Source organism: Argiope bruennichi, chromosome 8 (assembly GCF_947563725.1).
Source record: "Argiope bruennichi chromosome 8, qqArgBrue1.1, whole genome shotgun sequence".
NCBI classification, from domain to species: Eukaryota; Metazoa; Arthropoda; class Arachnida; order Araneae; family Araneidae; genus Argiope; species Argiope bruennichi.
The window spans coordinates 120,116,314-120,188,402 of record NC_079158.1 but is presented as its reverse complement, the minus strand read 5'-3'; the positions used below and the strand labels follow the sequence as shown (position 1 = coordinate 120,188,402).

Below are 72,089 nucleotides of genomic sequence, written 5' to 3'. Positions count from 1 at the left end.
AACTAAGTAAAACTTTGGCAAAATAAGGCACTTCCATGCTAACTTTAAAGAATATGATTTCAGCAAAACAAATAGTTTTTAACGCCAATAGAAAATTCAAAAAATTAACTTTACAATGAAATATTCTCCTTTATATTTAATAAAGTAGCCTAAATAACTTTTAGGTATATTTTATATTATACTTTTTCATTATCATAATGAAAAAAATAGTAAAAATTGTGTTTTCATAGTAAACACAAATTATTTATTCTGGATATTTTTGCCATTAATGACAAAAAGATATGAAAACTGAATAGGAGGCTCTTTTAAAGCATATATTTTTTACAAAAATAACTTTCCCTTCTTCCAGTTCCATAAGGCTTAACTTTAAGTTCAGTTAAATAAAAGCATGTAAAAAAAGTCACCTGTAACTTTCACGAGAGTCGGCCATGCTGATGTTGGAATTAAAGGCTCTTTCAATGAGCGGAGAAAACTCTTAATTGTTCCACAAAGAGCGTGAATGTGCACTTTCTTCTGTTATAACAAAAATAATAAACATATAAATTAATTTTTGCAAAAAATAAACAAAGAACTAAAAATATATGCAGTTTTAATACTTTATATTTTAAGTGATATGATTTTTACCAACAAAGAATAGTTGAAAATTCACATGTTATATGGTTCAAAATAAAAAATGTGTTGTAATCTATTAAATATGTTCAAGGATGGATAATGAGTATTTCTTTAATTTTTTCTTTAACATGACACAGAAATTAATATGCATTTAGCCATTGTTAGTGACAGATATTAGGGGTTCTCCAACTTTTTAATTTTCTGCAACACATAAATATGAATAAAAAATATATACACTATTAAATAAACATTTCACATTTAAATGTCAATGCATCCCTTAAGTATCTTACAATCACAAAATAAAACATTTTAAATTTATATTATTCAATTTCATTCATTAATATACCTTTTACAAAATAATAAATTATGAATATAATAGATATTACAGTAAATAGTGAGTTATAATACATTACGGTAAATATTAACCTTTATTAATAATGAGAATTAATCAGAAGAAAACTACATTGCAACCAATTTTGATATCTTTTAATTTTATTTCATTTTTGGTCTTTAGGTCTATACATATTATCTTCATAACTTTCAATTAAAAACCGGATTCGAATGGCTGCTGTGTTCCATATTCCATCTTTAAGTATGGCTGAAATCCATTTTTTCAAAGATATGATGTCTTGCAAAGAATTAAAAATTTTATATAGTTCATTTTATTTTTAAACTAAAAATTGCAATCTTTTAAAAGTAATCTTTTTAAAATTTATTCACGATATTTTTATGACATGAAATATATAATAACGTTAAAAGTAGAATGTTGGAAATCACTCTATATCATTTAAAATATTTTGTAAGAAAATTGCATCATAAAAATTAATGTAATATATGTATATATACCACAGTTAGAGAAATTCTACAGTATAAATAAAGGTTACAAATAAAAAGCTCCATCACAAACAAATGATGGAGCATATGCTCTTAGATATCAAAGGGAGAAAGAACTATAAGGAATTGAAGTTTTTGTTCTAAACATAGAGTTTCACCACACAATATATCTGTTTCTAATGGTTAAAAAATAAACTTTATCTAAATGAATCAATTGTGCAAAAGCCATATTAAGATAACTTACTTCATTATAATATGTTAATAAACTTTTCCTGCATTAATTAAAATTTTCATTGATAATAACAATGCTGATTTAATTATATAATTTTGAATAACTCACTATCAAAGTATTACAGATAAATTGCTTTTCTTTGCTTAGTAAAAATAAACTTTTCAATCTTTGAAGATCCAATACACAATTTTCTTCATTTACAAAGATTTTTTTTTTTTTTTAGTTATGTACTTTTTAAGTCAAATGGTCTTTTAAAAATACTTCCTCAATACATAACTATTCAAGTACCACCCTTATTACTAATAATGGTAAGCATCTAAATATAATAATGCATCAGAGAGAAATTTGTTTTTATGGCAATTCAAATGCCGATCAAAGAATATTCTAAAATTAAAATACACAATTCATAATTCACAAAATAAATTGAGATTTAAAATAAATGTACAAATGAAACATTAGTATAAAGTAAATTTAAAAACCTTACTTAATATAAAAAGTAAATTATATCCTTTTCCATTTTTTAAATGCAAGAAATAGGGGTAAAAAAAGATAATTCTAATAATTTACTCTAGTTTTAAATATGAAATATTCTATGAATTCACATTTTGATTTATTTTTAATATTCTATATTAATATCATCTCTACTGAAAAAAATTTTCTATACATCAAAGCTATCTGAAGTATGAAGATATTTTATTTCAGTGAATTCTAAATTAAAGGACAATTTTTTTTATCTAACTAATAAAAAATTAAATGCATATTACCAGATTTATCAAATTCTTTCCTTTCAAAAGTTTTTCTTTTATATCTTTCACTTCTTTTTCCATCCCTGATATGCGATAAAGACCAATATCTTTAAGACCACGAGATTCAATTTCATTGACACAATGGATTATGAGAGAAGGAATCATAGATGATGTAGATGATGTGTAATCAGAAATTAAGCTCTGAAAAATAACAAAAGGATATATTTCAGATATTTCAATTATATTCTATAAAAGTTTTATATTAAAAATAAGATGTTATAAAATATTAATAATCGAGTAATCCAAATAATATCCTGAAGGATTAATTTTTAAGTATTTGAAGATTTCTTCAATATTTTTTACAACATTTACAAGTCTACTTTTATCAATGCAATCTGCATGGCCTTCTCTCTAATTGTTCCAGACAACAACAGAATATTCATAAAAAACCGAGAGAGGCAAAATTTTATTTGCAAATAGGGAAGCCAGAACATATTCATTAGTTAGGAAAAGCATTAAACATAAAACAAGCTTGGATTTTTGTAGTCAGCTAGGAACTAATTTCTACTTAGTGCAATTATACTATAATAAGTTATAATTATAATTATAGTATATAAGTTGTCTATCTAAATTTACATATAAGCAAATATATAGCTATGAGCCAGAATTGGCTTGTCTCAAGAATTGTGAAGTTATTGCATATGGAAAAATAATAAAATCTAAATTCACAAGAAACTCGAAGCAAACAAATTCAGATGGCTAAACACTTGCAGTTCATTCATTATAAAAAAAGATTTCTTTTTTAAAAATAATGTAAAATAAAAATGTGGAAGAATCCAAGATCTTTTCAATACATGATCCTATTTTCACCTATTCTCAAAATGAATTAATTTCCAAATTAATATTATAAGGCAAAAAACTTAAATGTTTTTTTAAAAATGCATAAACAACAACAAAAAAAAACAATAGAGTAATTAGATTAAAAAGACTTTTACTTTTTTTTTCATATAGCACATATAAATTGCAAAAAGATGCAAATAATTTACCAAAAATATTCAGTTTTAAATGATAAAACAAGTGCATAGTTAGGAGTTTTAAGATTTCATAATGTAATGGTAAAATACTACTTTCTAATTTTTGATGCCTTATTAATTATTGAATTTTCTATTACTTGTTTTAAAATTGGTATATTTTATTATATATATTATGAGGATCATTAAAAAAATTTCAAAATGTATTTAATGTATTATATTTTTTCATTAACATTACAAATGGAAGATATTGTATTTTTGATACTGATTTCTTTTAATTTAAATTTATGATAGGTGCATATGTGGATGTAGACATATTTTAGCAGATGCATTTCTAAGAAGAAACTTTTGAAATTTTTAAACATTTACAATGGGAGGCATAATTTATACAGATAAAAAACGATAAGTGATAAATCAAACGACACTGTGACACAAGAGCAAAAACTATGAGATTTTGATAGTTATTTCTTTGACACATGTAGGCTAAAGAAAGGAAAATTTGGGTATTTTTAAAAGAATGTAGCAAGTATTAGGGATTTTTATCCCTTAGCTTAAGACATGAGAAAATGCTGAAATGCGCAATTTTATAGAGCATATGCAGAATTAATTAAATTTTTTTTAAAGTAGAACTGGATCAGAGAATAAGAGAACATTTTAGAATAAAGTAAATTTAGGCTAAATTAAGATAAAAATGAAGAAATTAACTAGAATTTAAATAAGATTAAGAGATATCATTACAGATATATGAAACAGTATTTTTCTCACATATATGCTACTTTATAAAGATATTATGAATCATACTGAAACTAGCTTGAAATAAATCTTCTAATCACAACTACAAGGCAATAAAATGCCATTCCACAAGTCTACTAAACCTCTATAACTATTTTATACTTCTTCATATTAGGTATAGGGATTTCTACGATTCCATGCTTGATTTTTTTTAAACTAAAGTTTTTATTTTTAATTTGTATAATTGAATGCCAACAATAAATAAGTTTTGATCTATACTATTTATATTATAATAATTTAGTAAAAATAATAAGAATAATAAATAAGGGAAATAAAACAACTTTAATTATGATATTATGGAAATTAATAATTCAAATAGATAGTTAAAATACTCAAAAAATTAATAACAAGTGATTTTGGTCAAAAATTTTGATATACTGATCAATATTAATTTTGATAGGCATCAAATATTAACAAATAAAATTAGAAATATAAAAAGTATGGAATATTTAAAAAAAAAGTATTACTTGTATTTATCATTTTCATAAGCAATTCAATTCTAATCAGTTTTTTATTTTAATTATTATTATGTTATAAATAAGCATCTTAAGTATAATCATTTCATTTTTTTTCCTTTGCAGGATTGGCCTATCCTTCTGATATGAAAGAAAAAACAAAAAAAAAGGTTTTTTTTTTTTTTTTTTTTTTTTTTATTAATGACTATAACAAATTTAAAGTGACAGAAAATCTCAGACCAATATTCTGGTTTAAGAACCTTGTTAATGTTTTACTGGCAATAAATTTGTCAAGTTAAAAAGAAAAGTTCAATGACTTTTTGGTTAATTTTTATGGCCAATAAAAACATTTTAGCTATATATTTTGGTGGAGTTCTGCATTAAAAAAATAATTACAATTAACCATCCTTTGGTTGCTGTGAGATTATTGTGGATTCACACATTTTGTTCACTGAATTGATTTTTTTCCTATAACATAACATTTAATATTATTTACATTTTTTTTTTTTTTTTTTGCATTTGGGTGTACCAGAATTATCTGCTACTGTTGACAGTATCAAGTACACTGAATTTATACAAATATTCCTCATTTCTAGAACAATACTATCAATATAAATTTTATATTAAAGGTTAATTTAAAACAGATTAAAAAATAAAATCTGATTTCAGGACAGAGATCTGTTAGATTGCAATTGCAATTTCAAGTGCTTGAGGTTAAGTGACTGAGGCAGAATGTCCATTACTATCTATTTCTTAAAGACTCAAGATCAAAATAATAAGCAATTATAATTTCAAGAATGAAAAAATATATCTAAGTTGCTTAAGAAAATGGTAGTATCTTACAGAGGGTAAAACTTTTTCTTAATTTGTAAAATATTTAACTTTTATTCATTTATTTTGCTGAGTATTAATATTAAAGATAATTATGAATCTCTGGAATAGATAGTGAAATCTTTATGTTATTTTTCCATAACTGTATAGAAAACATGCAAGAATACATACAAATTATTCAAAAAGAAAAAAAGCATGAATTCATATGAATTAGCCAGAATTATACAGAAAGCATGCAAGAGTACTTAAAAAAGTAAAAATAGAGCAAATAGGAAACTGCATGCAATGATATTATAAGCAGAAAACTTTTATTTTTTTACGTTTGTTAAATTTACTGGAAAATAAAATATGTTTTACAAGATATTACTACAAAAAAATAATAATTTAACAATCATTTTGTAAACTATAATTAAAAAAGTAGCAAGAAAAATATCTTATTAAAATTAAGTTTTACTAGGGTAGATAAAAAGTTTAGTGGGAGTATGGAAATGATAAAACAATTTAAGCATACATAGTACTGGAATAAAGTGGTAATGTACATTTTTAAAGTAACTAAAACACTTCTGAAGATAGTTACTAAAGTGACAGAATAGCATCTCATTCTCAAGACTTATAATTTTAAATTTTCATAAAATTGATCAAAAGAATTATGATATCTTTCCTTAAAACCTATGATACTTGTTACTGCACTAAGAAATCAAGATCAACATCTGCTTATTAATTAGACAGTAAAAATTTAAAAAAGAATCAATTTTTTTTAGAACAATTTTATTTGAAAAATATTATAATTGTAAGTTTAAAGTAGATTTACCTCTGAGCCCTTTGTGGAGCAAGGGGTAAGAGGAATGCATATTGCTGGGCACTGATTTTTGCATTCTGGATGACATGTCATTTTACAATTATTGCATTTTAGAGTTTGTTTACAAAATCCAATAAGTTTGTCACAAGAATAACATCTCTCAGATCGAACAGCTGATTTTGAAACAAAGCAATGGTCTTGGGTAGGTAATCTTATAATGTCAGATCGATTTCGTAGTAAACTGCAATAAATAAAATAAAATTTTTATAATTTTGATTATTTAAAAAAAAATATTATAAAAATAATAAAAATTCAGAATTACTTTAAAGTGGTGCTTCTGTTTGTGCGATTGCGAAGATTGTAACTGCAACTTTTCATCAATTCACAATCTGCAATGAGAGTACATATTTTTAAGCTAAATTTGATATATTTCAATAGTATATTTTGGAAATGACAACAATATATATCTATGAAAAAAATCATCTAATTGAAAGTAGTTGTTTTTAGAAATATATTTCTCAAATATTATGAAATTCTATTAATATATATTCCACAGATATAAAAATAGTTTATGATATATATCATAAATTAGATTTTAAAAATATCAAAATTATATATTTTAGTATTGCATATATGCTAACTGATTTCTTTATGTGTTAATTTAGAAATTTAATAGTAGAAATTTGCAATTAAGAACAAATCAAAATTAGAATGAACAAATAAAAAGAAAGAAAAAGTATCGCATTCTAATATTTAAGGAACAATACTCCAACGTTTGAAAAATGTCCACAAATTTCCACAAAAATTAATAACTTATAACAGATATATAAAAAGCAAATAAAAATAAATGCTCTACAGAATTCTAATTTCTTCAAAACCCATTCAAGTACAAATACTTAAAAGATGATGAAAACTCAAGAAATTCAATAGTGTTTTTTAAGTAAAAAAAAAATAGGTAACATTCCAAGCAGTATTGCAAAACAGCATTATAAAGAAGAAATTGATTGCATGCAAATGATTATAAAAGAAAGAACAATTATATATATATATATATATATATATATATATATATATAAATATATAATACATTTAAAAAATATTGTCTGCAAAGCTATACATAATACCTGATTGGTGTGCAGAAACTGGTGCTTCTGTGGATGAAATTGAGCTCAGTTCACTACTGCTCAGTACATCTAGACATTTTTCAACTTCTGGAACCTTATCAATTTTGATTAAATCTGGCTGTTGATCTGTAGCAAACTGGGATGTAACAGTTTTCTAAGAGAAAAATTTCTTCAATTTATTTCAATTGCAGCATAAGATTTTAAATGGGAATATATATAATATTATTATTATTACTTCTAGTTTTCTTCATCCTATTATAGAAAAACTTTCTATTTTTAAATTATTCTTAAAAAATTTATCATTCCTATTTATCATTCCTATAAAGGCTTTTAAATGCAAATCGTTTTCATCACATTAAGATCCTCTCAAGGATTAAAAAAAAAAAAAAAAAAAAAAGTTGAATGTAAGCAATTATTTTTGAATCTCTAAATCTTTGGATTGAGGGCTATAAAACATAGATTTACTTTTCTAATAATGCTTTAACTTGCTGTATAATTTTATTTAAAAAAAAACGAAGGAAAGAATTTCACTTCTTTTCCAGATTATTTTTTCCCCACAGAAATATGCAAATTTATAGATATCAAATCAGCATTTTTTTATTATTTGAGAAAATGACAAGAATTGTGTAATTTCAAAATTCTATTTGATTGTTCTTTGACATACATTTATAACTCATTGATGTTTGCATAAATATTGTTAATTCACCATTTATAGTTAAAGTCGTAGATAAAAAAAAATTATAAAGTGGATTCATATATGTTTGAATTGCAATTATCAATTGAGACAGTACAGAACAAAAATATTCAATATACAGGATCCTTTCTTCCTTAACATAAAGAAATTTAAATATCTTACAAAAGATGACTCGCAATTTGCTCAGTTAAAACATTGTAGATGGGGAATTGTGATCACAGTCCAAAAAAAAACAAAACATTGAAAACAGAAAATTAATCTCATTTGAGTGGTAGACAGAAGTAAATTCAGATTCGATTCTGTGACTTTGAAGGAAATCGTGTTTTATTTTATTTACTTACTAATTTGTTTTTATTTATTGATTTTATTTCTGTTTTATTTATTCACATATTATCAAATTCATTAGTACGTGAAAAAAACTGGATTTGCCTGTTCAAAATTCAAAATTACACATTCAAAAATGAGGGAAATTGTGCCTGTATATGAAGTATTAAGTTAGAATATATACAAATGTCAACATAAAATTACATATTCTCTCATTAGTTAATTGATGAAGAAAATATAATGTCTTCTTTTATTTACATATACTTGATGTTCATTTTATTAAAATAACCATGAAGAATAAAAATATAGCACTGTTGATGAGAAATTAATCAAAGAGAATAAAACTTTTAATTTATCTAAAACCTAAATCTTTTTATTAAAGATAATGCAGAAGTAAAAAATATTTTAATTTATGCTTTTACAACCTGAAAAGAAAACATAACATTTATTACAGTTTAATTTTACAAAATAACTAGCTAATTCTTGTTAAATACTTCTCAAACTTTAATATTCTCTTTAAAACAGAAAAAATTGACAAATTTAGTTATAGTTTTTCAAGTAAATCTATTTTCAACTTAACTCAAATATTAGGTAGGAAATTTCTTAAACTTTATTCAAACTTGTGGTTGAACTCTTCAAGCTTCACAAAACCCGAGGTTACTTTCATATCTAGAGATATTTCATACTTTGTAAAAAATTATAAATGTGTTGTTTGATTTAACCAGCTAATTTTGCCACATTAACTGGATAAATTAAGAATGAATAGTTGTTTTTCCTTCCACCATTAAATGTTGTATAAACAATAACACTATTTTTTGAAGAAAATCTGATCAAATGTAGAAACACCCTACTTTTACATATTTCAAGGAGCCACAGGAAAAGTGGTGTAGCATTCTTGAAATTTGCTATATTAATAAACAAATTAATCTAAGGAGACCAACAAAACATGAAATAAACTAAAAAATGCTAAAATTGAGAACATAAAGGCAGATAATATTGTAAAAGATTCGATCGTCACAAAAATTAAATATAATTTAAAAATCCATAGAAATATCTACTACCTTAATTCATGCAATTCATACTTAATTCTTCTAATAGTCATATTAATCATATTAAGAATTTTAGAATCAGAAAAGTTTAATAAATAAAATGATGCTATAACAAATCAATGAATATCCAAACCTCAAGCTTTTTTCTTTTCTCATAACTCTGGTTGCCATAATTTCTTGTAAAGGGCCTTTTTTGTGGACAAGAAATATTTAGACTTGATTGTTCAAAAGTATCGTCACAGTCAGAAGAACTCAAAAGTGATCCAATAGAATCTTCAATAGTAGTTAATCTGGCAAAAGAAAAAAAATGTAAAAAATTAAATTAAAAATGTGACTTTAGTCTAGAAAAAAAAATATGTAATGTTTTTTTTTTTTTTACATTATGATCTTACCCAGGAAGGTACTGCCTGTGTCCACATTCTTCGTCACTAAGAAGAATTTTTACCTTCTCTTTTGTTTCAGCATTAATAGGGTTTCCTTGGGCCAAAATAACATCACTGATAATCGCTAATTTTTTTGCCTATTAAAAGAATCACACTTTCAAATACCAATAAATTTTAAAAAAAGAAAATTTATATATATATATATATATATATATATATATATATATATATATATATATATATTATTTTTCTGCAAAAAGTATTTAGATGTCAAAACTGCAATAAAAATAATTAAATCAAATGCCACAATATATTAATGGTGAAAAATCAATATCATTATTAGAATAACATTAGATAAAATTTGCAGTAAACCATATTATTGAAAAATTTTTTTGGAAACCAGCTATTTACCTAGAATACTCTCTTTCTTGGCTTAAAAACTATTAATATAAAATGCAAAACTATTAAAAATTTTCTTGTTTTTATATCATAATATGGAAAATTATTTTAATTTAAACTAAAATATTGAAAATTTTTGCAAAATTGTATTATTTTTCACTATACTGCATTTGAAATAAAGCATTTTAATATTAAGTGCTTTGAGCTAAATATTTATGTATGCTAAAATTGAACATCTAAATTTAACAGGTAAGAAAAATGGCAAAATATGTAATCATATATACATATTCAGGCAAGATGCAAAATATTTTGTACAGTGGCATTTACAAGAAACTTTGTTTTATGCTAAATTTATAATTCAGATCATATACTGAATTTTCAATAAAATTATCTTAGTAATTAAAAAATACCTAAAATTGCTGTACTTTTGGTACTGTATTGTAAATAAACGAGTACAATACTTTTAGAAAAATTTCAATTGCTTTTAAAACGTATTTTGCTATTATTTTCACTGAAAGAAATAAAAAATGGGGAAATGAAAGAAAAGGGCAAATTCAGGCAATTCAAATAAAAATACTTTGCCAAACTAAAGTGAATTAATGATAAATTTGGTGTTCTGAAACTCTGAAAATGCAGCATTTTACATATAATATAAAAATAGTTAATAAATAAAAAATAGTTAAAATTAATCATAAAGCAGTTTTAAATCAAGATCTAAAGTTAATGAAATCTTTGAAGCAAAACAACATATTCACTTTTCTTGAAGCATAGTTTAAGAGTAAAAAACGTATATTACAAAAAATATTATAAAATAAGCATTCTTTCAAATCTAAAATTAGTAATTTCGAAAAAATAAATCAAAGAGCACACATCTCCCAGATACCCTAAGATGATTGTGTTGCTCTCATAATAATTTAGCAAAAATATCTATGGAACCAGAAATACAAAATACATATAGCCTCATACATGAAACAGATTTAAATGAAATTCCAAAGTTAATGAAAACTTTGAAGCAAAACAGAGCATCCAGTACAATTTCAGGTTAAAACTGCTGATTTCATACTGTATTTCTTAAAAAAATAAACTAACAAATTTACAGTTACATTATTAAAGAATTAACAAACACAATGAACTTATAAATATAACCATTTTTAACAATCTGGATATAAATTAAATCTGAATGAAATATAGTTAAAGGTTGTGATTTTAATATTAATAAATAAAAACTGGTAAATACTGCTAATTACACTGAAATATAAAAATTATATATTTGTAATGCAAAACAATTTAACTTTGGTATTCTTAAAGAAAAAAGCATCAACTAATTTTTTAAATTTAGTTTTTGAAATAAAAGCAAAGTTATCAAATAAAAAATGCACTGAATAATTTAAATTTTGCAATCTGAAAGAAAATGATTAATTATAATTTCACAATTTGAATTCTTTAAATTAATTTTTCAAAAACCAATTAAAAATAAACTAAAAAATTAAACTATACTATGATCTTGTTTTCAGATTCAAGTTTTCTCCTTTTGCTAATTTCCTCTCCAAATAGACTTCTAAAAATAATTATATAAAAAATAAATTAAAAATATCAATCTTAATACAACAAAAAGCAATATAAATAAATTAATCAAAATAAATAAACAAAATGGTGCATAATAAAACAGCACTAAAAATAGCATCATAAATATAAGGCGACTTTAGCTAAAAATTACGCAGCATAAAGCTAATTATAAAATAAAAACAGATAATATTTAAATAGACGATTGTAAAAAGCGAAAATGGAAATATCAACTTATTAGACTAGTAAAAAAGAGAGATCATTAAATTTCAGTTCAAACAATATTTAAAAATTAGAAAATATTCTTACTCAAGTTGTTTAATTTGACCTTCACATCCTTTCTTTTCCATTTCAAGAGCATTGATTCTCATTTTTAATTTATGAATTTCTGCTTGAGCAGCTCTCAGCTCTTGTTGCAGTTTTGGCAGATTTTGGACAAATTGTTTGAATTCTGGAATATATGTTTCATTAATAATAGTTAAATACTTGCATAGATTACAAAGAAAAAAAATCTTCAATCAATAATTCAAGAAAAATATTAGTTTATATTTTTTTAGCACATCCCAAAAGCGCAAGCACTAATAAGAAAGTGTGTTCAAATCAGATAATCTAAAAGTAATGCAATTTAGGAATTTATAATAAATAAAATTTATTCTTCACAATATTTTAAAAAAAATAATACAAGAAAAGACTCATTAACTTTTTTTTTTAATTTTCCTTATTCAATTGAATGAAAACATCAATGATTATGAGATAATTTGAGTTAACAATAAAATACATAAATTATTTAAAAACTCACCATTTTCACATCCCTGTTTCAATACATCAACATGTCTGCAAAGATCATCATATTGTGAAAGTAATGACAGCCCAGAAATATTTTCAAAAGCCATAGTCTGAAACAAGAATATGTATTACTATATACAAAGATCACTGAAAACGTCTTATTACTAAAAGTAAAAAATATTCCAAATATTTTTATAATTTTAATGAATTTTATATTATTCTATATAGTCTATAATTGCTGTCACCTCAATCATTATTGTGAAAACTATACAGGTTTCAAATAAGTTCTTTATTTGAAAGGCAAAAAAAAATTTTTTGAAAGAAAGTGAAACATTTTTGCAAAGATTGAAACATATCATTAGTAAAATATTTTTTGAAATTGTAGTCAATCTCATATTCTCTCAAATGATGTTACCATTTTGTTGTGTGAAGGTTTTTAAAAACTTTATTATCATATTCATCACTGAATTATTATTGTCATTACTTTTCCATGTCAGCTAGCAAAAAACATGAGATATTTTCAATATAGAGAAAATTATACAACTCTGTTCCTTCTATAACGAAGCAAGGGTGCATAACATTATGCAATCCATTTGGTACATTTTGCTGAAACTGACAAATGGGAAACCACAAAATGCTTGCAAAAAATAAAGTCAGAAAAATTTTATTAAATATAAATTACCTCTCATAATGGGAAGCATATATAACATTCAAAATCATGGTTTAGTGGAAAATTTTGTAAAACAAAGACTTCATTAAATGAACATTTGCTGAATAGAGATTCAACTATATTTCATATCAGTTTTAAGTAAAAATTAGCCAGAAGCCAAATACAATATATTCCATTAGCTTGGATTTTTTCTGACAATTGCAAACTTTTATTTTTTTTAAAATTCTGTTCTTCCTCACTTATATACTCTGGTGATAGACAAGAGAATAAAGCACACCAATGCCTATATTTGCCAAATTGAAATTTTTCAAGCAATAATGAGTGTAATTAACAAAACAGGCCATCAAAATTGTTGGGAAAGGAAAGAAAAACAGTGTCAAATGTGACAAAAGGCCAGTACTTCATTAATGACAGTACTTAATTAGCATCTTACTTTTCCATTAATTAAAGTAACTGTTATTCTATGATAATTCTACTAATAAAAATGAATGTGTGTTGATGCTCAACAAGCGAGACTATTTGATCTACAACTACCAAATTTGGCACATATATTCATTGGAGAGTGGGAATGTGCACAGTGAATTATTTTTTTATAATTCTAATTAATTAAAAATTAAGCAGAATTTTGATATTTTTTATGATAACTTTTGAAATACTACAGCACAAAAATAAATTATTAAAATCAAAATTAAAAAAATTATTTAATGATATCAATTTAATAGTCATGGAAATTGTAGCTGATTTTTAATATATATATATATATATATATATATATATATATATATATATATATATATATATGCTGCTTAATTTGAAATAATAGATAAAATAGTTGCCCTGAAGTTCAAACTATTTCATTTGTATCATCATCTACATGACTTTCTTTATATGTTGAAAGTTAAAGAAGAAGAATTTTGTTAAATATCTGTATAATTTATGAGACATATAAAAAGGTTTATATCAAAATTATAGATTATGAAAAAGTAATAAAGACATGTAGATAAACCACACATTTAGATTTTTAATAGCACTGTGTTATCATAGAACAGGCTTCCACAAGTTTTATGTACATAATGAAAGAAGTATATGTAAGAGAATTTTAAAATATAGATCTTAAGTGGCTTACAATTTCACAGTATCATGAATATGAAGTTATATCTAAGTGATTTAACTGGAATTAAAAATAACTAATAACCCTGCTGAATCGGCTGGTTATCTGAGACAATTAATATAGTTATGAAAAAGAAAACACATCTTTGCTATTTTTCCATAAAACATTTTAATTAGGACATTAGTTATAAGCTTTTTATAATTATCTCAAACATGTTTAAGCCATAAATAGCTATCACTACTTATTAAATGAAAGATATAGTTGATAAAATATACAACTATGTCTTTATACAATATTTGAGTTATTGTGTAGTAACATTTTTTACTCAAGAGAAACTATAAAGAAATATAAGAGCAATTCCTTTCAATACATTAAATTTCAAAATGCAGAGAAATCAAAGAGACATAAAATGATGATTTTGACATGAATTACATTACAAAGCTTTATACAATGTTAAAAATTGTATCCATTTGAGTAAAAACTATTCAATTTGGAGGCTTTACTTTAGGTAACTCTTAGTTTTATATATAAATGAACACAGACTGTGTAATTATGTATAAATGAATACAAGAAAGGGGAAATAATTTAGTTATTAGGAAAACCTACTTTTAAAACATATGATTATTTTATGTAATTAAAGGCAAATATTAATATAATAGCTATAAGCCATTTATTTCGAAAAATACTTACAAATTGAAAAGGAAGAAAAAAAAGCTGGACCCAAAACATTATTAAAAATTATCACATTGAAACATTTACAAATTTTATTTAAAAATATTATACATTCACTTTTTTGCATTTATATTAATAAGAAAATAAAGAGCCAAGTGGAATTTAATTAAAATATTAAAAAAAAAGCTATTTTAGGCCAGACACGTGGGGAAAAATATTAATAAAAGAAACGTAAATGAATTCTGTTTACTTCTGGAAAACGGAAGTTGACGTTCCAGGATGTTGACAGTTTTCGCCGGAAACACGTGTGAAAACAATATCAATTAACAAAAACAAAGAAAATTGCAATCCAAAACCAGCCAATCCAAAAGAACGAATCTTTAACCCTTATCTACACTCCACGTGAGAAAGCACTGTTTACGCACGTTTATTGCACAGCCAATTAACAGAGAGAATCAGCTTAGCACATATCGTGAGCCTTCCCTTCCAAAGGATCCAGTCCATTCAACGAAGCGAGGGTCAAAGCGTAGGGTCCAGTGCATCCGGATACGATGGGTAAGGCACCGGCACATTTGTTGTAATTCATTTTCCCATTTTAATAGACACTCTTCGGTGTGGACGACACACCACGACCTAAGGATGGCAAGTATTTTACGAGTGGTTATTCCGTAACCAATATCAGTCCCAAATACCAGTGATCAATACTTTTCAAAGAGGGGTGTGATTCAAATTAGAGGTGGTCGTTCGGGAAAGTATGGATCGAACGAACAGGTCATCTAAGTGGAACAACTGATTTAGGTCACCATTTTCTGTAAAAGTCGTTCATTCGCGAACGACAGTGTGGACCCTACTACTCCCATTCTCGAGCTACTGTGTGGACACAGCTATTCTCGTTCACGACCTACTGTGCGGACACGACTATTTTCGTTCGCGAATGCCTTTGTGGACCCTACTATTCCCATTCACGTTCGCGAACAACTGTATGGACCCTAGTATTCCCATTCGCGTTCGCGAACGAGCGTGTGGATCCTACTATTCCGGGAGGTCACGACTATTTCCATTCTGAAGCTACTGTGTGGACCTTGCTATTCTCTATTGCGGTTTGTACACAGGAAGGGTGAGAAGAAGAGGATTTTGGAGGGGTAGCAATGTCGCTAGGCAAAAGAAGGGCAGTTACCTTGATAGATAAAAAGGGCACGATATGAAGGACTTATCAGTGATTTATGTTTCTTCCGGACATTTAATTGATGAGTTGGAAGGTTGCATGGAGGGGGGAGACCATTGAAGTTAAAGCATTTTTGCTTTGATGCTATCGTTTCTAAGTAAGGGACTTAACAACTTAAGAGTGTTTTGATAGTAAGGCAAATTATTGAAACGGGGATAGGAAATATGTGCGCTTTTATGGATTGATGAAAATTTATTTTCAGAATATATGTGTGCAGAAATATTGCATTTGCATAATAAAAATAATGTTTGCAGAAAATGCGAGATTAAAAGGAAAAAAGTAATTTAAAAGAACTCAAAAATTGCTTGTAAATTTATTATTTGCTTTAGGATTATTTCATATAAAAGTATTATATGAAATGAGTATAACAATATTAAAATATATTAAATCAAAATTTTCTTTCTTTAGTTTTACATATTTTTTGATTTTTAAGATAAGATTTTGAAGAAAATAGGTCGATTCATTTTTCATAAGTTACAGGGATTGTTAGCAGAGTATAGTATTTATTTGGCAAATAAAAATACGTTATATCACTTTTTCTGCAACAGAAAGTGAAATTGATTGATTCGTTCCCTTTAATAAAATATCTGGAAGTTTACTTTACAACGAAATGATAATATTCATGCATTGCCCTTTTACTCTCAAATAATTAACATATATGTTTTTCCTAATCTCTTAATTTCAATAAAGCAGCTTCAGAATGAAAACAATTAGAATGTGTTTTACCTGAAATTTGAAAAATTTATTTTAACAATTGGTATTAATTAAAATGATGTTGGAGTTTATTCTTAAATGCAATGTATATATTATAATGGAAGAATTTTTCAAAAAATACTTTCTCTTACAATCGATTATTTTTACAATATACTATTCGTGGGGGGGAGGGGGAGATTCCAAAAGTATACTTATTTAAACAAGTTTTATTTAATAAGAAATTGTTTCGTACTTTCTTCTGATCTATAATTTCATAAGAATCATTTACATAAAGAGGAAAATGTTATCTTTCTATAAAGGGCTATTTATTTAAGTGAACATATATAATGAAATAGTTCAGAATTTATTTCGAGTAATTTTCTTTTTGATACGATATATATTTTTTATGCAAATATTGTATCAAATTATAGACTTAGAAGCAGATCGATTTTTTTTTATTATTTCACATTAAAATGGGAAAACGCAGACGGTCAAATGTTGATTTAATTTCATTTTTATAGAGGACATATTATGTTCTAATATCTGCCTCTGTATATCTATTAGCGGTTATTATGTGTATAAATGTTCCCAATTTGTTTGTAGATACTTACTGTAGGGAAACGACAATATTTAGTTAATGTTGAATATGCTGAGAAGTACAGAGAAAAAATCAGAGGAGTTTATTTTTCAAATTCGTTTTTTTCGAAAGGAACATGAATAAGAAAGAAGGAAATGATATAGTATTTATTTTCTCGCATACGTAATTTTTGAAAAAAAATCATTCGCCAAAAAATGTAACACATTTTTTGTTTAAAACTGCTTAAAAACTTTTAAAGAGTTTAAGGAATCTCTTCATCCTCTCCCGTTCTCCTGTAAAATAAATAAATAAATAAATAATCACTTTTGAAATTATTTCTGTCTCTCCTTCTGCATACATTATAACTACGAAAAAAGAGAAGGAGTATGAAATTTTGTATGCAATTTTATCGCTAAAATAACAAAAATTTTACTTATAAATTATGGTATTTTTGGTATGCTATTTGATAAATTATGTCTCGATATTGTTAAGAAATTTCCGGGTTCGTTTGGATAGTGGAAGTTATATGGTGTGGAGAACGCTCAATCAGCAGTAGAAAAAAACAACGACGTTTATTTACACGAAGACACACAGGACAGCACAAAGACGACAACTATGTACAGCATAGAGAAGACAATTATCTTCAGCCTAGACGTGCACACAACAAGACTCTATTGCAGACAGTAGCGCACAACTTAGTTCAGCACTAGCTTGACTCCGTCGCTGCTCTGCTAATCTTTGGAAGACTCGTTCTTCACCGTCGATTCTGAGTACTCTCGGCAGCTTCAGACTGCCTCCTTTTATAGTTCTCAGGAGGCGGGGCTAGAAGCCTCTCAACCAATTAGGAACTTTCGAGGCGTATCTCAGTTCCTACTGGACGACATTCATCATATTTAGTTCATAGCCGGCCACCCAGAAGTTATCGGCAGAATGCGGTATCTTATTCACTTGTCGGATATATTTCCAAATCTAATGCAAATTATAAGCTAAATGAACGACATTTCAATCAAAAGTCTTAAAATCTGCAGATTTAACATCTCCGGCACTCACCGCATTGAGTTTAGTCGACCGACCAAAAACTGCTAGCAAAATGAGAATACCACCTGGTCATTATCTTATTCACGTGTTACCTTGTCGGTTATATTGCCAAAAGTAGTACAAATTATAGCTTAAGGAAAGACATTTGAATCAAATGCCTGAAAATCTGCGAATTAACGTCTTCGACATCCATTGCATGAAGTTCTTAGTTTGGTCTATCAAAAATTGTCCTCAAAATACGGCATATTATTGACCTACCACCCTATAGATAACTGACCTACCTCCAATCGATTTTACCAAATATAGCCAAAGCACTTGAACCATTACTTGGATATTTCGATTGTTTACAATATATTAACTTTAAGATGGATTTTAAATAATCATATTCGATAATGCTCAACTCTCTACAACCATTATGAAATGGTGAACACTTTTGCCGACGAAACTCTGCATTTCTCGCCGACGGGGGGGGGCAAGAGCTGCCGATAGGGGGTCAATTTCCCCCCCTGCTACCGCTGCCTCTGGAACTTATGAAAAATCAATCGACCTATTTTCTTCAAAATCTTATCTTAAAAATCAAAGAATATGTAAAACTAAAGAAAGAAAATTTTGATTTAATATATTTTAATATTGTTATGTTCATTTTATATAACACTTTTATATGAAATAATCCTAAAGCAAATAATAGATTTATAAGCAAAGATAGATTTACAAGCAATATTTGAGTTCTTTTAAATTACTTTTTCCCTTTTATCTCGCATTTTCTGCAAATATTATTTTAACTATGCAAATGCTATATGTCTGCAAGCATATATTCTGAAAATGAATTTTTATCAATCTAAAAAAAAGCGCACATATTTCCCCTCCCCGGTTCAATAAATCGTCTTACAATCAAAACACTCTTACTTAGAAAGGGACTTAAGAGTGTTTTGATTGTATATCCTTTTTAAGTAAGGATAGCATCAAAGCAAAAATGCTTTAATCACAATGGCATCACCCCCCTCTCTTCATGCAACCTTCCAATTCATCGATTAAATGACCGGAAGAAACATAAGAAATACTTCATACCATGCCCTTTTTCAACTGCCCTTTTTTTGCCTAGCGACATTCCTACCTCCTCTTCTTCTCACCCTTCCTGTGTACAAACCGCAATGAGAGTAGCAAGGTCCACACAGTCGTTCGCGAACGAAAGATATAGAGAAATCAACGACCACAATCAATTCGTTCACTTAGATGACCCGTTCTTACGTGAACGACCCACCTCTAATTTGAATCACACGCCTCTTTGAAAAGTATTGATCACTGGTATTGGCTTTTTGATATTGGTTACGTAATAACCGCTCATAAAATATTCGTCATCCCTAGACTGGACACACCTTTATATATTTAAATAAATATGAGTGACCAGAAAGAAGCAAATACAGCTGCAACTATTGAAAACGATGTGACAGACGCTACTGTTAAAGAAAATACGACTGAAGATGAAACCAACACCGATGTAGAGCAAATTACTGGAACGGTAGCTGCTGCTGGAATTGAAACGAAAATTGAACACTACCAGAGTAAACGTTCTGAAAGGCGACATTATAAAGAAGCAGATGAAATTGAAGATGTTTCCGTTGAAGAAAATGCAAGCGATAATGGCGAAGCCGAGATTGATGTAGAAAAAACTACCAAAGAAGAAGTTGAACCCAAGACGGATGACGACAAGAGCAAACGAAATCGACGACATTTTCCTGGTTCAACGACTAGTAATATTTTTCGTTAAAAATGTCTGCATAAAGAGGCATCTTCAAACGAATTTTTTATTTTCAGTTTTATGTTTAGCCTGAATACTATGTTGACGTTTAATTTATTAATAAGTTTGAATTGCTTTTTAATTTTTTTTTAATGAATTACTATTCAGGTTTTTAAAGATCTCGTATATAATATGATCTGAAACTAACTGAATGTATTTTTCCTGAAATATTATTTTGATAGCACATTTTTAACATTATGTAAATTATAATCAAGATGCGAATTTTCATAACTTTAAAGTGAATTTTATTAACAGCATCGTACACTGTAATGATTTTAATTGGTGTTCATTTTTTCCCTTTTTCAATTTTTGAAAATCAATAAAAATTTAACATGTTGAGCAATAAAAGTTATACCACATGAATTAAGATACCAATGAGAATCATGATGAGAACAAAGAATTATAATTTAAATATATTTATAAAAATAAAAGCTATTTTTAAGTTATATTATTTCTAATGAGTTTTCAATAATTTTAAATCTAATCATTTATTAAACAGTAAGTACCATTTTTATAATTATATTCATTTGGCATTTTTTATTTTAATCATTTCTATTTCAATAAGCATTCTTATAAGATTGTTTTGAACAAAATATTTTTCACTATCTTTTCTGTTTTTCTGTCACATTGAAAAGTAAATAATTTTACTTTTTTGCATATTATTTTTATATAGCCAAATATTATATTCCTTCTTCTCAATTGCAAAAGGCATTTATTTAAAACACATTTTAAGCATGTTGGGAATCAAGACTAATATTTCTGTATTATACATTAGCAATTTTTTACTCTATAAAATATAACTTAAAATAATATCAAAATAGGAAACATAAGGTTTTTAAAAATATTTCATCTTTAACAAATTTTATTCTTGTCTTATTATTACCATAAAAATTTTTGGTTGGCAAATTTTTTTAAAGCTACTAGGTATTGAAATATTATTCTTTATTATGAAGAACAAAAAAACTAGGAATTGTAATAAAAAAATAAATATGAAAACTATACAAGCAAAAGTAATAAGATGCAATATTCAAATTATAATATATGATTAGAGTTAATATTCTTGTTCATTTTTTTGATGGAAATTAGATAAATAAAATTAAAAAAGATATAAAGTAATAAAAAATGTTTGATATTATTTTTCTTAATATTTTAAGTAGCAGTCTTTCTAATTGAAACTTGCATGCACAAAACCACATAACATCTGTAACAATAATAAAGAATGATTCATTAAAGTGGATATAAAACAAGTGTGCACATTAAAAGTTTTGGAACATTTTTTCAACTAATAGCACGTTGATTACTATTAAACAGATAAATGGTGGAAAATGGACTTCTGTTTTTTTAATTTTATAGGAAGTTGAATATATTCAAGTAAAAAAATCTCTCTTGATTTGTTAAGAATTATTTTTGGTTTCAAAAGAAATCTAAATTAAATAGCCTACTCTAAACTTTTGTGCTAATTCTATTATTTATTCAAACATAAAATTAAAGAGGTTTTTAAAGAGAAGCTATGCCTTTATGACTGATATTTTACGTTGCACTTTTTAACCCTTTGAATGTTAATCCATTTTCATTTCCGGTTTCTTTATACATTTGTTATGACAAAAAATTATCTGGACTATAAAGATCTGTTTATATTAAGAGTAAAATTTGTCGTTTTCTGAAACTTATAGTTGAATAAGAACATTATTTTAGTAAAATAATTAAGCATTTAAAAGATTTAAAAAATAAAATTTCTGAATGTATACGAGAAGTTTTTTAATAAGCGCAAAGTAGTAATATAATGTTTTTGCTCAATTCACTTTCCTGTATTCTTAACTTTTTCATTAAAATAATCAGATGCCTGATCTATTAAAATTTGTAGAGTTATTGCTTTTTTTTTTAATTTTAAAAATTTAACTGGTGCAAAAATTGGACTCATTCAGAAAATATTTATTTTGTGCTATTGAAACATGACTTCTAACTTATCACCACAGCCTTAACTTACTAATTTTTTCTTATGTTATTTTTCTGTTAGTTCATAAGAGTATAAATAGACATTTAAAAATGTAATTAATAAATAAGGAATCCAAATAGTATGCATGAAAAAAAATAATTAAATGTTGTAAAATGATTAAATAAAGACGACAACTGAGCACTCATCTTTTATATTTTAATGGATCAGAGGAATAATATTGTTAATCGGGAGAAAATGTAAATGACAGGAAAATCTTACATTATTTGAATAGAAAGGGTTGGAGATAGTGGAGAAAAATATAAATGCAGAATAAAGCTGTACTTACAGTTTTAGAGATGTATGAATGCTTAATTTGTAAATATCTGCCTTTTTGAAACAGGAGAGGAACAAATGATTATAAAAAAATGTCTATTATTAGTAAAGATGAATTTGTGTGCCGCACCCTGCAGGATAGCTTGTTTGAAGTACAACGACCAAATTCGGCATAAATATAATTTAGAAGGTGAGAATGTACACCTTGGAGCAATTTTTTTTAAACTAAAAATTAAGCTGATTTGTGAAATTTTTCACCATAACTTTCATAAAATATTAAAGCAAATAAACAATTTTTGCTCCATATAAAATTTTTAAAAAATATGTTTTTAACAATAACAGTTTAATAACCTTGCACTTTTTTTCTGATTTTGGCAATTAAAAAAAATTTTTTGACTAATTTTCAACAATAGATTAATATTTTTGTCCCAAAATTCACACTTGTTTTCATTGTGTCAACAAATTTTTAATCGAAGTAATTTTCTTTCCATTGTTAAAAGTGAAGAAAGAAGGATTCCATTTTTAATGTCCATGTAATTTATTTTCATAACAATAAAACAGTAAAGTAATAGTATCATGAAAGTTAGAAGATTATACTTTTACCTTTTAATTAACACTATAATGTAATAAGATTGATTTCCATTAGAAAAGTGCATTTATAGAATGAATAGAGCACATCTTTTATTACTAAAATTATATGACTTTAATATCTACAACAATTTGATGTTTAAAATTAAGTTTACTGATAAAAATCAAGGACATGAAATTATAGAAATTTAACTGAACAGAAACAAAATTCCTAGTGAATCAACTGGTCTCCAAAAAAAGCTATAATGAAATAAATGCCAGCCGGAATATTAAAAAAAAATCTGAATGTCCTAGAGTCGTCGATAACTTAATATGTAGCTGAAAAATGTTCCTTTTTTGCCATATTCGTATAATTTAATGATTATTTTGAATTTAATATACTAACTTTCAGTTTTAAATTACACATCTTAATGCATAAAGTTGCAATTATGTTTTGAATGCTTTGCTGAGATTTTTCTTTGAATTGATGGGCAAATATATTTTTATTTAAAATAAATCTATTACTTCGCCTAACTAATTTCAGACTGTATTTGACAATATTCATGAGAGCATTGGCGTATTACAGGCATTACACAAATAAAGGTAAGTTATGTCAACATGACCCATTCAATATGCAGCAGAGATGGATGCGTTAAAAATTATTACAAGATAGTCAATGACCTGTCAGATTCTTAAAGAAAAAGAATTTGAGAGTGAAGAAATAACAAAGGTCAGTGTAGTGCAAATTAATAAATAATAATATATTCTACTTCCAGTATATCAGCTATCATACAAAAGAGAAACATTATCACTACAATTATTTATTAAGGAAAGCACAATGAACCAATCAAATATTTTAGGTTGTCAGTGATATACAGTACACTCCCGAGTGTCTGGTCTAAAGTGGCGTAAGGGCAGGCCGGATAACAAAAAAGCTGGATAAGCCGGAGATCTATAAACTCATTTATTTGTTAGTGATACCAGAAGACAAAATTTTTTTACCACAACTCACTGTTATAACACGTATTTTCACATTTCTTAGTGAGTGCTAAGCCCTCCATTTATCTCAAGCCAAACGGAATGTGAACACAGCCCGTTGAATCGTAGAAGCAGTAGACTGTAACGTGTCGAGTTAAAATAGAAGGTACTGGTAGTTTATATTTGTTAATATACTGCACTGCATGTTGCAAAAATTTATTAAAGAAAAAGTAAATTAAAAGATATAAACTGTTCACATTTTAACATAAATTCTGTAATGCCTAACTTAAATGCAGAAAACATAACAAAACATGAACGTAAATCGTAGTTCTGATTCTTAAGAAAATTGATTTTATTTTTCACTGATAAATGATTACACAGATATGAAAAGATAACTCTAAGATAAGAATCAAAACTTAGTTTTCACTTCTTCATCCTAATTGACTCCAATTCTCAGACATTCGAGGGATGTAAGCAATCCCATCTTATCATCACCATACTTCAAATCAATCTGTGGTTGTTAATCAGGGAAAAAATCACAAGAACTGAGAACTTATGGAGCTGTGCATTCTAGAGAATTAATTCATTACCAATAATTTGAATGAGGATACACATTCTGTATATATACTAAGTTAAATAAGATTTCCAAAAATAATTTTGCTCATCAATTTTGACCTCCAATAAATAAATAATTATATAAATTTTGTCTAAATGCAAATGTAAAAATTTGTAAAAAGAAAAAATATAATTTTTTTTTTTTTTTTTTGAAATTGCTAGATAAGTAACAATTGAATATAATTTGGTTCTGTCAACACCTGAAGTTAAGGCGCCACCTACGATTTTCAAACAATGTTATTCTATGTAGAAATATTGCGGTATTTTTTATTTGCTATCGCTTTTTTTTTTTATGAAGTCATCTGCAATCGGTAGAAGGAATAAAAACACAGGTTTCTACCAAAGGAATTTTTTCTTGGACTTCTCAAAGTATTTTTAAATATTTATTAAAAGTTCACAAAATTTCAACTCACCATTTAAACAATTTTAGAAAAAATTCTCTCATAAATAAAATAAAAGTAGCAACTGCAAAACATCTGTTTTGGTATCTTCTTTCCGATGCATATTTAATTTTTAAAAGAAAAATGTGTAAAAGCAGTTTTTTAGACCTAAAATTGGAAAAATAATTTGTACCCTCCTCTCCAATGCTCCTTTAACTCTTCCCATTCGCGGAGGAATACACTATAACCCTCCCTTTACCCTCTGATTGATTATGACTTTTATTATCTAGTCTTCACTACGTCTAAAAATCTCCCCCTTAGCATTATTTTCTTTCTTTTTTTTTCTTTTATTTTGTTTACCATCAAAGCTGTGGTCATCTGCGCCTTCACAATCCACACTTGTTTCTGCGAATGCTACCGCACCCTTGGAAACAAATTTAGTAGACTTTTTTCAAATATATGATTATATCTATCTGTAAATTAGCATATTGTTTACTTTTCTTGCTCACATGTTTGAGATATTGAGGGGAAATTAACTGAATATGGATTATCGAAGAGGTTCAAAGAAAAGATTGTACCTGTCGGCAAAAAGGAAAAAGTGAACGGGACAAAACTTAGCTCAATGGGGAGAAAAGTATAATTCTTTAATAAGTTTTAATTTAAAACAGAACCTTAGTTATTATTTAGTTAGTCAAAAAAAATAATTTTAAACTCTTTTTTGCCATTAAATTTTTTTTTTATTTGTTCTAAAAAGAATAATTTTATTTTGCCGTAAATCAAAACTGATAAAAAATAACAACTGTATTTATCAGCATTTTGACAGAAAAAAGTTTAACAAGCAGATGGATCAGGACAGTAGTGACCTAAAAATGACCCAATTCAGAAAAGGTTTACTTTACTTTTTTTAAAAAATTATCTACAGAGTATCATATCAGGTTTTAGCAGGGAAGCACAATTATCAACATTATTTTTTACAGTTTTAATTTTTCATCGAAAATTTTAATTATCGTAAGTAAAAATAATCAATTTTAAATTTTTGCAGTTTGTATTAATGCATGAATCTTGACTGACTTATATACAAATGCAAGTTATTGTAAAAATTTACAAGTATTGCAGTTTTTTAATGATAATATAAGTCAATATTTCGCATTTGTTATCAATAATTTCCACAAGAAATGGTTTGATAACATTGAAAATAAATGAATACTTTAAGCTGTTACATAAATTAAGGAAATCCAAAATATTGCGGTTTTTAAGTATATATAATTCTTTTAAGTAGTATGGCGTCGCGAAATGCTATTGAAGAACAACTGATATCACTAATTTTATGCTATTTCATATTTGTAGAATTAAAATGATGTGTATAGCCAATAGAATTTAAAACTGCATTTAAAAAAAATTGTGAATTATGTACAATATAAAGCTGCCATGAAATTTTTCAGACGGAAAGCCAAGCAAATATGTTTCGAAAAAACATCCCCAGATGAACCTGGTGAAACTCTGTGTGTTTCCAATCAAAATCATCAAACATCAAAGGATATAACTCTCATTGGAAGAAGAAGAATTGATGTAGGGTATTTTTTCAGCAGACTTCGACAAATAGACAATCAAGGTCTCTTTAATTGCTCTTTAGAAAATATGATAGTCGTATATGAAATAAGAAAAGGATTACGAACTGGTATTGAACTAAAGTGTAGCATGTGTTTTTTCACAGAAATTATTTGGTCTGAAAACTCAAATTCGCGCAAAATGCCTGTAAATACTGCCGCTGTTTCGGATATCATGGCTACGGGCGGAGGATATTCAAATCTAGAAGATATTCTCTCGGCCCAGGATATTCCGTCCATGACTTCATGCACTTTCCAAATGGAGCACGATCGCATTTCGGCAGCCTGGGAAGAAATGGCTACAAAGGAAATGCACGATGCAGCAATGGAGGACGTCTGGCGATAGAGGCAAATGAAATACATTCAGATGGTATTACCTCTTTTGACCGTAGTTGGCGACGGTTGCTGGGCAAAAAGATCATACAGGACAAATTATTCATCTCTATCCGGAGCGGTATGTAATGCAATTATCACTTACTCATTTTGCAAAAAAATGAAGAGTAGATATTTTATTAAAATCTATTATAATGCTTTAATATTATAGAAATTTTGATTTCTGATAAAATTAGGTTCTAATCTGGAAAGTACAATTGGATTATTATTATTATTTTACCCTTTTATCTTCATTATTATAATCTTTTTCTTCATTTGACAACATTAACTAATCCTATTATTAACTATTAGTTTGAAATGAAGATTATTACTAATTATAGATTACTTTTAAAATAGGATGTGAAGAACACTAAAGCCTTTAATTTCACTGATGCGTGTTATTAAAATATTTACTAAGAGCAATTATTATTTTGATCCTGAAATTATGGAAAATATATTTACGCGGTATAAACATCTGAGATAATTGCTTAATACGAAATGTATTTTTTTCCAATAATGATTAATATTTCAGAAAGGATTACTGCAAGAATGTAATAAAATATCTAAATAATAAAAATGATTATATGGTTATTAAATATAAATATTTTAATAGTTGTATATTTCTCAGACGCAATGTGCCGAAAAGCTTATTTTAAAGGCATAAGTACAATATGAGCATTAGAAAGTAAACGAAACCGAAATTATGTTTATTTAAATTGAAATAGAGAATACTACTAATATTTATGCCTAAATTATTTTATATTAGTGGAAATATTTCATTACAATGTTGTAAAACTATTTCCAATGCGTTTATTTATTCATTATGTCTTACCAGTTTTTAAATATTACTCCTTCCAGTTAAAATTATAACAAGAATTATATATACTTTCAGGCGACAATCGTAGGATTTCGAACGAAGTCCTACACTTGGGTGTTCGAAACAAGTATTGCTCCATCTCTTTCAGAGCAAATAAATTGAAAATACCACCGAACAATCATACATGTTATAAAAACTGGAATGGAAACTCTTCGGGAATGGAGACTGACATTATTAAAGAAGGATTCCAGAAAAGTATTTCGATGTATGGTGTGAAATATGTAAAGCTCGTTGCAGACAGAGATAGTAATGTTTACAAAATGATTTTGGATTCCAGACCTTACGATGAGTTCTAAGGAAAAAATAGAGTGCCACAACCATCTCTACAGGAAATTTGTAATAAATTGAAAGACATTGCCAAGAATACAAAATCTGGACCCATTGCCCATAGAAAGATCCTAGGAAAAAATATTTTAAAAATGGGAAAGGCCATATCTAACGTTATTGCCTTTTATTCAAAATTTCCACCAAAAGACGAAATGCAGAAGTGCATGATAAATATAATTTATCACGTTTTTGGTAAGCACGAACAATGCACAGAAGCATTTTGTAAGGAAGAAAAAAGAACTGAAAGAGATATGCTGGAGGATCTACGAAACAGTGGACAGCTTTTTACAGTAATGACCGCCATGCAAAATTTGGCCACCCATAGCAAAAGCTTACTGTTTGCTGCCAACAACAATTGTGTGGAGCAATTTAATGCAGTTATTGCAAAATTTATTGGCGGAAAAAGAATTAATTTCTGCCTTCGCAACAGTTACCAGGCTCGTTGTAATGGCGCAGTGATTTCGCATAATTCCAGGAGTTTGATGTCTTCTTTTCTTAAAAACATGTACAATACAAGTCCTGGGATTTGTGTGAAATCTTTGGAAAGAAAAAGACAAAAAGAGAGGCAGCAAAGAAAAGGAAAATTTCGTCAATGTAGAAAAACTTTATTTAAGAGACAAAGCGCGGAATAAAAATTACGGGCCCAGTACGGAAAAGACTGATTTGTCGGAACAGGAGTTTCGCCAAAAACGAGAGCAAATTATTAAATCCTTTCAGTTATCTGACACTGAAGTTGCTGCCTTAGAAAGGGCAACGATTGAACAGAAAGACAGTTCGTTGTGGAGAGAGGAGCGTCGGAAGCGACTAACGGCTTCTGATTTTGGAGTCGTTTGCTGCAGAAAAGAATCGATCAGTTGTGAAAATATAATTAAAAATAAATTATACTCGCATTTTCTTTTTGCTGCTATGAAATGCGGCCAAGAAAACGAGCTCAATGCTATTAGGGCCCTAGAAGAAAATTTTAATTTGAAAATCCAATGTTGCAGTTTATTCGTAAACACAGATTTTGCATATATAGCTACATCTCCTGATGGGCTAATTGGTGATGATGGGATTGTTGAAGTAAAATGTCCAGCATCCTGCAAAAATATTTCTCCAGATGAGGCAATAAAATTTCCATTTTGGAAATTAAACAAAGATGGAAAAACAACTGTAAATAAAAACCATAAATATTATTTTCAAGTTCTGGGCCAGCTGCATATTACATAAAGATGCTTTTGTTTATTTTCAATGTGGACGAAGAAGGGGCAAAAAACAGAAAAAGTAATTCATGATCCAATATTTTGGCAACAAAAAATTGAGCTTCATTTATTTTGACTGTTTATTGCCAGAACATGTTGATCCCAGGTATCCAAGATCGATGAAAATTCGGGATCCTTCTACTATTATAGAGCCCCCCCCCCAAAAAAAAAAGTGAAAACTCAATAACAATGTTTCCGAAGCTTTTTGCTCTTTGGACACTTTTATTACTGTACTTTTTTTTATATATATAATTCTTTGCTATTTTGTCTACGTTTTTTTTATCAGTGTTTTATATATTTAATCTTGTACATAACATTTATCTTATTTATATATTTTGCAATAAATGATAATAAATTTTATTCTTAATGGTAAGGTAATATTGCTTTTATCAGAAAAACAATTACTGGAGTGAAATTTATTTAAAGGGAAGTAAGATATAAGCATATCTATATTCTCTTTTATTTACTAATATTTGAATATTCTCATATTTCTGAATACGTTTTCTTCAAAATCGCTATTATCTATACTCATAAAAGGAAATGTATGTGTGTGTATGTATATTACATTAATTCACTAAGGAATATCTTTATCAAAAACCATGTAAAATCATTATTTTTTTGCTTGTTAACGATTAATACAATTTAATAGCTTTATTTTATGTTTCTGATTTGATTTTGCTAATATTTATCAAGTTACAGGCAACTCTGTGCAAGTACTGCTAATTATATTAGTGCTTTGGGAGCTATTTTAGAAATCTTAAATAACGCTTTCAGAGAAATTTTCATGCATTGTTATTATTGGATTAAAATTTCAACAGCAACATGACAACAATTTTTTTTTTTTTTTAAAAATCTATATTAGCATTTCTGTACCAATATATTTTACTATTGATCTTTCCTCCTATTCATGTATCTACATTGCTTATACAGTAGACTCCCGATTATCCGCGCCTGCCACACAAAGTTTTTTTTTTTTTTTTTTGACTGATTTTTATAAAAAGGTGCAGTTTTACAATTATACTTTTGTAATTACATAATACATTACAGTATTAAAACAGTACATATGTATTAATTTTTCTGTGTATCCTTGACGCATCTCGTAAATACAAAGCACTTTTCTTAAAATTCATTTTAGGTTAGTTTTGAGTGATATACTAAAATATTAAGCGTTAGTTAAACATTTCCTGCTGTTTATTTTACGTTTTATTGTACATAAAACGATTGTTCAAAGTTGGAATGATTGTTTTCTTTTTTGCTATACCCGTTTTTAATCCGCGATTTTTGTTATCCGCGGCGGCCGCGCCACCCAATTCCGCGGATAATCGGGAGTGTACTGTATTTGGATAATGAGAAAATAATTGTTTAATGGAACAAGGAAATGTTCTTAATGTAATAAATTATTGGATGTGTAAGTGAAATTAATTATATTAGATGAGAATATAATCTGTAATGCACATAAACAATGCTGAATGAGAAAGTTTTTGTATTAGTTGAACTTTAAATACTTTCTTTTTTCAAGTTCCCATTTTAGTTGAGATTATTGAAAACTGGAAAGATGCCTTGCACAAAATGTGGAACAGTATAAGTTTTTTAAACTTGTAGTAAATGTTGCATGTCTATCGAATTTGAAGTTAAATATACTCTTGTGAGTAAGCGATCAAAAGCAAGCTAAATTAATTTTAGCAACCATAAATCTGGATTATAAAAATTAACTAAAACTAAGTTGATCACTGCTTTCTTAAAAACTTTCTTATATGACAAAGAAATGTTTTTTAATGTGTATTGGCATTTGTGCTACAATATATTTTACAACTATTTTTCTTCCAATTCATAGTTATATACAAGTAATCATAATTTCTATTTTGAACAAAGCAACATTCCTACCAAGTTATTTAATTGAATCTCGCTAAACATATGTTAAGATAATAATTCTATAGAAATTAGATTTGATTTTAAAAAAAAAATTGTAACTTTTTTTTATATTTATAAGTAAAAATTATTACAAAGCCAAGATGAATATTCAGTTTGAAACATTCCAGAACTCTGATACGAAACCCTGGCTAAGTGGATGAATGGCGATATTGGCAAAATCCAATAAATAAATAAAACAAAATAAAAGTAATAATAATTCAATTAATGGTTTAAAAATTTCGAAAACCAGGAGATAATCTAATATAGGCATTTTACAATTTAATTATTATTTTTTCTTCCAATTTATGCACATTATCATATTAGGTTGGTTATATTCCATGTTTAGAAAAGCAAGGAATAGAATTTATCCAAAAATTATTTTCAAAATAACTATATTTATCATTTCTTTTTAACATGGTACAAATGAGGATGTTCTCTTTTTTTCGAAAATCAGACTGAAATTAGGAACATCCCAGCTACACAGAAACATCAGGTTATATCAAATACGTAGCACGAGTTGAAAAATTCACTTTAATTTTATTCGTTTCCTTTCTCATTTAAGCTTATTTAATATTTCTTAAATAAGTAATTTACTTATAAATTAAAAAAAAATTAAGGACATTTTATTAAAATTCGTTGTTAGCACTAAAACTATTGAGAGAAAGGATTGAACCCATTCTTTGGGGATGAGTTCGAGGTCTTACAATTTCATAGGCACATAGATCTTGCCCGATCCTCCTGGACTGAAAAATTAATAAACGCAATTATTGTTAAAAATGAAATGTCAAAGGAAAGACTAGAAATATTAAATTATTCCTTCTAAATTACAGGATTCTCTAATATTAATTAACAGAATTATGAAGAGCAATTAAATATCCCAAAATCGAATTACTTCAATAATTAATCAGTGATGAGTTCTATGTTCTAAGAGTCATTCTAACATTCATGCGGCTCTCAGTACGATTTTCTGTGCAACCATAGAAAATCTAAAATATCTAACTCAAAGAGTATCTTTTCTAAACAAGTTTGGGTGGTTCATTAACCCCACCAAACCCCTCTTGTGGTGTACAAAGGCCGTGTCGGTTTTCGAAAGACCTCTTAAAAGAGTAAGGGAAAGTTTTATTGGGGGCAGTTCAGTGGATTGGTTGCCCTTTTGAACGTCACATTCCCACACAGCAATATCTCCTGGGAACTAGGAATTCTTTTCCTGTTGGGTGTTATTAGGCTTGTCAATCAAACCTTTAAAGCCTTTTCCTTTGTTAGTTTGGTCACCGCCTAAACCCCCTCCCATCGATAGACAGTGCTTTCGTCAATATTGGGTTTCTTTCTCTGTATATGATACTCTTAACTCTATTCATGATAATAAAGCTATAAAATTATAACATGAAAGATGATACCAGGTTTGATTAAAAATACTTTTATTGAATAATTTAAAACTAAATAACAAGTATTTTTTCCCCTACCTCTACATGTTTAAAATGCACTTAACAAAAGAAAATAAAGCATCAATTTGAGGCAAATATATACACTGCATTTAATATATAAAATAAACTACAAATAAAAATTGATTCTGCCATGTATATATATAAATGGCAATTATGGTTGAGTTTTCAAAATATAATTATTTACAAGTTTCTCTTCTGTTGTAATATTTCGAGTAAGGTACAGAGCAAAATCTTTTAAAAATGAGTTAGTACAAGCAATCACATATTACAGAAATCACATTCAGAGAGATTTTACAAATATGTCTAAAAATTGTCAGTCCTATTTTGCAACGTGGTAAGAAAAAACAATTGTTGCAATATGTGTGAAAAATTGGCTACTGAGAGGAAAAATCCGTTGGATGATATTTGAATGTTAATATGTATACAATTTTTTAAATTTTTTTTACTAATACTAATTTTTAAATCTCCAAAATTTAAAAATATTGATAAATAAAACATAGTAAAACAAATATTCCAGAGTATTTACAAAATAAAATTTCTTATACTCTGAAAACAACCGAAAATTTACAATAAAAAAGTTAACAATGGCAAAAAGTTAAATTACAGGTAAAAGGTTAAATGAAATGACTAAATTTTTCAAACCGTAGTTTGATATATCACTCTTGAACAATTTCTATTTTAAAGGTGAGAAAAAGCGCCTTCCAGTTTTAGAGTTTTTTGCATTCCTGAAAAAAAAAAAAAAAAAAAAAAAAAAGATCCATTAAATTTTCAGTAAATAATTTCAAACTTCACAATTCTAAAACAAGAGATGAAGCAAATCATGCATTTCTTTTGTTATACTATTGACAAAAACACTATTAAAAAATCGATGTAAATTTTTTTTTGATTTGTCAGAACAAATATTGTACCATGACATTTATGCCATGGTTCGTATGGAACAATACTGATTTAAATTCAAACTAACTTTTTAAAGTAAATTTTTTCCTTCATCATAAAAACTAACTCTTCTAATAAAAAACTAAATAATAATGAATTTAAAAAAAAACATACAAGATATATGAGCTTAGTTATTGTTACAAATCTGAAAGTAATAAAATAACCTTTAAAAATTCCACTAAGAAACAATCATTTATGCATGACTTGTGCTTTAAAAATCTCTTAGCAAAATATAACTATTACTATTAGGATTGCTCATATAAGCTGAAGAAATTAATAATTTCTTCTTATTATTAGTTAGAAGTTATTTATTAGCTTTTTAATATGAATTATTTTCTATTTTTTATGATTTAATTTCTAACTCAATTTTTATTCCCTCATCACTCAATGAAACTATTTGTGTAGAGTTACAATATAATTATATTAATTAATAATTTTCTGAAAATATTAAAATAGTATATTGCTATTGAGGTCATAAGGGTACAAAATTTCAAGACTCTAGTACTGAGAAACAATCAAGGAAGTAAGGGAAAATCTGATTGCAATATTCCATTTTTACAAACATAAAAAAAAGTCAAGTTAAATAAAAGTGCATGCAAGAGAAATAGACAAACAGTTATAGCTACCTGGGTGTCAGTGGAATTCTGCCAACCTGAGCACTTCTTGGTTTTTGGCCAGATGAATAAATGGGTCCTAGTCTTGATACTACAGGTGCTGTAACAGTATATATAATTTATAATGTTTTTATAATAGCTAGTAAAAACACTTCTAATGTATACAATCAAACCTCAATCAAAGCAAAACAAAATATAAGAAACAACTTGCTTAACGAACAATGTTCAGCAAAATGAAAAACAAGAAAACACTGTATGTCATATGCCAGATTGGCTTGTTTTAATTTATGTTGAGTACTTGTTTGAAAAGCATTCTTGTATCTACATGGAAGAAGTTTTGGTCAAACAGTATTACTACTGATTGGTTTCAGTAACTATCTGTAGATTTTGTAGTAGAGATTTTGTCTCAGACTAAGATTATGGGACTAGAAGTAGTTAGTAATGACATTGATGAGCTGGTGGAAAACGAGGGAACCTAGCCAGAACTACTGAAAACCTTGTAACATTATGTATCACAGCAAAAAGCTGTAGAGAAGATTTGGTCAGGAGAGGAAGGAAAATAGATGCAACAACTTTGTAATGAAATAAGGTAGACGTTGAAAACACGGGGAATCATTGCATCCTAAGTTAAAAAGCACCACTTTAAAAAGGCAGTAGCTATGTGTGTTACAAATTCATTTAACAATAATGCTCCATCTCATTTTCGCCAAATTTTGAAGCATACCCAAAGATAAATATCTTCAGGCAATTTTCTTATAAAAACAAGTAGCAATAAATAATAAATTACATTATTATACATTTGTTTGGAATAAACAAATTGTCCTATTTTACACAGATTCCCATGGGAGAAAATTGTTTTACTTAATGAGTGTTTTGAATTACAAGTACAATTTGGGAATGTTTATTAAGCAAGTTTCCACTGCATTCATTAAAATGACTCATACAGAATTATTTCAGCATCACAAATTAAAAGAAAACATTGCTGAATTTGTAATATTAAGCAGAAATGGCATTTATCTGTCTCAAAAATCCATCTTAAACAGTGATTACAAGCAATATAAAATTTGTACAGGCCATTTTGGGGCCTGTTAGCAGGCAAATTGTGCTATTTTCAAGGCATTTAATAAAAACAAAAATTAAAGTAATATTACTTTTAGCACTTTGTTCAATTTGGTGATAACAACTTCTCTAATTATTGCACAAAAATAATTTATATATCGCTTTTATGAGCAAGCAGTTATATTTTAATGATACTAATTTATTCAAAACTGAAATATTTTTCTTTAATTGTAACACATTTTCAATATTAGCTTTAAGAACAATTTACAGCAATATTTCCTACTGTTATTAATTCACATCAATTTCAATGTTTGATCAAATTCACAGTTCATATCTTTTTGTCACTGTTAATGATAAAAATATTACTTACTTTGACTTTCCTTTTATTTTGTGACATACTCCCTCTCAAATACATTAATGTTAATCTAATTATTCTAACCATGCAATGTTTCAGATAATTTTCGCAATCTTTTAAATAATCCTAATGAGTTTGTAAAAACATTCAAGACTACTAAATCCCATTTGCTGCTGAAGAGAAAAAGAAGCAACATTTATGTTGTATTTCTTCAATCAGGCACATAAACACAAAAAAGAATACAATGGTACTTTGGGTCATGGCATTAGAAGCCATGGCAAGAAAGAATTTCTGTAGTTAATGTTGCAATGATGGAAAGAGGAAAATAGAATTTGAAGGGCTGCTACACTCATGGCAGGTTATAAAAGTACACAGAGAAAGAAAGATAATTGTTTTTTAGCTGCTGACATAAAAAAAAGTAAATGGGGGGGGGGGGGGATGGAAAAAACAACAATGTTTTAAGTAATGTAAATAAATAGTTATAAGTATTTAAAATTGATTTTTTTAAAAATTTAAACAGTGCAGATATTAACTTGCTACAAATAAACGTGTCTAAGAAATTACTGATAGTTTGAAACTGATTAATTTAAATAGGACACTGATCAACTTCATAAAATTTTAGTCACAATGTTTATTCATTCTCATTTAGAAAGAGAAAATTTATAACGAAGGAAGAAACCTGTCCAATATCATATATTTCTAATTTTATGTTAACCTTTTAAAGTTAATTAGCCATTCACATTTTAACACAAATTAAATATGGTTTAAAATAGATTGTTTGAATCAAAATCAAAAAGGAATTATAGAAGATTATTGCTTGTTTTATTTTATAATTATAAATCAGTCTTTAAGTTACGTAAGTATATTGATTTTTTTTAAAAATTTTACTTGTCATTTTTAAATTAGTAATTTGAAAATTTGATTAATAATCATTTTAAAAGTATTTTATACCATGAAGAGACATATGTTTATAAATAGATGATTGCACATTTATAAGCAAGTATAGCTGTTAATTTTTTTCTTAGTTGGTGACAAGGTTGATTGAAAAGCAGAGATAAATAGTTCTTTTACCTGGTGTCACATCAGGTGTCTTAATTTCTTGTCTGAAAACTTCTGGCAGTTCCACATTTAAAAGGCTTTCCCAAGAATCTGCAGGCAACATAAGTAACCTATGCATTACCTACAGAGAGGAAAAACTTAATTTACAAAACATTCATCAATAAATAATAAACTCATTTTGATTATAGAAATTATATAAGCAACTGAAATAAATCACACAAAGGTGAGAGATCAAAATCAGATTTCTGAAAGAAATCGAATGCCCTTAGAAAAATAGCTTTCAATGCTTGAAAAATCCACATTTTCCCCCCAAGGTGCTCTATGTAAAATTTCAAATATATTTTGCAGAAAAATAAAATTTTTAGTATAGCATATATAAGAATAAATAAGATATAGAAATATTTATTGAATAGAAATTAACAAATATAAAAACTCGTGGCATCTATAAACCTATTGATCACTATACATTCTCTGAAACTGCAAAATTAAACTGGACTCAGCTCTCCTCTGTAGAATCAACTACTGAAATTCTGGCAGTTAACAAATATGGAATCAAAATTCTCTAAATTTCAACATTCATGAGTCGATATTCATTCTGTTTCTTATTGGTCTTCTGTTTTTATTGTATAGTTACAGTAAAACCTTATTTAATTTTAAACTGCTATGTTTTTTTTTTAATTGTTAGAAAATAATTCAATCAGATTATGTTCTGTAGCTGAACATATATATGGCGTTTGCATTAAATGGACTTTAAATCAATTTAGATAATAAGTTTTTTCAAAAATATCAAGCCTATAAAATAGAATAACATGAAAATTATATATCTCGTAGCACCCATACGAGGATACCAAAATGTCTCAGGATGCTACAGAATAAAATATGTAAAGAATTGCACGAATATATTTATTTACATCAAAATAGTAAAATTTAAATCAACTGAGATAATTGCTGAAATCAGGGTAAGGAAGTTTTTGGATTTCAAAATAATAAAAAGGATAGTACAGCTTTTATAAAAATTTTATCTAAATGGAAAAAATTATGATATGCAGTGCATAGAATTCTTCAATTTAAAGTTATTTCTAAGGAAAAATAACTTTAAGAGTTAATATGCCTTTCAGTGGTTCATATAATCAGAAAATAAAAATAATTTCAAGAGTAAATACAAAATATAAATTATGACCAAATGAAAAGGTAACTTTAGCTATAGTGGCATTGTATCAAATCTCAGTGAGTCAATGTGTAGTTAACCCTTTGCAAATGGTGCCACCACAGTAGTGGCATTTTCATATTATTGTAAAAGCCAGAATGTTATTAAATCTATATTCAAGAAATAAATAGTGGAATCCATTTTTGGGAATTTCACAATTTATTTATTAAAATTTAAACTCAAATTTTTTGAGATATCGGCTTATACAACAATATGAAAATGTTATAACTGTGATGACCCTAATCGCAAAGGATTAATTGCTTCACATCACTATCCTGATTTCTAAAGAGTTACTTCCTCAGTCTCTCACATGATGGCCTTTTCCAGACCAACAAAAAGAGCAGTTAATCAAATTCTTCATTCAGAAAGCAAGTATGATTTTCAAAATGTATTGCAGGGCAAAAGAGGTATGTAGAGAACAATGTCTTCCACAATGAACAATATTCCATTTAGTCAATATTGAGGTGAGGCAGGTAAACATTAAGGATTTACCAAAATGGGCAAGTGCATGTTGTGACTGACAATATCACTATTTTGACTGTGCAGAAGCTCATACAGAAGAGTAATTGAATCAAAAGATTTGAATTGTTGATAAGCAAAGGAACTGTGTACCTTGTAATCCACAAATGCTTGATTATTGCATAGTGAGAAAAGGACATCATGGGAAATTAGACCTGTCTGCAATCCAGGAATTTTTACATTAAAGTCATTTACTCTTTTTCTACAAGCTGAAATCAGTGTTTTGATGTCAATTATTTATAGTTGTACTACTCTACATGAACTATAGTTATAATATTGTTATTAAAATTTCTTTACATATAACGATAGTCTTCTTTTTATCTGTACACACTTTATATAAGTTTTCAATTCAGAAAAATCAAATTCAGCAACACACCTTTTTCATGCAATATTATGTTGCCTTGACAAGAGAGAAAATTTCTGAACTCATACCTGACACTGCTGCCTAGTTTCTGCCAGCAGATTTGAATCTAATGGATCAGCTGAAGAATATCCAACTATGGTGGGTCCAAACACTTTTGCAAGGTTTTCAAGAGGCATTCGACAATCAGGCGAGTCTGCAACTCTATGAAAAAGTAAATTTTATTAATGTTTCCCTTGTATTTAACATGAAATCAATATATACATACCTAATTACGGTAATATAGATACACTTAAAAAGCTTTTAATGAAAATGGACTACATTTTAGGTTGTTGTATCAATAAATGGACAGTTACTGAATTTTGACTATTTCTGTTAGTTATTTAATAAAATAATCTTGATGCTTAAATTTTTTTAAAAAAGAAATTATTTTTCTATGGTGGAAATTGAATTATGAAATTTTGAATTTCATTATTTAAAGCACTTTTAAATAATTGCAGTAGCTGCTTCAAGGAAGATCCAAAGCTAAATAATTTCCTTCAAGTGGTTGGATTAAAGTAATGTACTTTATACTTTCTGAACATTAAAAGCATTTTTCTTTAAAAGGAAGAAGGGAATCTAATTAAAAAAACAATATTAATTTTTGACCTAGAACCTGGCGTTCCGAGATAACATTCTAAAATTAAAACACTATTTTAAAAATAGATGCCTCTGTAGTTTCATGTTATTATTTTATGTTGCTAATTACAAATTACAATCAGTAAAAAATTAAAACTTGAATGTATCTTACCTTTGTAGATGTAACACAAGGAAAGCAAGAGTCTCCTTGTTGGGTTGTGGCAGTTCGCAAACAGCATCAAATAATAAATTTAAACTGAGACTTTCTTCTTTTTGTTCTAGACATATTATAAATAATTTTGAACTATAAGTACATTGCAGAAAAATATCCATTAAAAAAATAATTTTTCTCAAGAAAAATTGCTTAAAAGTAACTATATCCATTGACAAGCAGACATGTGGAAAGCTATAAGGTACATCATTTTGTCTTGTTAAGCAGTCTTGAATTTGATTCTGACAGATTTTAAAATAGATATATTTGAATAGAATTTAAAGTAACAATATAGTAATAGTTTAAGTTTTAAATACAAATATCTATATAATTGAGGGTTTGCAGTATTTATTTTAATTAAAAATAATTGAGGCTTACAGTATTTAAAAATGTCATATAAAATCTCACCAGCAGCTTCCACAAATGTACGCCATGATGACCTTGGTATTAAAGGTTCTTTGAGGGAACGAAGAAACTCTTTTACTGTTCCACAGATGGCATGAACATCCATTTTATTCTGCATATGAATTAAATAGTAATAAAAAATGAAAATGCTTTCGAATAACATTTAAATAAAACAAATTCATACAGTGTGGAGTATTTTAGCATGTAAGCCACTACAAAATATTAGGAAATAGTAAAGAAAAAAAAAAAAGTAGAATAAATTCAAATTAAAATGTAATACAGCAAAAATAAAATACAGCATTGAAAAATAAGAGGCTGAATTACACTTAGAAAAAAATATCCTAAATACCAAACAGCCAGGACTCTGCTATAATGATAATTAATATTATTTCAAATCTTTTTATTTAATTGGGTTTGGTGAACCACTGAACATGAAATAGAGCTTAAATTAATGTACTTGAATACTCTCCCCACCACTTTTGATAGCTAAATTAAAAAAAAAAAATTATTAGCAAAATATTGAGAGAAAAAAAATCAATTGAAATTTTTATATTTCTAAATAATTGATAATTTAATATCTTAAATTTAAAATTTCAGAGAATTTACAGCACTGATATCTAATAAGTACTTGCACTACATTCTACAGTTTCAGATTCAATAATCTGCTCCGCAAAAACTGCTAACTTAAATAAACTTTTATAATTATTATTTTTAAAGATATGTTTTATCTGAGCAAGAGAGTGAACTATAATTATTTGGAAAGAGAATAATTTTCATGTTGTCTTTGATATAACTGTGGTTATAACTTTATAACATCAAAAATTTGGATGCATTATCCTGAGGACTATAGTGGAATCTCTTAAATTTTACTTAATGTTTTAATTGATTTTTCTAGTAAATTCTCGATATAATAATTAATGTGATTTTTAATGCATGAATTATTTTCATTAAAGAGCATTATATTTAAAACGAAAAAGAAAAATTGATACAAACCAAATTTGTGACACTTCGCCCTTTTAGAAGCTTCTCCTTCAAATCTTTTACATCTCTTTCACTACCTGATATGCGATATAAACCAATTTCTTTAAGACCTCTAGATTCAATTTCATTGATACAATGGACAATGAGAGAAGGAATCATAGGTGGTGTTGATGATGTATAATCAGCAATAGTACCCTAAAATAATTAAAATCATATTTTTAACATTTTATTTGGACATTTATTCCATAACATTTTATTCCTCTTTTTAAGCAGTTATCTAAATATTCATCTTTGTTTTTAAAATTTCTATGAAAAAAATTAAAGAAATATCATTTGCCCCTACATTTTGATTGATAAAATGAAAATAATACAAGAATATGGGATGTATCCTCAAACCAGTTAACTATTATAATAGTTGGCTTTTTGTGCAGTTAGCTATTTAATTTAATAATTGCTATTTATAAAAAGGTTTTAAAAAGTAAAGTATCCACATTAAATGTACTCATAAATTACTCTTTAAAACACACACACACATGCACTCACTTCCAGAGTTGCAAAACCTTTTCTTTATATATGAGAAAGTACAAACCAAATCTGGACCTAATTAATGAAATATATTCTTATACAATATTATTTAGATATGAGTATTTATAATAACATTCCATATATTTTACTTACAGTAGCCACCTTTGTAGGAGTGAAAGTAACTGGTATACATGGTAAGGGGCACTGGTCTTTGCACTCTGGGTGACAAGTTATTCGACAATCTGTACATTTCAGAGCCTGTTTGCAGAATTTGATCATATTTCCACAAGGGTAACATTTTTCAGTTCTTATAACAGTTTTAGAGACGAATGCATGAGTTCGACTCAATTTCCCTCCAGTGCTGTATCGCCCATGTGGTGTGCTAAGGCGGAGGGGAAAAAAAAAAAGTTAATTCAGAAACTTGCATTAACTAAGCGACAAGTGAAAAATGAATTCAATATTCAGAATTACCTAGATGGGAGTGTTCCTGTATTATGGATTCGAAGATCATATGTGCAACTTTTTGTTTGTCCAGAATCTAAAATGAAAAGTAAATTCAAAAGAAAATAGTTTTTTTAAAAATTATTATTATTATTCATAAATATTATATCAAATACTACACAGAAGAGTTGGACTTTTTTCAGTTTGAGTGTAAAGCAGATAGTTATCAACTAGAGATAGATTATTAAGTTTTTATTTCCTCCTTATTTAATGTCCCAGTTGTAGTTATTACATGCTAATGTAATTATATACACATACGTTTTATGTTTATTTGGCACAACATATAACAAACTGCACTAAAGAAAACGATTGGATATTTCAATAGCAATGTTACAACGCATTTATTACTCACACACACTAATACACAAACATTAATTCCTTTCATATTTTTCTCTGCACTGTTGCATCTTTAATTTTAAATTTAAAACACTTAGAATACTTTACTTCAAGAAGTAAATATCACAATGTACATGCATGTACTTCTATAATTTTCCCTCATGACAGAATCCATACAATCCACTTTACTAAAAATAGTGGTTCCTATATTGTGTAATTTGCATGTTTTATCCCACAAAGAAATATGCATTGAATTATTAGTAATGTTTCTGTTAGACAGTTTTGTGTTTATTTCCATGAAATTGAAAATAAATAATTTAATGATAAAAAAATCAAAAATGTTCCCAAGCATTCAAAAAAATATAAAGGGATTATAAAATAAAGCTTGTTACAAATAAATTAGCCCATACCTGATCGATGAACTTGTCGTATTGATTCTACAGGTGTTGTTGAATTTGGTTCGCTGCTACTACGGAATTCAGTAGCTTTTTTTTCTGGCATTTTATCGATTTCCATTCTAACATCTTCCTCAGTTTCATCAAATTGAAAAGCTACATTTTCCTATAAGAAGAGAAATAAATTTATTACTGAAAACTAATAAATCAGTTTATATATAAAAATTTTGCAGATGCATACACACTGGAAAGAATGAAAATAAAAATTTTATAAGCAATATACAAACTCCAGATTTTTTCTTCTTTTGTGTACGATCGCCAGAGCTACGCCTTCCTCCTTTAGAGCGCCGCTTTCGTCGACGTGAAACATTTGGATTTAAATCTTCATCAGTGTCATCTATATCAGAAGGTGATAGAAGAGATCCAATAGATTCTTCAATGGTGGTGAGTCTGAAAAATTATGAAAAACAGATAAATAATATATAAAATAACAAAGAAAAACTGCAATTATTTTTTTTATAATAAAAATATTTACCTATTTTGTGAATCATCCTCTTGTGCTTTATAAGTTGTGGTACTTAGGAAGAAAAGTTTTTCTTTTGTTTGATTATCAATTGCATTTCCATCTGCCATTAGAACCTCCTTGATAAGGGCTATTTGCCTTTCCTTTTAAAAAGATAAAACACACCATTATAAGCTAATAATTCAAAACATCTTATTATCATTTTAACAATATAGCAAGAAAAAAATTGTTCAATATATCATTAAATCTACTGAATTTGGTTATTAAATATAAAACACAAAAATGAAATCTTTAAGGGAACATCAAAATTTGAATTTAAAATTTCATAATCAGATTTACTGTAAAGAATAAATTAGTTAGTCATTAAATACACCTTTCAGTTTCTAACATCCATTGTTAACTAATTAACTTCAATGAGAGCCCAATAATATACTTTTTCTTTTAAAATTAAACTCATTTTAAAAATGACAATGAACTTTGTGATGGAAAACAGCATTTCTAGTGCAACAGTAAATTGTCTATATCTCAAAACTTTGCATTTCTAGCTAGTGCTTTATAAAAAAATTACATTGTTGATATAATTTTCTCTAGTTGCGATTAACAGGGTTGCCACTCAATTTTTTTCCTGTATGTATATTAAGATTCGAGGAAATGCGTGAATAGTACTCATGTGCAATTTACTATGAAATAGGGTCTTAAGGAGTGGAAAAAGCAAAGAAAAGGAGCAACAACCATATTAAAAGAAAGTTCATTTTTACATTAAAAAAAAAAAAAAAAATCTTATTTATCATTTACAATTTAGCAAGACAAAATTTACACATTTAAAGGGTTGGAAGGGGTATATATTATTTCTCATTAAGGAAGCCATTACTACAATCTTTTATTCTTGCAATCTTTACAGATAGACATTTGTTAGATTGGGGGGGAAAAAAAACCCTTAAAATTCCATGGTTTTGTAAAAATTTTAAAATTCTCCTGCATTTTCCTGGTATTTTTAGAAGATCTTCAAATTTCCTGTGTTTTCCATGTTCCCCCGGTGGTATGATAAACCTGAATTAACTTAACAAGTTGAAGAAATGGCAAAAATGAGACCAATGATAACCAAAAATATCCCAAAAAGAAAACCCAACTTTTAAAAAATTAACACATAATTGAAAGTTGGAATGCAATAAAAATATGAAAGAATTTTTCTTTTAAATTTCAAAACTGATAATCTGAAATACATCCTGGACATCTCAAAATATGCCAAGGGAGTGAAAATCATGTAAATTCCATTTTAGATTTACAAAAGAAAGATGTTTACATTTTTATTTTGAGAGCAGGATTGATATCAAACTAAAATATTGTTATGTTATTAAATTATTTATAGCAGGATTTTGGTTCCCAGAAAAATCTTTTTTCTTTTCATTCCCCCCCCCCTATTTTTGAAGTTGGTAAATGTATTCCTTAACTGCTTTGTTACAAAGAATATTTTAGATAAAAAGAAACCAATTTAATCTTAATGCTATACATTTGCTATATGCAAACATCTACTAATATATATGTAAGGATTTTAACTGTTTGAATTTTGTGCTATATGTTTAAAAACATATTTTCATGTATTTTAATTAAATGTTCCACAATGATGCAATTAAATTAACGTACACACAATATCATATAGTATAGTACAATTTGTTTTATAATAGTATAATTTATACCTAATGAAGTCGACTCTCTGAGATCTTTCTAAATTTAACGTCATATAGATTGATAACATTTCAATTTCAATAATTTTTTTGACTGTTCTGCTTTAATAGTTTTGGACCAGGATAAAAAAAAAATTTATGCTTTAAAAGATTTATAATCCTTATAACAGGGATTCTACTATAGTCTCTAAGGAGTTTTGACTTTCTCTTAAGATGTCAAGTGATATTATGTAAATTCCACATTTCTTAAAAAACAATTTTTTAAAACATTTTTGACTTGCATTAAGAAATGTACTTTCAGCATGACCATATCAATAATTCTCCATCTACAATTTCTTCTGATAAAAAAAAATAATAAAATTGAGTTGTCATTAAACTAAAATATAGTAGCATGGAATTAATTAAGTTTTAAGTTAGCAAAAAATGAATATCTACTCCAAAATGCAAAAACAGAAAGTTTTATTAATACCATTTGTTGCTTGGTTGTGCAAAGTTAGGTGTTTGGTAGTAGCTATCATAAAGAATTGCTGAGTCCTGTTTAATTCCATGATTTGATAAAATATATAGAAATAAATAAATTAATCCATATTACAGATTATTTAAAATGTAATAAATTTTCATAAAACCTCAATTATATATTGTGAGTAAACCATACAAAAACTATTAAATATTTTGCAAAAATTTTTTAATTTGACATGGGTGTAGAGATCTAAAAAAGATTGGGATCTACCAATTTAGAATTAGTATTGTAAATCAAATGAGAAGTATCTAATGTATTTGATTAAAATTTTATACCATGGAGCTCTTCTTATCTTCAAGTCTTCTCCGTTTTTCTATTTCTCGTGCAACCAGATCTCTAAAGATGTAAAAAAGTAATGAATTTAATGCAAATCATTAGATCAAAACATTTGCATAAGAATACTAGGGTAATAAGCAAAAAAGAACATGATATTAAATTTATTTACTAAGAATGCCAAAACAAAATTTTGCTAAAACCCAAAACTATAATAGCTATAATTGAACATTCCAAAAGAAAGCTCCACTAGTATTACATTCCATTTTATTTTTAAAAAATTATACAGAGACCAAACAAATAGAATTCACAAGATTTGAGTGAAATTTTAATGGTTGCTTCATTGGATACATAAAATTATATTATATTATAAACATTAAACAATTTAATATAAGAAACTGTAATTGAACCTAGTTAGTATTTTTCATGTTGCACAAAATATTGGGATTAGTAGGTTAAATAAATAAGTAATAGTTTAAAATATTTAAAAATGCACAAGCACATTTGTTATAAAATGTTATAAAGTGAATTGTTGTCAAGCACAACTCTATTTCATTGCAAAACATAGTTCTACTTAAGCAAATCTTATTAATTTTTTTTTTTTATATTAGCTTTAACTTACAATGCTTGCTGATCTAGGACAATAAGTTATGATATCACTTCCTAAGATTAAAAAAACTTCACTGCAGTTGTTTTTGTGACACAGTGTTAAGGATGAAACCTAAGAATCACCTTTCTCTGATATCACAGAAAATGTTAGCTTTGTTATGTTTAATAAATTGTGCAATAAAATTGTTAATTATCATTTGTAAAAAGTCATTTCTTATTCATAAATTAATTTACATAGAATAAGGAAAATCAAAATCAATTTATAAAATGCAAAGTCACTAAATGCTTAAGCATTCTATTTCTTGAGATAAAAAAATAAAACGATGATTGCAGTTAGAACTTACTTCATGTGTTTTATTTGCAACTCATATTTATTCTTTTCCACTTCAAGAGAATTAATTTTGTTCTTTAATTCTTGAATTTCAGCTTCATAATTCTTCCTCCGTTGGTTTAAATTTCGCTGGTTTTCAACAAAAATTTTAAATTCTGAAAAAGAAGATAGATAAATGATTATCCTGCTCAATAAAGAAAAAGATAAGATGAGAAAAAGTTTCAACTTGGCATTACTTTTAAGCTCATATAAAGCTTTGCCAACTTTAACTATGAAGTCAAGTGAGCAAAGTTTTAATAAAAATAGCAAATTTTAACAGATTCTAACTAAGAATTGGTTACAAAATGTTAGCAAAAACACACAAACTTAAAAAACATATCAAACAAAATTAAACTTTTTTTTTCCTCCAAAAAAAATAGCCACAATTTAGGAAAAATTTGCATAACTAAGTTAGTATCATTAAAGAGACATTTTAATAAATTTTAAAATGGTGTAATAATTGGCATTATGAAATAATATTTTGCAGATTTTATATGGAAAAAAAAAAGCCAAACTCATGTTTGCCTTTCAATTATTTAAAGTTTCTAAGAAAATCCACCACATTGCACCACTCTCCAAAATATATATTTGCCAAATTTGATGACTCTAAGACAACATTTGCCTTATAGCAAGTCAATATGAACATACAAACTCATTCTTTATAATTATCATTAAATTGGATTAATATCTTAAGAGTTCCACATTGTTTACTCTAATACCAAGACTTATGTAAAACAAAAAGAATCAAGAAAGCATATAAATTTTCCTTCGTTAAATTCATAATTTTGCAATAAAAATATGATTATCTAAATATATTGTTTCCATATCTTTCAACAAATTTTTTAGATTTCCTTTACTTGTTTTAAATTAATAATTACGATTCATATATCAATAAATTTTAAAAAATTGGGGAAAATGGGGGGAAAAACACCATTAGTCCTTCAGCCTTAATAAATAGTCAAATTTGGCCCATTAATTTTGCAATTTGCAAGCACAACTATTCAATCAAAATCCTTTATGTTACAAGCTGCAAATGTAATTTAAAATAATACTTTCTTTTGTTAAGTAAGATATTAATCATTAAAAATAGTTGTCATGATTAAATTAATAGACAGGCAAACAACTGGTCTAATCTGTGAAACAAAATATAAACTCAATTTCAAAGCTAATTCATAAAACAGCTTAAGATTCACAATAAGTTGAAATAATTTGTTATATAAGCAAAATAATAAATCCTTCATGACTTCTTTGAATCCAGAAATGATTTTGTATATGAAAGAATGAAATATGCTTCACAATTTCTAAGATATATTAGATATGTTACTGCCTAACACCACGAGAAAAATCTTGAACAATGTTGTCATAAGTATACAAATCAAAGAAAGGAGGAAAGTGGGCATTAAAATAGACAACATTTGACAAACTAAATATGTCTCATTCGGCAAGAAATTCATTTCGTCTATGTTAATGTACATGTTTTTATATAAAAGCTAAATAAAATTTTATAATTAAATTGAAGATAAACTTAAAAAAAAAATCCTTGTTATTTAAGTTTGGAAATAATTTCATGCATCATATAGCCTTTAATGACATTCCTTCTACTGCTTTTGTATTGATTTTTTAAAAAAGAGACCCGAGACTGCTGCCAAGGAAATAAAAATCATTGGATATCAACAAAATAGTTCCATATTTTCTTGAAGATTGATGTGATTTTAAGAGAGAAAACTTACGTTTTAACAATAGAATTTCTAAGTTTTGAATTAGATGAAAATTATAGTTTCCAATAATAAATACATGCCCCCCCCAAAAGAAATTAATACAATTTAATTAATACAATTAAAAAATAAATTAAAAAATATGTTCAACAAATATTAAAATATAAATAAATCAATAAATAAATAAGCAAAAATATTTATTCGTTTCATATTCTTATGAAATAATTATCAGAATTTTTGGAGTAACTATTCTCTACACTATATCAATGTCCAAATAACTTGAAAAATCTTCACTTATTTAAAAATTTGAATAACTATGTGATACATTGATGACTAATTTGTCCACAATTTCTTCCATTAGACCATCTTTCTTCCAATAGCTATTTTCTACATGTTTAATGTGTTCACACTGGTTTCTTCTTTCAGTGTTATTTATAAAAAAACATTTTTAAGTAATAGCTGAAGATTGTTCAAACATAAGTCGCCAGTTACGTTTTTTTTCTCAAATACAACGTTTTACTGATGACCATATGTGCACAATGGGATTCAAATTGCAAAGATAAGGACATGATCATGATCTTACAATTTCATGCTCTGATTCTATTAAAATTCAGTCCGTCCTTTATATTGGGGATTCGGGCAGATGGTTTGAAATTATTTCAAATAACTGTTTTTTGCATGGCTGACTCATGTCAGATTTTGTTTGTTTTCAACCATCATTTCTTTGGTTGAATATTTTGTTGAAACATAATCCATTTGTACAGAGTGGTAAGGAGCATTGTCCTTGCAGATCACAGTATGAGCTGCAAATTAAGCAAGAATTTATCAACAATCCACTTTTAAAATAGATCACCATTCATATATCCATCATCTGAACCTGCATATACAACATTGAGACAGTTTTTAGAACTGGTATTTGTGCAAATACCTCCAGCGAAATCATTTTGTCAACATTTACCGTATATAAATTTTTTTGTCTAACCAAGTTTTGTTGATGTAAGCTAAACAATGTTGCTCCTTTCTGAGTTTTTTCATTACTTTCAAATATCTACATCCACAAAACACAATACCTTGCATTTCAAACAAAATCTGTCAAAAGCTGATACATTTTTTCCATTGAAAATTCATTGATTGTAGAATTTGCATCAGCAACACTCTTTACCCATTCAAAATTAATTTTTTCCTACAATACTTTGAGCAATTTTTCAATAGAAGGAATACATTTCTCTTTTATGTAATAGTTTGTCTTATGACACAATTGTCAAAATCATCAATATTGCAGGTTCAAACGATGGTCCCCCCCCCCCCGTTTTCAGGAAGTCAATAAGATACTGGTTTCACTGACATTAAGCAATTTCACTTCCTATTTTATCTTTTTAGCCATCAAAGCTGAAATTTTCTTTTGAGGTCCTCTTAATAGCTTTTTTAGTGAATTTGTAGTTTTTTTCCTCTTCAAAAAGTTCCATGCATTCTGAACTATAGTACACACTTGAGAATGCAAAGTTTTCCCACTTCACACAAATTGTGAGCATCAAGCATCGACCAAAGTACAAAGTGAAATGAGAATTCCACCCGTTTCTAATTGTGCCAAATGAAATATAAACGTTCTTCCTTCACCTCTAAAAGGTACTAGAATATCTTGTTTCCATACTAGATTACCACCAACTTTTAGAGTTATTAGAATTTTTTTTTCAAAGCAGTAGATTGGTATTCTTTTATATAAAAAAATTACCTGAATCTAAAATAAAGGTAATAAATACAACATTTATAAGCAAATATTGCATTATCAATTAAAAGACAATGGTAGAAAAAGGAAAACAATATTATATTTATGTATTTCATTTCATACAAAAAAAAAAAAAACACTAATTAATAATAACAACAGCAATAAAGACAATAAAAAAATACAAACTTTCAACATCATCTACAGTCATCAGAGTTTTAGTATATCGACATAAGTCATCATATTGTGCAACCAGTGACATTTTAGGTACATTCTGAGACGCCATGTTCTGAAAGAAAGAAAATAATAATAATAATAAATAAAATTTACAGAAAGGTATTTTTTTAAACAGCTAACAATATAATAATCATTTATATTATATACAATCAATGTTCTACTTTTTTGTAGCATAGAAGTTGGGGGAGTCCAGTGATTTTATTTACTAAAATTATTGAAAAAATGTAATCAATATTAAATAAAATGATAAATATATAAATCAGATTGCAATAATGGTTCTATATAGCTCATATTATTTTGACAATTATCTAATTCTAAAAATCACAAAAAAAAAAAAAAAAAAATCATATATATCCCACAGAAGAATTTTCTGATAGTTTTGATTTACAGCTGCTTTAAAAATAAAGTCACAAAAACTAAATATTAATTTTATATTTTGAAAACATTTACAAAATTTGATAAATAAAATTTATTGCCAATCATGAGCGATTCATGTGTTTGTCCATTTCCTAATGGTATAATGTAAAATATCAGAAATATAATAATTACAGAATTTTTTGCCATTATAGAACCACTATGCTATTACCTGTGTTACAAGATAATGATTTTATAAACTATTACTTTACAACACAGAAAGATTAAGATATAAGGTACGCTAAGAATGAATAAAAGAAAAATAAATTAATGAAAAAGAGTAAATGGTTTTGAATAAAAAGAAGTTTGAATAAAGACAGTTTCTATGAATCAAAAATTACAAAATCAACAACAACAACAAAAAAAATAATGTAGAGCAAGGAATTCATTGAATAATTATCAGAAATTAACTATAGTTTTGATGAAATTTGGGAAAAACAGTTTTTTTACCATAATTTTACAGGGTGTGTTCAAATGAAAAGATATGAAACGCATAAATGAAGACTATTCAAAGTATACACTATAGGCCTGAGAACAATGATTGCATTAATTAACAAGTTGAAGGATTCCATGTTCCCAGAATTCCTGTGGCTGTGACGAGATCAAGTCTTTCACAGCGTTCTTGAGTTCGCCTTCCGAATTGAAGTTCACATGAAAATCACAGGGCAACATGTTAGGGCTGTAGGGTGGATGGTCGAGTTGCCCCACTTGAACTTGGCCAGTTCCGAGTATGTGACTCTGGAGATGTGTGGACGCACGTTATCATGGAGCAGAATTAACCTTATGTGAGAAGCCCTGGTCTTTTGTTCTTGTGGACGTGCATAGTCTTCAGAGTGTCTCACAGTACACATCAGAGTTAATGGTTCTTTCTGTGCTCAAGGAATCCTGTCTTCACATGCACTGCCACGTCAATTAGACAACACTTTTTATAAGAGTCTCTGCCTCTTCTGCCGGAGACTCCAATCGTATCCCTAGATGTCTTGCTATGTTCTCCTATAGCAGCATAGGCAAATATGTTAATGGTTACATTATAATGACATTTTGTACCTTTTCATTTGAACACTCCTTGTAGATCTTTTCATTCATAATATCCTCGGAGATGATAAGTTAAGCCATAAAAGTTTAAGAGAAACATCAGATATGGTTAAAAAATTTCTTTTAAAGATCCCAAAATAGAAACCAAAAAAATATTTTAAAAATCCCTGAAAAATGCCAGCATTTTCTTAGAAAATTACTTATTCTGTTATTAATTTGACAAACAGCTGGGTTTAAGATTATTATATGATTCCCAAATTCGAATTTTTTTTTTTTAAATTATAGGACTATAGCAGCAGCAGAATGTCAGAAAAGTACAAATGACATATTTGAACTCATCTTTATTCCCTCATTACACATAAAAAAAACCCAATGTATAATGAATAAAAACAAATTTGCATAAAAATATAGTTTACTATATTTAAAGATTAATTTCTGCTAATACAAATACCTATCACATGAAGAATAACTCACTAAATGTATAGAAAGCAAAAGCTTTTGGCAAGAGTTGAAGGTTAGCAGACTTTTACAAGCTTGGAAACAAAAAAATATGATGTAATCTTAAATCTTATTGAATATACTTGAGTAGAAGTAATATAAATACACAACAATAAAACCATGATGTAATTTTAATTAATTAAATTTTCTTAAATAATTTCATGCTGTTAAAGTTGTAACAATTTTTTTAAAGTAATTGGTGTAATATAATAATACAGTTTTAATTCAGTTATTACAAAAATTACATATTTCCACTTTTCCTTAATTTTGATAAAACATTATAGAGAAATATTTAATATGAATTAAATAAATAACAATATGTGAAATATTTTAAGATATTTGATAATTAAAATAGTTCTATTTAATATCTCTTATTACACAAAAAAATTCAACCTTTTCCTTTTAGGCAATACAAATATAGTACTTGCAAATTATCAGGATTTTATTCCCTTTGTGGTATAATCTCTTGGGTCTAATCAGTTCGTTTACAGTATTTTTTCCTTGTTCTGTTGTTTCATGACATATTTGAAGGTTAATTTACTAATAAGAGAGATATGAGTAGGTAATCTGCATACAGATAACCTACCATATTTTCTTATGACTTAAAAAGATAAAATAAACATAATTGTATTTTTGTTTACATCATTGTTTTTGGCGCAAAAATTTGATGCTGCCTTAATGTAATTTAAACATAGCTTGAAACTGAATAATTACAAACAATAATGAATAACTGAGAAACAGACAAAAAAAGAAAACCAGTTAATGAATTAAGTCAATTATTTTTCCTATAATGATCCTCCACCTCCACACCAACAATAAAAGCTATATTTTTGTCTTTCAAATACTAATCGAAACCCTTAAGAGTCAAGATTCACTTTTAATGAAGAGAAGTATACATTTTAAAAAAGAAATTTAAAATTGAATGAGATATAATGAAACAAAACAATAGAATCCCTTACCCGATTCATTCAATTCAAAATAGCTGTATTTGCTTAGATACTTTTATAATCCAATGTTGGTATTGATAATCAATTGCCGTTAAGCAACTGACAGTACAAAAGCCAAAGCTAAATACATTACAATCTCCACAAATCTAAAACAGAATTTCGAAATTATTCGTCACAAATTGTTGACATAGATTTAAATCACTTTAACTTTTCAAATTAAAAATAATTCACTCACACAGGAATTATCAGATAAGTATTTCTATGGGCAAAATATTCGTTGATGGGATTTCGAATTTGGTGCGTTAATTTAGATGGTTACAGTTAATGTAAAAATCGGCAATCTAAATTTTAACAATCAATCTAATCATCCCCTTTCGCTCCAGTATTTGTCATTCTTTCTAGTTTTTGTTAAAAACTTCACAGAATATGTTTTATATAACAGAAATTTTTTTTATTGCTTATACAAACCATGAGTTATTTCGTAATTTCTCTCACTTCCTAAGATGATTATATTTACTGAAGTGATATGAGATGAAAATATTCCGGGCAATGTGCTTTATGTGTTTACAATAAATGTAAACAAAAACTCCATGTGATGTATATTTGTGCTGTATTTTAAAATGGGGTGGTATCTTCTGCTATAATAAATCTTAGACTGTAGGGAGAAAAATCGAGTCAAGTATAATTTTACATAAAACAACTTAAGATTGTGCTACGTCTCAAAGAATTTCACTAGCAACATCAGCGTAAACTGGAGTGTTTTGTTGCAATGCTATGTTGCTTTAAATTCCAAGGAATATATGTCAAAATAAACAATATTATAATAAGCACTTCGAAATTTGTAAATTTTCATTAAAAGATTTTTGTTTTATTTCCTAATATTTCAAAATGAAAACTATAAATTATGCTCCAGAAGCTTGGAAATACTTAAATGGCATATTTTGTATTTATAAACCATCGAAAGTCCCGACAGTGCATTCACGTAACGCCATTGCTTTGAACTTATGTCGTGGTAATTTTCTTTAGTTGTACTTACTCAATATTTACTTTAAGAAAATTAGACTAGAATAAACAATATAATTCTGCTTAGTCATATTCTAATAGCTTGACAAATGAATTTCTGCTTTAAAAAGAGAAAAGTCTATCGTTTGTAAACTAGTGATAGAAAACGTTGTTTTAATAATTTTATATATTTTATGTAGAGCTGAATGAAATGGAGAAACGACCTCCAAGAGACCGGGTTTTGTTAGATGGATCTGTTTCTTCTGGAAAACCTTTCTCAGTAGAGTTGGTTCCAAATTATGCAGATCATGAATTAGGTAAGGTTCTTTTTTTATGTGCTTTTGCATAACACAAAGAAATATTAAATTCATATTTTAGTATAATTAAATTTAAAACTCACATGGAAAATAGTCTATTATTATTTCATGAGTATTTTTATTTCTCTTCTTTTTAGAATGAATGAATGATATACTGAATTACATTTTGGTGAAATACTTTCATAGCAATTAAATAAGCAATTTAAAGTAAAATCAAAATATCTGGACGTTTATTAAATTTTATATATATTTTTTTATTATTTTAAATGTGAAAGTGAAATTTTATGTTGTTTGATTAATTTCCGTGGCACTTTTATTTTCTTTGTTGACTTTGAAGAAATGTGCCTGTACTGAATATCACTTATTAATAAGGTTAATAATTACCATTTTGAATACAACAAACATAACATGTGTAGAAAAGATTTTCAACGTAACAAATTCTTTTTTAATCATCTTTTTTTAGAATATTTGCTAACATAGATGAATGCATGTGTTCCAAAGCATATTCTAAAACATATTCCTCTTTCCATGAATGAATTACAATAATCTCATTACTGTTGAGCTGTGCATGTATTCAAGTTTGAAAATTACTGATTGATTAACATCACTTGTGTGAGGCAGGAATTCTAAGACTTGGAAGGAGGGGGATTGTCCTGTCAGTTAGAAATTAAAAGTTTCATCAATAAAATTTTTTACCATTTTCTAATTGAAGAAGTGATTAAGAATCTGATTAATTTAAATTCTACTTTAAATTTATATAATAAGTAATCAAACTAAGTGATTTTTGCTCCAATTTGAAGTTAGCAGAATGATAGACATCCGATTCTCTTGTCTGCCACTCAGCTGGAGCACCATTTTTAACCAAATACTCAACAATTAAATTGGATGTTGCATTTACTTGTTGACTATTTTGATCATTTTTCTTACTTCCTTTAATTGTTTCAATTACTTTTCAATAGAATTATTAGGGAAAATTAAAATGTTTGTATCACATACGAATGGAGTGATAGGTTAATATTATGGATACCTTTCATCCTGTTTTCTTCATTCAAATTGCACTGAAACAATTTTACATTCATCCAAGCATATGTTTTTCATCAATAAATTTGCAAAATTTTTCTATTTTATTATGTTTTATTTTATTATAATTCTTGACTAAATTCTGGTGAAGGGTTGAAGATAATCTAGTTAGAATTCAGCCATCTACTGTTGTCTTTCTTTGATAACGTAGGCATGTATAGTTTTATTGCAGCCAATGATGTGCATTCAAGATAGATTTACTTGATTATAAAATATCTATATTTTAAGATCTAATTCATTAAGTTGTAATTATTTGACTAATTAATAAATTTTTTCAACTGCAATTTGGTAATGAAAAGTGTGTATATATATATATATATATATATATATATATATGGATACAATATTTTATATTCAATATTATAAATGTAAGAGTGAGGCTTGTAGTGCTAAATATTTTATCCCCAAAAAAGCAAGCTTTCTTAAAGAGAAGGTGCAGCAAAAATCGCAATGTAGTGTAGTATGGGTAGTAACTTTTTAATTGTACATGCACTTGTGTCTAAAGCTAAAGTGCAGGTAGCACCTGAACTATTTTAAAGAAAAATGATCTGCATAGATATGTTGCATTGCATGAGAGCTTCATGTCCCAGGATAAACAAAAGGACATGGTATTCTCATAGGAGATTAGGTAATATTAGTGTTAATAGTTTGATACATATTAAGCTACAATTTAATTTTTCTTGTCAGTTTTTGTGAGCAATTTTTTTTGTTAATAGTAACTGAAATAAAATTAGTTTAGCTTTAACTATCTGTTTATTTTGAAAATCCCTAGATAAAGCTCCCAAACACTCAAATTCACATAAATAAGTAAAATTGTTTTGTTTTCTTCTGATAATTTCTTATAACGAGAACCAAATGATTCCAAATGCTTTCGAATTTTTAATGACCTTTGGATAAAGATATCTTAATAAAACAGTAATTAATTTAAAAAATTCTATTGTTAGCTTGAAGACAAAGATAGATTACTTAAAAAAAATTAAGGGCTAATTTACTACTAATATATGCAAAGGAAATTCTTTTGGGAAATCAAATTTTATACTTGCAATCCGCAGATGTCAAAACTAGGTACCTTGAGATACTGTAATTTTGGAAACTAAGAACAAACAGAACTTAAATGTATGTTGTGATGTTTTTATCTTTGATTTTTAAGTAGTGACTTGTAACTTCTAATGTATTTCCTTTAGTACAGAAGTTCTCCATTATGATGAGGCAATTATTTGTGTAATTTAAATAATTTTTTGATCTTCAATAGCTAAGAAAGTATAAGAATGTAAAAATTGAGCTGAATGATCTATGTTCCATCCTAGAGACGCATTTCCCCTATTCCAGTTGTAGTCATCAGGAAACCGGCACATGCACAGTTTCTGTTGAACTTTGATACGCTTCTTTTTTATTACTTTGTGATTCAGAATTTGTAATGCTTAGTTAGAGATGTAACGTAGAACGATGTAACTTTGTGTTCGTGTTCGTCAGTAAATGTTATTCTGTGTTTTATGATATCTTTGATTCATTGAAAGCTAGAAATAGATTTTAGATGTAGATCCTAAATAATTGAAACCACATAATAGAGTTAGAATGGCACGATTACATTTAGATTTATTTGATGGAAGTTCTGGCGCCATATACATCAATCAATCTATTTACAAACTTTCTTTCACTCTCCCTACAACTTATACTTTGGTGGTTCAGATCTTGTAAAACAATTTATCTAGTAATCATGTTCACAAGAAAACAAACTATAACTCTTGGGACTATAAACAAGAAGATATGCAGAAATTTTCTGTAAATCATGCTGTAAGAGCCATCACAGGAGCTTCTCATGACCTAACCTCATAAAAGGAGTGCTGAAAGAATATTCATATTTACCACATTGAGAAAATCCTTTACTTAAAACTCAGCAAAAAATAATTTTTGAGTGCATTCAAGTTCACAATATCTCTGAGAAACTGCAAATGCAGACAAGTGGATTCAAATTCAAGAACTGTTTTTTGTTTGTTTTTGAATGAAATTTACTCTTTTATAAAATCCATATATATTCATATTATTAAGGGCATGAGAAACCTATTTTTTTTCTTCAGCATTTTTCATATAATTTTTTAACTGCATCCTAAGCAACATATTTTCAAGTTGTAAAAAATTAATCTTTATTTATAAAATTCATTCAAGAAACTTTTACGAAAACAAAAACCAAGTCATAAAATACTAATTATTTTTTTTTAAATAAATTTTGTTGTGATTTTTTTTTTATGGTTTTGAAGATCTGTTTTAAAAAAGTAATTGGGAAAACTGTTCATGGGCAACGAGTTAACAATTTCCATTATTATTTAGAGAGCCCAGCGTATTAAGAGAAGAAGATCCAATGCGCTTGCTGATTTCCTAGAATTTCAAAATATGTTTTTTCCATCACAATTTTTTTTTTAAACTGAATCATTTTTAAAAAATTGTTTTAACAATTTCTGTATTTATAAGCACATATGAAAACAATTTTGTGCCAATCCAAGAACTATCATATTAAACAAAATATTCAAAAGCTCAGCTGTGTTAAGAATTCACAAAGAATTCTGAAAACAGTTTTATGAATTCACAAATGTTATATTATCAAAATTCTTGATTTGAATAACATTGTTAACAAATTTATTTTGTAATATTTTGAAAGTAGGATACAATTACTTAAATTTATTAAATGGTTTTGATTAATTTTAATGTAATATATTTGTATATAAGTTTAACAATATAACTACTTTCAGCACTTATATTATTTTATTTTGTTACAAGATTTAAATAATGAAGTGTAAATTTCTTTCTAAAATCAGTATTGTATATTTCATTTGTTGTCAGATTTGTTTTTAATTCTTCTTTTTCCTTTATTGCAAGTCATTCCAACAGACAATTTTACTGCTTTGGCATCATATAAACAATTAATTATCCCAAATAATTATTCATTTTAATTGAATTAACTAAATTAATAATTTCAATTAAACACAAAATTAATTATTTATTTTGAAGAAATTAGAAGAATTTTGCCTGTCCACTATCAGATCTACCTTGCCTTCTTTCCTTGATAGGAGAATTTCTGCTGCTGCCTTTAATTAAGATTATAAAGAGCAATCAGAAATATAATGCTATTATACCCAGTATACCTTGAAATCTGCAGAATACTAAGATATTGTTACGAAAATTGTCTGGTGGATTTATGACTAAAAATCCAACAAGATCCACAAAGAATAGCCATACTTTATTCTATACATCATACATCAACGTACATCAAGACACCCTTGTGAAAACCAGTAACTCGCACTGTTAAAAACAATAACAGCAACAATATAGCAAGAGAGCTCGCTCCATAATTAATATTCAGAGAATTTTCACTTGATTAACTCGCTTTAGTTCTCTCAGGTTTTTATAGTCTTTGTGACAGGATATAAAGTTTTCTAGAGGGATCTGTGAATTTCAGTTCATAATGAAGATACAGCCAAAATTCTAAAAACTGCATTTTTGTCACCGAATTCATCATCAAGTTTGTTAGGGAGGTCCCATTCATTAAGGATATCTGTAAATTCCTTTTTTTTAGGGAGTCAGATTTACAATGCGGGAAAACGGTATTACACATCAGTAACAATCTTGTGAGCGCTGGAAAGAGCGCGTGGTTGAGGCAGCCAAGATCTACAAGGGGCTGTTGTGCTCCTGAAGAAGAAGAAGTATATTGCGATTTACTTCAAAAATTACAGAAAGTCATTAACTAACCTAGAAAATTAAAAGATATTTAGGCTTAATGTGTGTTCTTTACAGTATTTTCAATAACGAATAATTATACTATGTTATTTTGAATGGATTTTATGAAAGCTTGTGAAAAAAGATTTTGGATTAGCTATTAGTAAGTTTCAGATTCGAAGTGACTTATAGTGGTCTGTAGTAGTCTAGAATCATTTTAAAACATTTAGTAATTATTTCATTTTGCAAAAAAAAAAAAAAAAAAAAAAAAAATGTGAAGATTGATTATGTTTATTTATTACTAGCCGCTACTGTCCTATATGAAGAAAAAGCAAAATTCCTTTTCGTCATGCAGTTTTTATGTTCAACCTCTTAAGAAGTTTTAAGAATTCTACAGTAATATAAAAACTTCGGATTAATAGCATTTTTATTATCAAGTTTCGAGTATATATATATATTAAAACTGCTTGGGGCTAATAATATATATTCGGTCGTAGAAAAAATATTAAGTTTATAACTCATATTGCTTCTTCATTTTAAAAATTTCACGAGCGGGGGTTGTCTTCCCAAAACTTTCTCGCATACTCTCTAATAAAGGTACTAGCCCAGAGTATGTTTTGAATGGCATTGACACTTAATAGTAACGAAATATTACATTTCGGCGTGAATTTAGCGTTTTTTCTGAATCTATCTTGTGATCCTTGGCGAGTTTTTTGGACGATTAATTACTTGCATGCAGCTAACAGTGTTCGAAAATTGAATTTGTGATTTAGATGCGTTTTTTCCCAATCGATTGAAATAAAAATTTGACACAAACAACAATTGTAATTACAAAATCCCATGACAAATTTGATATACTTAAGTCGTTGCTTTTTTCAGTTATCGCGTTTACATGCTTTTTAAATTCCAGACCAACAGACGGTCAAAATTTGATATGTATATCTACACCATAGAATTTTATTCATCTAGCTCTCGTCGTTTTGTAATATAATGTTAACTTATTTTTGGACAGATCGATTTCCTGTGAACGAATTTTGTTCACAGGATTCTACATCTACAAATTTGAATCTCGAATTTTGTTCACAGGAATCTTCATCTACAAATTTGGTGTAAAGATCATATTCCAAATTTCATCCATGGATCGCAAAGCATTCTTGAGTATCTTTGTCACAGACAGACGGATATTGTCCAAAAATGTGCTGTTCGGAGTCTCAGGGAGGTCTAAAACGGAAAGATTCATCAAAATCTCGAATTCGAATTTTTTGATGATTATAATACTTTCTCTATACTGCGTATAAGATGAAATTAAAATGCTGTAGAGAAGGCAACTTAAAAGTTGTTTGATGTCAGATAATAGGCCTATGATTTTATACTTAATGTAATAACAAGTGATGATGTTTTAATATAAACTTCTACTAAAAAGAGAATTCCAGCAATTAAAAATTCAGATAATATGAAAATAATCTTCATGGTGGAATTCATGGTTTGTTGAAGAATATAAGTGTGTTTGTAAATAAACATATCTTTAGAAAATATTTTGGATTATGTTTCGTTATTTTTTGCAGAAATGTTTTTGATCAGCGTTCATATATATGCATTCTATTTCAGGAGCCTTATTATTCAAATTTTCTATCTTGTGTAATCAAATATTCAAAACCCAGTATTTATTTTTAGCTGGATGATATGGCAATAATGATTAACAGGAGCAAAGGAAAAAAGGCTGAATTTTATATGTTGAGTTAAATAAGGGCTGCAATTAAGAAATAAGGAGAAAGAAAATGTATTTGTTTACATATTTTGAAACTATGACTCGAAACTGATGCGCTAAAATATATACTAACGAAATAAAACTGACAAATGTGCCAAGTGAAATGAAATCTTATTTAATGAATTCAGACTTTAAAAAAAGTAAAAAGAAAAGGCATATGATATTTCAGTTGGGTGCATTAAAAACCTTAAAAAGTTAAAATATGAGACAATATTACGCTAAACACTTAAAGAAATTATAACAATTTTAAAAGATAGTGTTTAATGTTGAATTGCAGCATCTATAAAAATTTTGTTTTTATTCTATGCATTAAAAGTAAAAATAAAACTAACTCTTAAAATTCAAGAAATGAGTTTTATGGTGACATCAGTTTTATTGCCATACTATTTTTTCTTGATTTTTAATCAATTTTTCGAACTTAATTTAAACATAATTTTTATCAACCCATTTTTTTTTTGTCGAAATATTAAATCAATTTCATTGTTTAATCACTTGCGCTCGCACGCTTTTGTAAATATTAAAGAAGATGGTGTAAAAGTACTTTTTGCTTAGTGCTTTATTTAGAAGGTTGGCGGCAAAATGTAAAATTCTTCAACCTCCATTTCCTTTCCTTTAGAGAATCATATAAACTTTTTAATACTTCTTTTAATAACTTTTTAATACTTCTTTTTTATAACTTTTTAATAATCTTTTAGGTGCTAAGGAACATATGTGGCAAAAATTCTTTCGAATTCATCGAAGGATGTAGAAACTTATTAGATTCAAAGAAACAAATGGATTTTCATTTATATATAAAAATATTTTTTTCAATTGAAGCATTATAAATTTGGTAGATATAGAGATTTTAATTTATGCATATGATTTTTTTTCGTATTGTACATTTTCTTTATTATCGTTTATATTTTAAGATTTTTTTTTACAGTTACAGGACCTCGATACCAAATTCAAGATATCAGACTGAGATGGATTTGTCATTTAGGAAAAAATAGTTCTGGAGTTTTACGTAAATATCTCTTTTATTTTATATGCAGATTATAGATTAATTAGTGCACAGTAACTACTTTTTTATATAACAATGCCAAATGTCTTTATATGTTTTTAAAAATATGTGTACAGGTTTTAAAAGAGGAAAATAATAAAACAGTAGAAGTAATGCTATAATATAAGTTTTCTGGGTGCTGTGAAGTTTATATCGGTCCGTAAATAAGAATAAATAAAAGACTGGCCTTGTTCTAAATATACTAGGGAGTGGATATGAGTTGGTGGATAGTATGAGAGTGTATCATTCCTAGTTTCCCAGGAATGTTTTCAACAACTGCCGATACTTGATTCTCTGTGCTTGTAACTTCAAACCATTTCATAAAATAGTCCATAATTACCAGGATGCACAGGCGACCTTTAGATGTTACAGATGGGGGTTTTAGTATGTCAGAAGTAATTTCCTCAAATAGCGTACCTGCTATAAAGTGTTATAATAGTCTTGTTTTCATTTAAGATTCCTTTGCAGCTCCATAGATATGACATTCTTTACATCAGAAATGATGTCGACACGCACACCAACCCTGTAAGATTGTTCTCTATCTTCAACAACCAAGAAACCCCCCTTCCTCACTAGGATTGACATGAATCTTTTATTGGATTCTGGGAGAATAACTACCATCAGTATGTCTTTTCATTGTTATTTGTTCATTTGCGATTTAATATTCGTCTCTAAGAGCACCTCAGGGGAGTTGACTTGCATTATTTATTTTATTCTACAAAATTGGTTTAATATCTGGATCATCCATTTTAAACTTGTTAAGTTCTTCCGGTATCCAAAGTTTGAGAATTGGTATACTGGATATTCCGCTTTAATGGACAAATTTGTTATTGCTGTGTATTCTCTCGTCATTCTCTTCATTGCCTGCTCCTATTTGGATACAGCCTTCGATTGACCTGTCTTTATTTCATTTTTTAGATATATTCCAAGATTATATTCTTGGATCTTTTGAATTCCCCGCGCTATTTGTTTTTCTGGATCTTTGAAACTGAACAACTACTTTAGGGAAGCATAATCGGTTTGTAGCATATAAATTCCTTGCCATGCAGACAACGATAGAAATTCTCCACTGATTTCACGATCGTTGGGTTCACATAACAGATAGCACTAGTAATAGCACGCATCGCTGTATTCATAATTTTATTTTAAGAGCTGAGAACCTGGTAAAGTTCTAATTCAGATGTAAAATTGATGAATGACGCATTCTATTATTAAATGTCTATCTTTGATTTTTATAAAAGATTTTTTTTTATTTAAACTATTTTCTGTTGATTAAGTGAGTGTTACCGAACTCTTATAAATTAAAACATTTTTATTTTTTTAAAAAAAGGTGAAACGTTAGTTAAATTTAACAAAGATCTCCGTGAAATCTTGAAATGTTCTTACAAGGATTGTTATAAGTTTCTTAATAATAATAATTTAATATAATAATTTCTCTCTGATTCTGCCAGCTTTATATTAAAATAAACGATTGTGGACACCTTATCAAACACCTAAGAAAGCATTGCTCTAGTAAGACTTCAGATTAGTATCTCGTTCCTCACTAAACAAATGATTTCCAGGATTTGCCAATTTTCCAAAAACTCTTCCATCTTGGATGATTGCTATAAAAAATGACTTTTAAATTTGTAAATAAAAAATTGTTAGCATTAACATCTGGCTAAAAATTGACCCTTAAAATTTTTACTTTGACAAAGGACATCAATCTTAACAGCTACAGCACCAATTTCATAATTGCAAGAATCATTATTTAGAATAAATTGTAAGTGCAATTAAGGGTGTATTGTGATTTTTAAAAGTAAGCTTGCTATTGGAACTCTAACTAAGTTATTTAACGTCTTTATCTCAGGAAAGATTATCTTCAAAGAGAATAAGAGATTGTAATTCTTTTTCTGAGATATTCTTTGTGGAACATAACTACATGGGTCTTGTCCATATTAATGGGTAAAGAATATCTCTTTTTTTATTTCTATAAGCCCCCATCGCAGCATCTTTATGATGTATTCTGTCTTATTTCCATGTATTAGATGGTTATGACTTCAGCGAAGAAACAATTGAAGATATTCTTTTAGGGAAATCAGCAGTGTACAATATATAATGAGCTAAGTATACTTCTTTGATTACAGACATTGATGAGATCATCTTCAGAGATAATGTGACTTTTTTTTAAAACTTTAAATGTACTTTTTTTAGGGAAAAAATTAAAATGTCAATGAGGTAACATGGTAAATAGTTGGAAATAAACTTGTAGATCAAACCAATATACCCCATATGATCAAATGCTTTGCGAACATCAAGAAGCCTTTTATATGAAGATATACTGCATACACTTGCAGAAAATATATTTCTACAGCAACAGTTTTCTTTACAGTTTTACTGTGTGGTTTTTAGTATCGGAATGAAAAGGATACTTTTTATCATTCCTTATTGTTGGGACTTATGAAATTGAAATAAATAAAATTATGAAAATTTTGTAATATTTGTGACATTTCTATAGGGAAATCCAGACTCCCCCATAGCACTAAGAGCATACATTGGGAATCAGTGAGCTAATAAAAGTAAAATAATTTTGTGCTGTGTTTTCATTAATGAGTATATCATTGTATGTGACCAAAGCAAGCATGATCGGTGAAAGCAGAGTTTTCAGATGTATGTTAATGACAGGATTTATTTTTTTATTTATTTACACAAACACCAAGATTATTTTGATAACTATTAACTGTAACTTTTTGGCTCCTATGGGATAACAGCCTATATCCCTCACTGTTTATATTCAAGTTAAGTTAACAACAAGAATGGAAATCATCTTATGTAAAATGATTTAAAAAGTTACTAAAATTTGACAAAGATGAGTAGCAAAATAAAATATTGAGGATTTATATATACATATATATTTCAATTTTATTCTTTTTATTTCTGCTAGTTATGGGTATTAATGATGGCTGCAAGCATGTTGCGACTCTGGAATCAAGCAATTTTCTAAGGAAATATGAAATTAAAGGCAAATTTGGATGTGCAACAGATACTTTTATGGCTGATGGAAAAGTAAAGGAAAGATCAACCTATTGTAAGCAATTTTTTTTTTCTCATAGAATTGGAGTTTAAATATAAATACTTTAATTCATATATATATATATATATATATATATATATCTGTATGGTTAAGTTTTACAGTTTTTAAAAATATTAAATGAAAAATTTGAGAGATTTTAAAACATGCTTTAAGTTACAAATTTTTAAAATTTAAACATTTCAAGCTCTATTATAACTTTTTATTGCTGGCAGTACCATAAAAAATAATGAAAATATTATTACATGCTTTTCACTCATCTTTTCTAGAAAATGTTTTCCATCATATATATATATATATGATGAAAAAACGTTTTCATTTATATTAAATGTATTATTTTGTATAACTTTCCCTAAAAATTGAGTTTTATTAAATTATTCTTTTAAATATAGATAGATAGATACGCTTGTAATGCTAGAATAAATTGTAGCATCTTGTGTAATTTGTATTGATTATTTGACTTTTGATTTAAAATTAAATGAACAAACAAATAATGTATTTTCTTGTACTACATAAAAATTTAAAATTGATGGAAATACCATATTTGCTCTTAATACCCATCTATGTCATTGCATTTTGTAGCTGTAATGCTGTTTAATATTTAAATGTGCTTTTTTTGGTAAACTTTTTACTATAAAATAACATATTTCTTTTATTTGTAATAATTATAGATGATTAAAATGACACATATAAAAATCTTTATTCACTCTCAAGATGTTAGCTTCATTTTTATTAACATTGAAAATTTCATTTTAATCTTATTTTCTAACATAGTTTTCCAAATCAAGTGCATAATCTTAATTTTGTGTACATTATTTTAGATTATATAATAATAAGCACCCTCAATAACATTTTTTTTTAATATTATGATATTTCTCATTATCAGTGGCAAACATTGTTGCCAAAATTATAAATTTTATTAATACGTGATTTAAAATTCACTATGCTTTCGTATTTTTCTTTAATGTTTTTGGCATAAATATATCAAAGAAAATATGTTAGTAAAATTGCTAATGAATTGCTGTATAAATAACAAGAAATCATTACATTATTAAATTATTTTTTTCATTTTCTTCATAGTAATTTTATTTTTATTTGGCAGCTCACATTAAACAAGGAATGCTCGATACATTTCTTTCTTCCATACAGTCTTGTAGTCAAGCTTTATCATTCAAGTATGTTTTATTATCTACAATCTATGTTTTTTTAAAAATAAAAATATTTCTTAAAATAATTATTTTCCATGTCAATTTGTATTGCCATAAAAGTAATAAATTTTTCTGTTACTAAAATATTTTCCAGTCCATTTAACATAGCTTCCCATTTGTAAACCATTCGTCTTAAAAAGACAAATTTTCTGTTTAATTACAATAATTATTTTCTGTTTTCCTAACCTGTTGGCTTAAGTGTCATTGCTTTTTATTATCTGATAAAATAAGTACAGAAATTTAAATAATTATATATATATATTTTGTTTATTGAAGTTTTATGTTATTTATTTAAAAATAGCAATTGCTGTAAAAATTCATGCATGGATTAAAAATTACATTTTAATTAAAAAAACTAAATAGTTAAAAATAGAAATTATTTCATTTTACCATATTCTTAAAATAAGGAATAAATTGTTATATTTCATGAATACTATAGCTCTTTTAAAGAAATAAGAAAAATACATATTTTTTCTATATATAAAATAATTTCCCTAAAATATTATTTCTAATTCTAGGAGTTTTTTGTAATAACATAAAGCACATATTTCTTTTAGATATGCTGGTGTAGATATACATAGCCAAGCTGCATATGAATTAGCAAGCAAAGGTGTAGTGCGTCCCTTTGGGAAAACGGATCCTATTGTTTATGGGATCAAATGTACAGACTTTAAACTGCCTGAGTTCACACTTGGTATGCATATAAAAATAAATAGCTTTACATTATTATGTAATGTATATAAATTACAGGCATTACATGTCTAGAAAAATATAAGAAATTGTCCAAATGTATAATGATTAACTTACTCATATATAAGTTTAGTAAAAATTTTAAAATATACAAAAACAACAAAGAAGACATCATAAGAATTATTGAAAAGTGTTAACTGAAAATTGAATATGTAGTTAGAGTAAATATCATCTGTTCAATAAAATTTTCAGAATTTGTTTTTAATGATCATAATGCTTAGTAATAATAGTCTTTGAAGAGGAAACCGATGTTACAAATTTGTAATATTGCTTCCCAGCTCCGTTAAATTCATAGTGAAGAAGACAGTTTTACAGATAGCTCTGATTAACGGTAAACAAATGTTAGATGAATGTCTAACGGGTTTGGCGAGCATTTGATGACAAAATCGAATATTCCAAAAATAGCGAGAATTTTGTTGGTAAGTCTATTTGAGTGCAAGCTATGAAGATTTTTTGAAAGAAACTCCTTTGTACTGTCTAAAATTATGTTAAAAACCAGGGAGACTGAGTTAAAGTCTATCAGCTGAGTTGAGCTCAAGCAAATAGTTGTGCGAGTTCTCTTTGAGCACTTTGTACTATTAGGATTATTTATTACTAATTTGCTGCTTATAGCTAGTGCTGTTTTTGTGTATGCTTCGATTCAGTTTTGTTGCCCGTGTGTTTGTGCTTTTGTGTTGGTTAAAACATTATAATTTATTATTGAACTTGTTAGACATTTACTAGTCAAACCTGTTGATTTTCAAATAAAACATTGAATTTTACGTAACAGTGTCATCAGTTCAATTAAATTTTAAAAATTTGTTCTTAGTGATGATAATGCTTAAAAATTAAGATTCAATTTGATCGAAGGGCCATCTAACTTTTCAAATACAAGCTACCAGTAAAAACTTTTAAAACTTGGGAGTCTAATTAGTTGTTATATATATAATTATATAGTTGTTACCATACATTTTCAACCATTTGAAATGAGCGAAATTTAAATAAATATTTAACATACATAAATATTGAATATATCAGTTATATCCAAGTATAAAGTATATATCATGTATGGATAATTTTGAAACCTTAAATTATTTTCGTTTGATGAGTCGCCTGATAATTGCGATGTTAATAAATTCAGTTCCATCTTTAATGCATATAAATTTTAATAATTCAAATGTCATCAATTTTCAACCATGTTTACACCTATATAATTGGGGAAAAAAGAGGGGAATTTAGTTTTAAAACAAGAGCTGATAAAATATAATCAGCTACATAATATCTTTGCTTACGTTTAATTTTGAAATTGCATTTGGAAAGATAATATATTTTGAGTTCATAATAGTTGAGTTTAAAAATATTATATATTTTAATCGTTCTTTTTTCTTTCAGAAATTAATTGTATTAATGAAACAGAGATATTTTTGGCAGAATTAATTCATCAAATAGGAATATACATGAAAAGTTCAGCAGTGTGTCTACAAATACGAAGAACTCAATTTGGTTATTTCGGTTTGGATCATGCTTTACTAAGAAAGCATTGGACATTAGAACACATTTTGAATAATATAACTTTATGTAAGAAAGTTTTAGGTGAAGACTGTTATGTTCCATCATCAGCTCATTTTCAAGCTTTTAAAGTTTCTAAACTAAAAGAAGCTCTAAAACAAATGCAAGATGAAGCCAGGGAGGAAGTTTTGTAAATTTTTTATTGAGAAATAAATGTATTTATTACCAACACAAAAATTTTTGTAATTAAATATCAGCTACCTACTCAATATAGTGGACTTGGATATTGGTGTATTTATTCTGTCTTTACTGAAGTGGAGTTCTGTAGTTTATTGTTTACTGCAAAGTCTTCTCAAATGATACATTACATTTGTGATATTAAAGATGGCATAAATGTCAATTGCATGTTAAAGACCCAAAATGAAGCCATCAGATTTGACCAAAGTTATGGCAACACATCAAGCAACAACACTTATACAAACTATCTTGATTTAGAAAACATTCCTTGTGTTACTACTCCCTTTTCAAATTTAAAAGACAATTTTTCTGCCATATTCTTTTAAATATATTATGCATTTTTTTTTTGAAAAAAAAATGAATTTATTTACCTCCACATTGCCATAGTATTTTAATTCACTATTTAATTAAATTCTTCAAGGTCAACTTCTAAATCTTAATCTCAAATTTAATTACTAGCAAGTTTAATAATGCATTTATTTTAGCTTTTATTTATATCAAATCTAAATAACAACATTAGCTTGCATACATATCTTAATTATTAATTCTAAACTCTTTTATAAATAGTGGGGCAGTCCCTCTCATTCTACAAGTCTACTTCAAACTGGTGGTCTATGGGCAAATAATGGTACTTGAGAATTAATTTCTCAAACAGCTTAATCGTTTTCTTCCTTTATTTCTTGTGTACTGATTACATCTAAAGTGTACCATGAGCCTGTGCTCATAAGGTATTGTGTGGTTCTCTGGGGTCCTCCTATTTTATTGTTCTTATTTTTCTCTACTGGACACTTCCTTCATTCACTAAAATTACGAATGTTTGTGATCTTCTGAATTATTGTGCAATGAACAGGGACATTCCTCATATTGTCTCCTTAGTTCAGATCAAGCTGTTGCTCTCAATGGTTATGTCTTTACTTTTGTCTGTCAGTGTGGGTTGAGATTCCCACACCTCTTGTTTCAGAATAGATTTATCTTAATTATAGATTATGTCTCAGATTTATCTTAATCATCTTCGACTATACAAGAGAACAAGAATTATGCCTCTCCTAAAAAAAAATCATGTACGAAGTGTTTAGACTAATCAACAATATCGTGTGTTCTGCCTTCACTGCTGAAGATCTCTTAGAAGTGACATTGATAAAAATGATTCTTCTTGTGTTGAAAATCTTTTCAAATATACATGTTGGAAAGAATTGTGCAAGTACTAATGAGAATAAAATTCGTGTTGCGAACTCCCTCTTCCTCCCTTCTTCGATGCTGCGAATCCCTCTTAATCTCACACTTGATTTCCTATAGATTCGAAGTTGACCTGCTATGTCGATGAAAATGCCGACTTGCCTCTCAATGCCCGACTTGTCCTCAAAATTAAGAGGACGCTGCTTTATTGGTAATCGCTTTTGACGAAATATTACTGATCGTCAATTTACAACGAATTATTTCTTAACGCACCTAGCCAAATGGGATTTAAATGATCATTTCAAGATGAAATACCCCAATTTCATGTTATTGCAGAAAAATTCTGTCTGTTATCTGCGAAAGCCCTGTTCCGGCAACTTGAGTCTGGCATACTTTGCCCTCTCTCCTCACTTTCTTGTGATTTTCTGGGGTTCTTTGATGTCTGTTAATTTTGGTGATCCAAAAATGGGTTAGTTGGCAGACTTATGACCAAATCCGTAAGGCCACAGATCGTCGGAACGTGGCTTTAGAATAAGGCAGATCGAATACCCTTAGATATTGAGAGTCCATGGAGTGTGTTGTTGTCGTACTTCATGATTGACGGCGCATGCATGAGGTTTGCCAGCTGGAAATTTGTTCAATTTCTCTGTTGAACTTCATCAATCTGAAAGAATACTAACCTGACAGAGACAACAGCAAGACTTGCTGCCGATGTTGGGAACGCCTCCAGACATCTTAAATCATTGTAGCGTAATGTTGTCCCACTCGGGCATCGGCAAACATCTTGTAGAATGTAATAGTAAAGCTGTGTCCCCTAAATTCTCACAGAAAACAAAAAAATTTCCAGAACTAACTATACTACTACTAATAATAATAAGAATGATCAGCGCTATGGTTTCAATCAAGAAAGGAGAAGAGGTATTTGATGAAACTTGCCGAGCAAATGTGCTGATCTTACCGACCATCATTCAACACTTTTCGTTAAAATCCTGATTTTCCCCTTAGTTATTATATTGCTATACCCTCTAAATGATCAATTTATGAAAAAAGTTCACTTCTAAATCATATTTGAATCTCTTAAGAAAACTTTGTGTCAGTGATGCAATCAAATGGCCTAGGGATATTTATACTGAACATTTTGCAGCTCATAGACAATATGACCCAGCTGCTCTCAAAATCTTTGGAGTTTGGCTAAAAGAACCAGATGAAAGCTTTGATATAAATGATTCTGAAATGCTGAACATGCCTTGTTTCTCCATGTTAGAATATCTTTTGAGTCTAGTGTTTGAATCAAAAAGGTTGTATGGATTATGTTGTATTATATTAATTTTTTGTTTGTAGTTAAGTTTGATTTTGTTTATTGTTGTTTGTTTATCTGTGGTACAGTAAAAGGTATTAGAAGCATCATAAACTGCCGCTTGCTGTCTTGCATGTGACAAAGTCTGACAGAGCAAATGAAAAATTCACTTTGAGGAAATACAGTCTTGTTTTCAACTCATTTGTTATAACAAAATATGCTATGAGCATATGCTTTATTTGTCATAAACATTAAAATGAGATAAACTATGTTTTTAAAATTCTATAG

General features: G+C 27.5%; 4 protein-coding genes across 6 annotated transcripts in view; 2 read left to right on the top strand and 2 right to left on the bottom strand.

Annotated features, from left to right (window-relative positions):
* The window catches only part of LOC129981806 (rac GTPase-activating protein 1-like), a 21,250-nt gene extending 5,678 nt beyond the window's left edge, over positions 1-15,572 (bottom strand). Inside the window, exons 1-11 of one of the 2 annotated variants that reach the window (XM_056092823.1) lie at positions 15,358-15,572; positions 12,668-12,764; positions 12,178-12,319; positions 11,803-11,863; positions 9,916-10,043; positions 9,657-9,813; positions 7,457-7,610; positions 6,655-6,721; positions 6,345-6,573; positions 2,443-2,625; positions 405-513 (exon numbers count right to left, since the gene is read on the bottom strand). In XM_056092823.1, coding sequence (XP_055948798.1) covers positions 405-513; positions 2,443-2,625; positions 6,345-6,573; positions 6,655-6,721; positions 7,457-7,610; positions 9,657-9,813; positions 9,916-10,043; positions 11,803-11,863; positions 12,178-12,319; positions 12,668-12,761 — 1,324 coding nt within the window. In that variant the 5' untranslated portion in view covers positions 12,762-12,764; positions 15,358-15,572. Of the gene's footprint in view, positions 1-404; positions 514-2,442; positions 2,626-6,344; positions 6,574-6,654; positions 6,722-7,456; positions 7,611-9,656; positions 9,814-9,915; positions 10,044-11,802; positions 11,864-12,177; positions 12,320-12,667; positions 12,765-15,125; positions 15,295-15,357 lie in introns of those variants that run through there. The other variant, XM_056092822.1, reaches the window with a different exon arrangement.
* Positions 15,573-28,970: 13,398 nt separating this feature from the next.
* On the top strand, positions 28,971-29,953 carry LOC129980744 (uncharacterized; the record flags this gene model as incomplete). Its single annotated transcript, XM_056091125.1, has 1 exon — positions 28,971-29,953. A coding segment is annotated over one exon (669 nt), but the record flags the coding sequence as incomplete, so codon positions are not given.
* Positions 29,954-33,101: 3,148 nt separating this feature from the next.
* LOC129981179 (rac GTPase-activating protein 1-like) lies at positions 33,102-53,956 on the bottom strand. 2 transcript variants are annotated; one of them, XM_056091904.1, is made up of 17 exons: positions 53,894-53,956; positions 53,671-53,804; positions 50,717-50,816; positions 47,064-47,205; positions 46,113-46,173; positions 43,645-43,775; positions 43,397-43,559; positions 43,125-43,275; positions 42,349-42,415; positions 42,031-42,259; positions 41,365-41,547; positions 40,375-40,483; positions 39,928-40,033; positions 39,209-39,341; positions 37,063-37,171; positions 34,590-34,677; positions 33,102-33,752 (listed from the first exon to the last, which is right to left on the bottom strand). In XM_056091904.1, exons 2-17 carry the CDS (start codon positions 53,677-53,679, stop codon positions 33,701-33,703), a joined length of 1,833 nt encoding a protein of 610 aa, XP_055947879.1. In that variant the 5' UTR covers positions 53,680-53,804; positions 53,894-53,956; the 3' UTR covers positions 33,102-33,700. The 2 variants fall into 2 exon arrangements, with proteins under 2 accessions (XP_055947879.1, XP_055947878.1); XM_056091903.1 differs by having other exon boundaries at positions 53,671-53,946.
* Positions 53,957-54,207: 251 nt separating this feature from the next.
* LOC129981205 (pseudouridylate synthase TRUB2, mitochondrial-like) lies at positions 54,208-69,453 on the top strand. Its single transcript, XM_056091948.1, has 7 exons — positions 54,208-54,670; positions 54,861-54,977; positions 62,459-62,539; positions 65,499-65,642; positions 66,748-66,820; positions 67,411-67,547; positions 68,975-69,453. Exons 1-7 carry the CDS (start codon positions 54,547-54,549, stop codon positions 69,283-69,285), a joined length of 987 nt encoding a protein of 328 aa, XP_055947923.1. The 5' UTR covers positions 54,208-54,546; the 3' UTR covers positions 69,286-69,453.
* Positions 69,454-72,089: the final 2,636 nt, after the last annotated feature.

Excerpts from the sequence above, each read along its gene's own strand:
- LOC129981179 (XM_056091904.1), bottom strand. Across the intron at positions 43,560-43,644 it reads GAGGATGATTCACAAAATAG|ACTCACCACCATTGAAGAAT; the intron begins GTAAATATTTTT and ends ATAATTTTTCAG. Across the intron at positions 41,548-42,030 it reads CTCCTACAAAGGTGGCTACT|GGTACTATTGCTGATTATAC; the intron begins GTAAGTAAAATA and ends TAATTATTTTAG.
- LOC129981205 (XM_056091948.1), top strand. The coding sequence starts at position 54,547 with ATGAAAACTATAAATTATGCTCCAGAAGCTTGGAAATACTTAAATGGC. Across the intron at positions 62,540-65,498 it reads AAATAGTTCTGGAGTTTTAC|TTATGGGTATTAATGATGGC; the intron begins GTAAATATCTCT and ends TATTTCTGCTAG. Across the intron at positions 67,548-68,974 it reads ACTGCCTGAGTTCACACTTG|AAATTAATTGTATTAATGAA; the intron begins GTATGCATATAA and ends TTTTTCTTTCAG.